The 57500-nt window shown below is 37.7% G+C and overlaps 3 protein-coding genes across 6 annotated transcripts in view; 1 reads left to right on the top strand and 2 right to left on the bottom strand.

Moving 5' to 3' along the window:
- LOC123520606 (gamma-tubulin complex component 2-like) overlaps positions 1-7057 on the bottom strand; it is a 31165-nt gene extending 24108 nt beyond the window's left edge. The window contains exons 1-7 of one of the 3 annotated variants that reach the window (XM_045283043.1): positions 6878-7057; positions 3825-3882; positions 3244-3408; positions 2575-2767; positions 2038-2227; positions 1792-1935; positions 581-735 (exon numbers count right to left, since the gene is read on the bottom strand). In XM_045283043.1, coding sequence (XP_045138978.1) covers positions 581-735; positions 1792-1935; positions 2038-2227; positions 2575-2767; positions 3244-3408; positions 3825-3877 — 900 coding nt within the window. In that variant the 5' untranslated portion in view covers positions 3878-3882; positions 6878-7057. The remainder of the gene's footprint in view (positions 1-580; positions 736-1791; positions 1936-2037; positions 2228-2574; positions 2768-3243; positions 3409-3824; positions 3883-6877) is intronic. The other 2 variants (XM_045283044.1, XM_045283045.1) reach the window with 2 other exon arrangements.
- A 3012-nt stretch (positions 7058-10069) lies between these two features.
- LOC123520605 (axoneme-associated protein mst101(2)-like) lies at positions 10070-23435 on the bottom strand. Its single transcript, XM_045283041.1, has 5 exons — positions 23317-23435; positions 15683-18370; positions 15307-15345; positions 12255-12473; positions 10070-10332 (listed from the first exon to the last, which is right to left on the bottom strand). Exons 1-5 carry the CDS (start codon positions 23404-23406, stop codon positions 10324-10326), a joined length of 3045 nt encoding a protein of 1014 aa, XP_045138976.1. The 5' UTR covers positions 23407-23435; the 3' UTR covers positions 10070-10323.
- Positions 23436-23957: 522 nt separating this feature from the next.
- Positions 23958-50811, top strand: LOC123520604. 2 transcript variants are annotated; one of them, XM_045283039.1, is made up of 6 exons: positions 23958-24000; positions 24642-24770; positions 26498-30063; positions 30245-30357; positions 48864-48971; positions 50430-50811. In XM_045283039.1, the coding sequence occupies exons 2-6, from the start codon at positions 24644-24646 to the stop codon at positions 50713-50715; spliced, it is 4200 nt and encodes a 1399-aa protein (XP_045138974.1). In that variant the 5' UTR covers positions 23958-24000; positions 24642-24643; the 3' UTR covers positions 50716-50811. The 2 variants fall into 2 exon arrangements, with proteins under 2 accessions (XP_045138974.1, XP_045138975.1); XM_045283040.1 differs by having other exon boundaries at positions 23979-24068.
- The last annotated feature ends 6689 nt before the right edge of the window (positions 50812-57500 follow it).

The following is a 57500-nucleotide window of genomic DNA, read 5'->3' as shown; positions in this document are numbered from 1 at the left end:
AAAAGCTGAGAAAGGAAGATGTCTGAGAGATATTAAAAATATAGTTTCCAGAGATGTATTGAGACGTGGAACAGTTTAGATGAAGAAGTAGTGTCTGCAACGAGTGTGCACACTTTTAAAGTAAGATTGGATAAGTGTAGATATGGAGACGGGCCACACGAGCATAAAGCCCAGGCCCTGTAAAATTACAACTAGGTAAATACAACTAGGTAAACACACACACACACACACACACACACACACACACACACACACACACACACACACACACATATATATATATATATATATATATATATATATATATATATATATATACACACACACACACACACACATATATATATATATATATATATATATATATATATATATATATATATATATATATATATATATATATATATATATATATATATATATATATATATATTTTGGTTTATTCATATATGTGTTTATGATGTGGCAGCCTATTGATAAAGAATGTGCGACTCACTTTTAAGTTCCAACTCATATTTTGAAGAACTCTACAACCCGATATGTAAAGAGCATGTCTCCAAAGACTTCAGTGCTTCCTTACCATGTAATCCTTAATGAGGGATGTGATGGCAGCTGATAAAGCATGATTAACTAGACCATGATGGTATCTGCTGCGACTCTCCACAAACCTTGTGAGCTGTGAATAATGGCCACAAAGTGGTAGAATGCGGCTCACCAAAGTCCTCAAAGAAGGCTCTGTTGAGAGATAAAAGGAAGGGAGACAAATCAAATACTAAATTCAGGAGGAATTTGAGGAAGGAATTGGTTCTCAAATAGAGTGGTATATTAATAGAACAGACTCACTAATAAAACTATTAGTGTTGAGTGATATGAAGCTTTAAAAGAAGATCAGACAGATATATTGATGGGAATAATAAATGGAAACTGGTAGGTATATTTCATACAGGGACTGCCACATGTAGGCTAGATGGCTTAGTGCAGCTTCCCTTTTTTCTAGGTTCTTAAAACCAATTGAAGAAGAAAAATTACATGATGAGAAGAGATAATAGATATGAATGGAATGACAGTGGTGAGCATATTGAAATAATATATTGAAATAATGTAGTCTTGCTGATCCCTGGCAGAGATGAGGGCACTTTGCAGGAACCATTGGTGTACGGACCCAGTTAGGCTATGGGAGAGTATGAGTAGCCTATACCTTCTGGGGTTCCAGGATTGGAATAGGTGCAAGGTAAGAGATAGTCTCATTATGATGGGGTTTGCTATTATGCCTGGCTATGGATGTATGTGACGATCTATGCTATGCCTCAGCACATGGGATGTAATACAGAGGTCCATCAGACTTCCTTTCTATCCCACACTGATCATGGTAAGAATGTGAATGAAGTGCATATAAAAGCATGGGGCCACCCTGTGTGGTAATCCTGACCTGGTATATTGATAAATACATTAATAAAAGACATGTTTTGATAACTGTTATCCTGTGTTCAAGAAGACAATGTTGTGACACTGAGTGGATAAGATAAAGTATAATCTCTGTTTTGTGGGCTCAGAGAGAGAGAGAGAGAGAGAGAGAGAGAGAGAGAGAGAGAGAGAGAGAGAGAGAGAGAGAGAGAGAGAGAGAGAGAGAGAGAGAGAGAGAGAGAGAGAGAGAGAGAGAGAGAGAGAGAGAGAGAGAGAGAGAGAGAGAGAGAGATTCCTTACACTCAATATGTATTATCAGTATATAGCTGGCAAGCCTTAATAGCTACGTACAAAAGGAGGAGGCATCCTGGAAGATCTGACACTTACCTACAGAAGTATCAACAGTAAACTGCGGTGGGTCATAATGCTTGGCAGGTAGCTGTACTGTGATGTACATTCCTTCTATACCCATCATTACATTCAAAACATCTTCAATCAGCTGGTGCTCTTGGGAAGTTGATGCAATATTGCCTGTATGTGAAGTGAAATATATTAATGAGTTTCTTCCTAAATTCGTGTTAGTCATGAGCAATATTCCAGCTAAAAATATTAACAACATTTAATCTGACTCACCTAAAACCCCACCTTCCTGACTCTGTTCCACCTTGACAAAGTCCAAGGAGAGATAGGGGCGGTTGTCCAGCCACTCTGGGGTGGTGGGCCCAAGGTGATGTGCTCTGGATTCATTCATCCTTTCTATGTTTTGAAGTGCTTCACTAGGGGCATGGCTCACTTGAGATTCCCTGAGTAGTCGCTCCCGCAGCTGCGAATACTTTTATTTAAGCATTGGTATTTCTACAAAATAGCTTGATTTCTCAATAACAATCCTAAATAGCACTTTCAATTAAGAGAGAAATGGTCATTCATAGAATTTCTTAATATATTCATACTTTTCACATAAAAATTCTGATTCTACCTGCGTGAAATACAAGTGAAGTGTGAGATATGAGGCAAACTTCTTTAACAAGAAAAAACTAAAATGAATACTAAATAAAGGAAAGTTGTAAGCTCATAGACAAGGTCTTCCATGGCCAGACCTCAATTTAGGAAAGCAAATTATGAACAATAATGATTATATTATGTACAAAAATGAAATGTTTTCTTTCTTACCTCATTTAGCTGATCTCTAGATAGAGTAGTTTGGGTGGCCTGTTCAATATCAGCAAGAACTGAAGGAATTGTTGTGAGCGACAGCCCATCCTCCTCCAGCCTCAGCCTGGATCTCCCTTCTACTGCTTGCCTTATCCCAGGGTCCTGCACCAGTCCACTCAGCACCACAACTAAACGGTCAAGGTCACGCATACTGTCACCCAAAGAGAGAGAGAGAGAGAGAGAGAGAGAGAGAGAGAGAGAGAGAGAGAGAGAGAGAGAGAGAGAGAGAGAGAGAGAGAGAGAGAGAGAGAGAGAGAGAGAGAGAGAAATATTAAATATTGCAAATCTTCTCTGCTACTTACTACAAAAAACATAAGTATAAGCTGAGCACAGTAAAAAGGTGAGGTGCAGTGTCAAGATGTAAGAGAGAGAGAGAGAGAGAGAGAGAGAGAGAGAGAGAGAGAGAGAGAGAGAGAGAGAGAGAGAGAGAGAGAGAGAGAGAGAGAGAGAGAGAGAGAGAGAGAGAGAGAAAATGCTGAAATAGAAGAATGAATATGAAAGTTGAGAAGAAATAAGCAAGAAATTAAAACAGGGGAAAGGGATAAGAGTATACTGTATAATAAATTAAATGAGAAGTAGTATAATAGTTGTGGATACTATAAAGAAGACTAACTTGACCACACTCACTTGCGACTCTTGAGATCATTGTACTTGGTGAGAAAGGCCTGTGGATCTGGAGCTGCCTCAGCCAGAATATGTACAGCACTTGCCGCAGACTCCTGCCCATTGTCCACACGTTCTGCAGAGCTGCTCAGGTGCTCAGTGTACCTCTCTGCAGCATCTGATTTGATACTAAAAAGGAGAAGAAAGAATCAATACTGCATTCTGATTTTAAGGCACGAGATATTTTGAGTTAAGAGGCTTTGCACTGAAATTATTCAGGTGTAGTTAAATATGATAATTTGCAAATGACGGTATGAAAAGATGCAGAGAGAGAGAGAGAGAGAGAGAGAGAGAGAGAGAGAGAGAGAGAGAGAGAGAGAGAGAGAGAGAGAGAGAGAGAGAGAGAGAGAGAGAGGGGGGGAAAGTAGTTGGTAACATCCAAGATTATTCTTCTAACCATAAATTCATTACCAAAATTATTACAAATTAATAAAATTATAAATTCAATAAATTTATTAAAACATAAATTCCAACAAAGGCCTTTATTTTTAATGAAGATTATTGAAAAGAAAACTTCAGACTTTGTGGAAATGACCATTACTTACCCAAGGAGTGAGAAGAGTTCACTCACTTGATGATGGATGCGGAATTCACTCATGACTGCTGTCAAGAAAAAAATAATGAACTAATAATCAGGTCACATTTATGGAAAAAGAATAAATAAAAAACCTAATAGATCTATCCCTACTGATGCTATAAGGCATTAACTTGTAGTTAAAAATAACTTCAAGTAAATATGACTAGCAAATGTATGTAATAATTGTTTCCACACCACACAGAATGTGTTTGTTATCTGTTTTATGTGTAGCAGTAATATGTTCCATGCATTGTCCTGAGCATAGGAGAGTACACCAGGGCCTGTCTGCCTGTCCTTGTCTTGCTCAGTGTGAGCTTGCGTTGTGTCCAAGTATATGTGTCTGCATTGCGTCTCACTGGCTCTGGACCAGAGAATAGACTGTGTGATGAAGACATGCTATAGCTGTGTGGATTATCTCCTCCTAGATGAACATAGTTTAGAGGAGTAATTGAAGTGTACAGAGGAAGTTATCCTGCTGATGGTGGAGATTATAAGCTGCTGGGAAATAGGAAAGATGGTGTGAGGATTGTGCAGCAAGCTCTTGTTTCCTCTATCTTGAGAAATGTGTTTAGTTAGGTTAGCTTAGTTTGGTTAGGGTAGATTAGGTTACTTTATTTACAGTGGGTTAAATGGTGGAGCATGACAGCCGGTAGTCAGGGGCAAGCAGTAACCAGACCTCTCACTGGGAATACTGCACAAGTGCTGCAGCTGTGTTATTTATTTGTGAAGACAAAATTACACATTTATTGCAAAACTTTAGTTTTTGGTGGTAAAGGGTTGGGGATGAGGAGCAAACCCCCCTCCACCCCTCCTCAAAAAAAAATAAATAAATAAATAAAAAAAAAAAAAAAAAAAAAAAAAAAAAAAAAAAATTGCAACAGGCTGAAAAATACCAGAAAATAGTTTAATTCAGAAAAGACTGGTTGGAGTAAAAAGTTGCAAATCTTACAAAGAATATAGAGATAACCTTAGCTACTTCTCTCAAGGTCAATACTTACATAGCAGATAAAACCTAATATGCAAATTATCAACTTCTGAAAATTTGCTGTAAAAAGAAAACCCACACATAAGTAAAAGGTTGGTAAATATCAAGAAGTGGCGCAACCCTGCTGTTATGTTGGTGACCATCCTTATCTAACCAAACCTAACCTAACAAGAAGCATCATATGGTATGGTATGGCTAGCTCAGAACACAAGCAGCAACATCAATATCAAGAACATGATGGCCATTAGAACAAGACAGGCAGAATATTCAGCAACCATTTTATTTACTTTATTTCTTATCTTTTCATTCTCTCTCCTGGTGGGTTTCCCAGAACCTGGTTTAATAACACAAGGTGAAGCTGCACTCAGCTGGTGAGTAAGCACCTCTAACATGGCATAATCATATAGGAAAATATGCATGAATATACATAGAGCTAGAATGATGCATTAGCAGCAGTGTCAGAGAAATTACTCTGTGGAACTCTCTTCCTGGTGATTTGGTTGCCATTCAATCTCTTCCTTCGTTTACAGCAAACCTTTATAAAACTCTAGTGACACTCAAATTCTGCTAATCTCTCCCAGCCAGCCAATCAACTTCCTGTCTTTTCTTTCCCCCCCTTGTTAATGATGCACCATCCAGCTTTTTCGTTCTCAGTAATTTACAAATTAAGCATTACCACTGATGAGCGGTGCATCAGCAGTGTGTGGCTCCAAGGGACCTCTGTTGATCTTTGACTAACATGGACCCAGGGGGCTAAGGGTATCTACTTATTACTGAATTTTACCAACAAAATCTCAACTAACTGTGCAATAAACAGTATTTTTACAATCTTTCACCATAATCAACATGGCTTTTCTTACCCTTCTCATCATGCAGAGCTTCTCATTCTGAGTAATTTGAACCCATACCTACCTGTCACAAATTATATATATATATATATATATATATATATATATATATATATATATATATATATATATATATATATATAACATTGACAACAATTTTTAAAGATTTACCACCAACATGCTGTGACACCCACATGTGTGATAGACTGACGGACACTGAGGAACGCCATTATGTGTGTTTTTTTGTGTGTATGTATTATCCTATTATTTGCACATGTGCGAAATCAATCACAATGATTGTTTTTTTGTCTAAGCTTGCAGCCTCCGACCAATAAAAATAACACATAATAAATCTAGCCAATCAGAGTAGTTAGTGGAGAGAAGTGACTGAATTTGAATTATTCTGTGGAAGATGTCTGAACAGGCTGGGTGTTGACTTGATTGTTTCCATTGTATCGCCAGATTTTACAAAGAAAAATAAGGTAACAACTTCACACTAATTTCTTAGAGTTGCGAGTCAGGTTAGGCTAGTTTGCTTTGGTTAGATCAGTTTAATTGGGTTTGATAAAGTTAATGTTATGAGGAACAATGGTATGTGTGTGTATTGCCTCAACCAAATTCTGTTAGCTACATTTGGTTAGGCTACGTTTAAGTTAGTTTGAATTAAATAGATAAGTTTCAACAGGTTGGCATAACCAGCAGTGGCAGCGAGTAATCTCCATGATAGTAAGTCAAAATTTTGGACTGTTACTTTTGTGGTATTTTGCGATAATGAAACAATTTACTTCAGGTACATTTGTCTGTTCTATATTAACTTTTTTTTTTTTCACTGCAAAACAGTACCCGAGGGGGGTAGATCGCCTTTTTTTTTTCGGGGGGAAAGGGGGACGGGGAATAATAATAATAATAAAAAAAAAGTACTCATGTTTGCGACTGAAACGAAGTGCAGACAGACTAGTTGAAAACAAGTCGAAAAAAAAAAAAAAAAAAAAAGTGAATAGCTGTTTGAATTACTTACACAACTGAATACACATGTGGGTAATGTAGATATATAAAAACACTTAAAACATTTGTCATGAAGTATCTTTTAGGACAAATTTTCGCCCAATTGGTTGTGTTATCCTGCACTGGACCAGACCTCAAACCGTCACCACAGCCTGCACTAACCCGATTGTGGATTATACTCACTGTGACACGCCTAGGGTGTAGAATTACATTAGAAAAAACTACTTCCAGGCATAAAGATCGGCTCAGATCAGCCTATGCCAGCACTCATTCTGGCGCGCAGCTCAAGGGGTTCAAGTCCACTCCCAAATGAAACTCAGCGCCTACAACAGTCAATGCCAGTGATGTTCGAGGGATAAGCTTTCATAACGGCGCTCATTGGCTAGTGTCTTCATTCTTCACTGCTAGTTTTTGTTGTTATGTGTTTATCTCGCTACTTTATCTACGTAGTGCATTGGTCTTATAATTGTTATTATTGCTGTCGTTTGCTATAGGCCTCTTCTTCAGGCCTAGGGTTTCTTGATTATATTAATGATTTTCTTACTAAAGTCTTACTCCGTCTTTCATTCCTGATTGTAATTCTTTCAGGATTTTTCTGTATTTGTCGAGGAGGTTAAGTAACCCAATCTCCTTGGTATCTGTATGTGCAATATCTTTGTCCTCTGAATCAATTGCACTGTCACTATACTTAATTCTGTTCAGGGGCAGGCTAAATGGCAGACAGACGAGACTCAGCCTGCATCCTCCACCTTTGTCGTATAATCTTCTTCAACAATAATGCATAAATCAACTAATTATTAAGACATCAGTAATGATATTTCTGTTTGTACCTAATTCCTTTTTTAATATCTACCAATACCCAGAGCTGGTCGTTGTGGAGAGTTGCGACTTTACCGCATAATGAATCTCTACGTCCAAACGTTTTGAAAAGTAGCACCGTCAATTTGTCGCGACTTTGAACAGGAACAAAGATGTTTTTCTTCTTCTTTTTAAGAAATTCCCGTGACAACGTGGCAAGAAAAGGAGGATATGGAAGGAGGATAAACTATACCTACTTAGGATAGATGGATATTAGTTTAAGCTGGAAAAAAAAATAAATAAAAAAAAAAAAAAAAAAAAAAATATATATATATATATATATATATATATATATATATATATATATATATATATATATATATATATATATATATATATATATATATATATATATATATATATATATATATATATATATATATATATATATATATATATATATATATATATATATATATATATATATATATATATATATATATATATATATATATATATATATATATATATATATATATATATATATATATATATATAGAGAGAGAGAGAGAGAGAGAGAGAGAGAGAGAGAGAGAGAGAGAGAGAGAGAGAGAGAGAGAGAGAGAGAGAGAGAGAATCTCGTTTTATAAAAGCATGTTTCTGTTATTCCCCTAAAGTCGACTTGGTTATATAGGTAATGAAGTTACATCGGGAAAAAAATAAAATAAAATAAAAGTTGCAGTTTCATTAGGAGGTAAGGCCCAATTTTCACAGTCGCAGTTCCATAGATCTCTGGCGGCAAAGTCACAACGTCAAAGCCTTACCTGAAAAAAATTGAAGTCGCACTCAGAAACTATATTTTTTGGTGGCCTCATGTCCAACCCAATGATGGATGAAATTCCTCAATTGTTTTACTTCTCTTAGCTAACCCAGTGGATCCAGAACTTACTGTACATTCATGCCATCTGGAAATACATATATACGTACAAGCAAGTGCATGAAAAAAGTGCCCTTGGAAACACTCATGATTTCAGATTAAGGAGCATGATGTACGGTTGTGCACAGAGGCCTTTCAGAGAATATTACACATTTCTGCACTTCTAAAGTGATTCAGTATTGATTATAAGCATTGTCTTGAAAAACAACAGAAAAAGTCCCATTCTCAATCACATGCAAACTGCAAAAGCCTACTGATCATTCAATGAGGTGAATAATATAAAAGTAGCCACAAATCACACCACCATAAACACTGACACCACTATTCATCACATATCCACTCACACCAGCAGCAACTTATAATGTGGGCTTAAAATATGTTTAACTTAGCTAACTCTTTTTCCATATTTTCCCACTACCTTTACCATGCTTAGAATTTTTCAGTGCAGATAAAAAAAAAAAAAAAAAAAAAAAAAAAAAAAAAACCTGACATCATGGACAGATTAATTGATAAAAAGGCCAACACCACACAGGTTAAGCTATAGGGAAAGAATGAGAAGTAACTGATGATTATTAATGGGAAAAGGAGGGAGGAAGCAGGTAACTTTACATACACTGCCAGCACTCCATTGGAGTGCCTTGTCCACCACAGCCTACAACATTTAGATATAATGATACTTTGTACAGATCTTTTTTTTTTTAAGAAAGCAAGAAATAACTGATCAGGGAAATATGTGGGAAAAAAAAGGGATAGATACTCAAGAAATACATGTGTCATGGCTTAAAATTAGATTACATATATATATATATATATATATATATATATATATATATATATATATATATATATATATATATATATATATATATATATATATATATATATATATATATATATATATATATATATATATATATATATATATATATAGAGAGAGAGAGAGAGAGAGAGAGAGAGAGAGAGAGAGAGAGAGAGAGAGAGAGAGAGAGAGAGAGAGAGAGCTTGTGCCATAGTGCTGCCATTCTCACCTCAACCTCTGAGATGACAACTAACTCTATAGCCACTGAAAAAGGGTCCAGGACCCGAAATTGCGATCTGGTGAAGATGATACCCTACAGGAAAATCAACATACTTACTGAAGAGAATAAGACACTCCTTAGAAAGAGAGAGAACTTATTAAAGAGAATAACCATTGCTGAGTTAAGTATTACTTTCAATGAAACATGTTTAAGAGAGCATCTCCTGCCCATTTATACTCTCTCTCTCTTTATATATATATATATATATATATATATATATATATATATATATATATATATATATATATATATATATATATATATATATATATATATATATATAAAAGGGACATGTACAAATGGAGAGAGAAAAAAATAACAGTATTAGTAAATCTTAACTATAGTATAGTATAGACAATTGAAGCTTCAGAAGAGAAACACTCAGTGAGCAACAAATAGATTCTTATCTTTTTTTCTTCTTATGGTGATGCAGAATCATTACTACACTATCACTCCAAAAGATTTCACAAGCCAAATAAAATTAGTCAAACTATGATGCAGAAACATTTAAAAGTGTGGTGATGGAGATGATGACAATTTCCAGGCAAGAAAACAAAGTTATGTAGACTGATAATTTATTTCTTACTGGTAAAATAAATCTGTCTTTAATGAAGATAAATATTATCTACATATATAAAACATATACAAAAATACTCTCCATAATAAAAGGAAGTACACAACAATAACCTAATTCGTATCTAATCAAATTGCCGCGTTACAAGGATAAAAAATAAAGATTGATGTAACTGCTTGTCTGTAGCACATTATATAAACAATATTTATCATAAAATATCTTCCACACACAAAGGCCTCAGTTAGATTTTCTGTGGAAGAGAAAGAAAGAAAACATTAATAAATCATTATTACAAGTTTTCCTAGACATAAGATTCAATGTACCTATACATCAAAATGAGATCTTCCTTGGAGATAACACTCCTGACATTGTCTCATTGTAGAAAAAAAAAAAAAAAAAAAAAAAAAAAAAAAAAAAAAATGATGGTAGAGTTTTGCTGGACCTCACTCACTCACTCACTCTCTCTCTCTCTCTCTCTCTCTCTGTCCCTTTTGACTGCCTCTTATAATAAGCAGCTAATAACACTGGGATTGATATAAAGTAGTATAGTTTATAATGTAAGCAAATTCTATGTGGCATGCTGATTTATTTCCCACATGATAGAAACTAGGAACACTGAAGATACTCCACTTCATCAATTGTGCATTCAAATATCAATAACACTAGTACAAATTGACACATTAATAAAAAAATCTGAAAAGCCCACTGAGTATGCATAATGACAGTGCTGACATATTGCTGTAACAAAGGATTCCAGGGCTGTGATATATAATTTTTGTTGATTAGCTCTAGCAAACAGATGGATTGGAATCATACTTTCAGACAGTCCACTAATTTTAGGTACTATGGTCAAGAGAAAACAGTAGATAATAAAGCCATTTAATTTTTATATATTAATGTGTGTAAAAACCAGCTACCTGCTAGACACATGAAGAATTTGCTTTTGATAGCAATAAGGAATAAACTAATGTTTAATACTATATAAAAGCCTCATGTTGATGTGCGCTTGTTTAATGGGTGAGGTTCCCAACACTGTAGCCCCCTGGCACCACAGCATTACATCCAAGATGCTGCTAGGAGAGGATCAAGCAGGGAGGTAACTGAGGTAAATATGTACCTTATTTTGAAGTATAAACCAAATGTCATAGTGCTGATTTCATTGCATGTGCAGTTTATAACTAGTGTAATATTGTGAAAGTATTTTATACCAGTGAATAATGCAATCTATAAACAATTGAGACTGAAAAATTTTGTTCAGTTCTTACAGTCAAGCCTAATTATCAACAAATTACTATGACAGCTATCATGAGTAAAAACAAATAATCTGTGAGTCATTAGAGACCTGCATGTGTGGCTACAATCCCTGTTCATTAGTTTGTAAAAGTTGTTTCTGAAAAAAAAAAAAAAAAAAAAAAAAAAATGTAACATGGCACTAAAATGAGAGGTGAGTGTTCTGATTCAGAAATCTGATTATTTAATTGTTCAATTTGTCGAACTCACATTTTCAAATTGGATAATCAAATCAGACTAACCCTGGCCAAACAAATTTGATAATTGCAATTTGCGATTAATCCAGGTTGACACTGTCTTTGTTTTTTCATAGTGGCAGTTTCTTAATAAATTCTTCTATATTTTCTCAAGTAAATATTTTTTCGTCAAAGCTGACCCTATCCTTTTTTTCTGAGAGAATAAATTAGTAGTACTGTGTGTATTTTGTGTAATATGTACAGTATAGTTTATTTTTTTTTTATATTTTGATTAAAATAAAATATTTATTTTTACATTAAAAGCTTGGTTTCTCTTTGTATGTTAGAAATGGCTTATTTAAAAAGAAGGACAAAAAAATAATTAATGAATGAATAAAAAAAAAATAAATAAATAAAATAAAAAATAAATAAATAAAAAAATTCCCTTTTAAAAAATTGAAAATCACTAAAAACATTGAAAATGTTCTTTAAATGTTGAATACCTTTTAAAGATTTAATCAAATTGGATAACTGCTAAACTGGCTTAGATTTTTAGAACCCAAATCATGTAACTGAATCTGACTTGATGAGCAGGTGAATTGGTAATCGTTAACTGGACTTCAATTTTTTTTAATTGCGCCCACCTCTGTCTAAAATATATAGTGGGATGTAACTCTTTGTAGCTTCACTAATTACTGTACTTCACCTTCTTTTTCTGCAGTTTCTTAACAGCTGCTATCCAACGCTCTGGTCCAAGAGTACGGTAGTCAGGCAACCCTGTTCTATTAAAAGTCACACGTGATGCCGAGGTGGTGTCACTTCTTTGCATGATGCTCTTAGATATCACTGTAGTGGTGGGGGTCCCATCATCTGCCTCATTGTCACTATTGGGCATCTCCCAAAAGCTCTGTGACGGCTTAGACACCTGGCATAATCAAAATGTAAATTATCATTCAAAAGTTAGTGATCATCTCAGTTCTAACCATAAAGAAAATATTAAATCAAAGAGAAGGAGACTGCAAAGATCTGTCAATTACTTCCTTCTATTGCATTCCCAGTTCTTTGCATGAAGATAGTATTAAAAGATAGTATAAGATATAACATTGTGGTGATGATACACACTGAAGACAGCCATTTAGAGGGAAGGAGAGAGAGAGAGAGAGAGAGAGAGAGAGAGAGAGAGAGAGAGAGAGAGAGAGAGAGAGAGAGAGAGAGAGAGAAAAAAAAAAAAACATTCCATACTCTCTAAGACAAGTATGAATGGAACTCCAATAAATATAAAGTATACTCCATTCATGGACAGATAAGGTCCTAGTACAGTTGGTGGAGACAATTCAGAACACCTAACTTCATAGAAACTATTTTTAAGAAGAGATAAAAAGTGGAAATTTCAGTTGAGATTACACGTAAAGGACAGACTAAGGATATTCAGTGTAGAAGAGGTGGTCAGTTGAGTATCATTGAAGAGTGGAAGGTAGTGTTGAGTTAATAGATCTATCTATCTAGGAATTGAGCTTTTGAGATAGTGAATAATACTAGGTAAACGAGTAATACCTTTGGGGTATCATGAGGATCTGGAGCAAAAAGACAAGATATAGATATGAGGTTGTGATAAGAGGAGCCAAAAAAAAAGAAGATAGAGTGATAACATAAGCTCTTCTATGGTTTCTATCCTTCTCTCTACAACTTTATCTCAAGTTTCCTTTCTGACTTCTACTATTGCAACCAGGGGTGTGGAGTCGGAGTCGGAGTCGAGGAGTCAGCTACTTTTGGCTGGAGTCGGAGTCAGTAAAAATATGAGTGACTCCGACTCCTTTACGTGATAAATTTTTGAGTAAAGATTCCACTTCATGGATATTTCTACAAATTGGGAGAAATTGACTTTGTGGAGGATGTGTACAATCAAGCACTACATATAAAGATAATTTTTATTAATTTATGATAATTATATAATCGTCAAGTACACTTTTATGGATTGACTTGAAAATATGTAAGTATTGATTCTCTTAACTTTCGACTTTTTTGGGTGTGGCAACTAGCGGGCTTTTTTACTTAATTTTTTCCCTTGGCCACCATCCCTGATGTAAAGAAATAGACTATATTGTTGTACTGAAAAAAAAAAAAAAAAAAAAAAAAAAAACGGAGTCGGAGTCGCAACATTCAAATTTCCTGGAGTCAGAGTCGGAGTTGGAGTCGCAACATTTAAATTTACTGGAGTCAGAGTCAGAGTTGGAGTCGGACTTTTGAAAATCTGACTCCACACCCCTGATTGCAACTGTGGTAGATGGCCACTGTTCTCCTAAATCTATTAACAGTGGTGTTTCTCAGGGTTCTGTCCTGTCACCCAATCTCTTTCTGTTATTCATTAATGATCTTAACCAAACTTCTTGCCCTATCTACTACTACACTGATGATACCATCCTACAGTTTTCCACATCTTTTCAGAGATGACCAACCTTTCATGAAGTCAACAAATCATGCAGAGACGCCACAGAACGCTTGACTTATAAGATTTCTCATTGGCACAGAGAAAACTTAGTAGTCTTCAATGCCTCAAAAACTCAATTCACCCATCCATCAACAACTATTCCCTCTTCTTCAATGACAATCAGCTGTCCTCATCTTTTTCTCTGAACATCCTTGGTCTGTTCTTTACTCATAATCTAAACTGAAAACTTCACATCTTATCTCTTGCTAAAACAGCTTCTATGAAGTTATGTGTTCTGAAGCATCTCTGCCAGTTTTTCTCGCCCCTCTAACTGCTAACTATGTACAAGAGCCTTATCTGTCCTTGTATGGTTTGCATGTTTGGGGGATTTCCACTCATACAGTTTTATTATTCTATTCTGTCCATCTCTCTAATACAAGAGTTAACCAGTACTCTCAATCATTCATACCTTTCTCTGGTAAACTCTGGAACTCCCTGCCTGCTTCTGTATTTCCTTCTTCCTATTACTTGACTTATCTTAAGAGGGAGGTTTGAAGACATTTGTATAACTCTTATATCTTTAAGGAAACTAGCAATCAAGTGGGCTTTTTTTCATATTTTGTTACCCTTGGCCAGTTTCCAATCTTGCATAAAAAAAACAAAAATAAAAAAATAAAAAATAAATAAGAAATAGAGGTTAGGAAAAGGTAAATGTTGGACATATCTCCAAGATTGCTAGGAATATTGATAATAGCAAAGATGGAGACTCTTTCACAAAAGTGGTCAGGGAAAGGAAATGAAATTCAAAGCTGGTGGTGAACATTGAAGTATTTGAGAATGGAGATCTCCGTGAAAGGCAAGAGTAATAATGTGCTCCCTTTAGGAAATTAAAAAGTCAGAGGAGTTAGATGAGAGGCACATAGCACAGATACGTTTAATCTGACAGTATTCTGTAGTCATAATCAGAAGCCAGAGGGTAGAAAATTTGGAAGGTTCAAAAGCGTGGGTACAAGAGCAAGTTAAGTTGTTGCACACATGGATGCAACAACCAGCTTTGGAAGGAAGAAAGTTATTTTAAGAGGGCAGGCTATGAATGACTCCTTGTGTGGTGAGACACAAAAGTTAGTATTAAATGAGGTCACAGCTGGATCATTGATAAATTTACAGCACCATTACAAACTGGTCCAGTGCCCTAGGCCTCACTGGGAGTGATCATTATTTTAGTAGATGTCTCCTGCCTCCTTACTTAGGACAATTGTACCTGGTTAACTACTTGAATGTACCTCACCAAAGTAATCTTACAATAGCAGCCTAACTTCTACAGGCATACCGTGGTGGGAGTGGCTTGGTGGTGGATTGATGATGGTGCCTGTGGAATGAAGTAAAGTTGTAAAATGTTTGAACTTGCCTTTCACATTACTTCTATCTTAATTTCAAGATGCATCACATAAAAATATACAAAAGGAAAAAAAAAAAAAAAAAAAAAAAAAAAAAAAAAATATATATATATATATATATATATATATATATATATATATATATATATATATATATATATATATATAGAGAGAGAGAGAGAGAGAGAGAGAGAAACAATATACAAATAAATGAAAAAAAAAAAATCATGTTAAGTGCACACAACAATTAAAAGAAAATTCAAAATATGATACAAGAACCAGTACAGCACAAATAGACAAGAGACACACCCTCAGCTGAGATCCTTGAGGAGTCATCCTGGTCCTGGAGGTGAGGTAGGAGAAACTCTGCTGAACAGGTGGGGGACAAAGGAGGCTCCAGGTATCATGGAATCTTAACTCCTCTTCTGTGCTCTGATCTGCTGTAGCTGTTACCTCCATCTTCCGCTGCAGGTACCTTGCAACCTGCCTCTTGGCAGCTCTCTCAGAAAAGGAGTTCTTTTGATGTCGTTCCAAGGTTCTCTTCGTCATCAAGTTTTTTAACGGTGATGGTTCCTTCTGTGAAGATTTACTGGTCTGAATGTGGTTTTCATTTGCAGTACTGGCAATATTTGAATTGTTTTCATTATTTGCAGGTGGAGGCCAGAACGATTTCAAGATGATGATGTCTTCATCATCGTCATCAGCTTTTTGGGAGGATTTATTGGGTCTCTTGGATGTTTTTTTGTTGAAAAGTTCAGAACCCTTCTTCTTCTTCATTTTCACATTGAGCTCTTCAAAGCTATCATTCTCATCCTCATGGCTGATGGTGCTCCAGTCACTATCCTCATCGTCTGAACCTAAGAATCTTAAATAGTCAAACTTTCTTTTCTTTGACAGACCATTTCCGGTGAGTTGGTCAGATGAATCAGCAGAGGAATGGGACGCATTTCTGGGAGAAAGTGCATCTGATATCTCCATACCTGTATTAGGAATATCACAAGACTTAGGGCTGATGGGAACTGACTCCAGTACCTTTGCAGAATCAGATCCTTTAGCCATTACTCCTATTTTCCTTTTTTTTGGTACTTTTTTATGAACTTCAGAGGCTGACTGATGTACTTTGGTTTTCTTCATGGTTCCTTGCTTTCTTACCTGTTGTTCTTGTTGTGTGTCTCTTTTTTCCTTAATACATGATACTGTACTATGAGGTTTCCTGTGTGCCACATTTTCCGATTCACTGGGGTGTGTTTTTGGGTTTTGGTTATCCTTAGTTTTGCCTATGTGGTAAATGTCTTGTGGTAGGACAGTTTGTTGCTTTTTTTTCTCCTTTATTTTGTTGTTTGATGTTCTTGAAGATTGTTGTGCTGTGTCTGATTTTTCTTGCAAATTGTTGTGTATTCCATTAGTTTGTTCATCTTGTATTGCTTTTGTTTTACTGATTTGTTTCACAGGTACTGTAATTTTTTTAATTTTAACAATTTGCTGTGCTGCTGCTGTTATTGATGTTACTGTTGGTATGCCTGTTGTCTCTGTAACTGTGTGCTTTTTAGATTCTTGTGGTTCTACTGGTGGTTCATATTTGTTGACAGGCAATCTTGTCTTTTGTTTTTCCTGTGCTGTAACTGTCTTTTGTTTGAGTGTGTGTTTGTTTGCAATTTGCAGTTCTGATTCGCTAATTTTCTCTTTAGCAGGATGGCTTCTTACAACCTGTTCTGATTTTGCCTTTATTCTCTTTTTATTGGCACACTCTATTACACTTTGCTGTCCTGATGCTGTTGTGCCTATCTCTCTTCTTACAGTTTGTTCTTTTTCTATCTCTTTTCTATTTTCATTAGTAGGCATTCTTCCATTTTGGTGTTCTGATGATGTGCTTGTTCTGCTAGTACCTGCATTATTTCTTACAGTTTGAGATGCCTCTTCATTTTCTTGAGATATGTTCAAATGGAGAATGTCAAGGTTATCAAACAGACAGAAAATATGGTTCTGTTCCTGCACCATATCCACAATTTGGGCACCATTGCTTAATTCAACAAATGCTGCTTTCTTCATAGCATCCAACAGCTTGGAACATCTCTCCTCTTTTAGTGGCTTCCCTTTATCAGCCAACTTTAAGTCACATGCCATAGCTGCATTGCCTTCTTTTTCTGTGTTTCCAGCTGTGGCTTTCCCTATCGACTTTGTCTTAATTGATTGATTCTTCCTTTCCCTTTCATCAGATGACTTTTTGCCTCTTGTATTTTTCCTGGGTGTCTTGGTCTTATCACCAGATATCTGTTTGGCATCAATATTCAAGTATTTTCTTCTCTCCTTGGCTCTCTGGTTTGGTGATTTGCTTTTAATGACCTCCAGTTTCTTACTTGAATCTTCACTCGTCTTTGTAACTTTTTTCATTTTCAACTCAGGTGAACCCAATATGACATCAGTGTCCAACTCATTCACTTCCTCTGTCTTCTGCTTCAGTGTTTTGGTTTGGCTTTGTGATACTAGTTTCTGGCTGTGTGTTGCATCCTCTAACATCTTTCCATCACTTTTTTTGAGATATCTACTGGATTCCTTATTTCTCTTGGGTGGTGTTGGTGAATTGTGAGTGGTATTTTTCCTGGCAGAGTGATGACCATAGCATTTAGGATTATATTTCATCACTTCCTTACAAACATAATCAGCAGGTAATCCCAGCTCTTCCTTTCTTTTCAAAAGGGATTCCTCCACCTCCTGAACAATCTCCTCTTCAATGGACAATGATGGGGTGTGGGGAACATTATTAAGTGACTGTCTTAATGGCTGTGCCACTGCCTTGCTTTTCTTTGTTGTCTTCCCTGTAGATGTACGTTGCTTCTCCAAAGGAGTTGTTGGTGGACGATCTCTCTGGAGCTGGGAAGAAATGTTTGGTGAAGGGGGAAGTCCATGTGCCAAAGCAATGTATTTCTCTATGACAGCATTAAATCTGAACTTCTCTCTCTTCAGGGATGCTTCTGGAGTGTCCGGTACAAACACACTCTGAAATAATGATTGTGATTTTAATGAAATGTTTGTTAAAGAAAGTCAAGTAAAGATACTCATGGTAAAAGAGAAGGGTTGGCAACTTTAGTAAGTTTCATGATGAGAGAGAGAGAGAGAGAGAGAGAGAGAGAGAGAGAGAGAGAGAGAGAGAGAGAGAGAGAGAGAGAGAGAGAGAGAGAGAGAGAGAGAGAGAGAGAGAGAGAGAGAGAGAGAGAGAGAGAGAGAGAGAGAGAGAGAGAGGGGTTGCCACGTTTGTGGATCTTGATGTTACCATACGTGTAGTCAAGCTTGTGGTCGCCTTCGCCTTCGCCTTCCCCTCATCATGGCTATGCATATGGTAACGTCAAGATCCACAAACGCGGCAACCCGCTGCGACCAATCATCAGCCAAATGCCAGCCGTCACGTACAAACTTGCCAAACGGCTTAACGAACTTCTCACACCCTTCGTACCAGCCTCATTCAGCCTCAAGTCAACTGTTGAGTTTCTTGACATCTTAAAGACGGCGCACCCCTCCAGCATCATGGCATCAATGGACGTTGAATCACTTTTCACCAATGTTCCAGTAGACGATACCATAGAAATCATCTGCAAGCAAGTTTACCACACAGACGGCAAGAAACTTCTCATCCCTGAAGAAACTCTATGTATCTTACTATGTACCTGCACCAAGGAAGCGGCCTTCTACGGACCGGATGGAAAAGTGTACGTACAGTGTGACGGCGTCGCCATGGGATCTCCTCTTGGTGTCCTTTCTGCCAATTTTTACATGGCAGCAGTTGAAGAAAAGGTCTTTGCGGAAAACCCGGACAAAAAACCTGCAGTCTACGCAAGATACATCGATGACATCTTCATCAACGCCAACACAGAAGAGGAAGTCCTACACCTGATCAATAATTTCAAGAAAAACTCCTGCCTCAACTATACACATGAATTGAAAGAAGAAAGCAAACTCCCCTTCCTTGATGTCATGGTTCACCGTTCAAGCTCCTCCTTCTCCACGTCTGTTTATGTAAAGTCTACAAATCTCGGCTTCTGCCTAAACGGAAAAGGTAACTGCCCAGAAAAATATAGACACAGCATCATCAATGCCTTCGTCAAGAGGGCCCTCACACACTCATCCTCATGGAATGCAGCCCATGCTGAATTGAAGAGGATCTCCCAGCTCCTCAGCAACAATGGTTATCCGCAGCAAGATATAGATGAAGTTATACGTCGCCGTATGGACAACTACATCCATGAGAATCCCCCCGAACAACAAACATCATACATCACTCTCTACTACAAGAACACGATGTCCTCAGCATACAAAGAAGACGAGAAAGCTGTAAAGAAGATCATCCACAACGTCGTCTCGTCTGTCTACACAGACACTAAATCCTAAGTCATCATTTACTACAAGACCAGAAAAACCTCAAGCCTCATCATGAAGATTAACTGTCTTCCCCCGACACACTCCCTACAAGAAGTGAACGTTGTGTACCAACACTCATGTACTGTTGGTGACTGAAGTCTCCTAAACTCCAGGCACATTGGCTTCACATCTACAACCCTATGAAAGAGAATCACAGCACGCCTACAGGACGGCGCCATACGACGACACTACATGAATGAGCACGGACTCATCCTGAAGCGACATCACATGGAAAGCAGCACCACCACCCTAACTAAAGAAAATGACCTTAGAAGACTCAAGATGACTGAGGCGGTACACATCCCCTCAGAAAAACCGACCATCAACATACAACAGCAGCATGAATCATCTTTACCTTCTCAGCAACAACCAAACGGAGCTGCAACTGGCCGCTCATTAGCTGCGCCAAACACCACTTGATCTGCGCTCTGATTGGCTCCCCGACACGGCTACCTGCTTCCACCGCCTATATAATCCCCTATCCTCACCAGTTCCACTCACTTCTCTCCTGAAGATGGTCTGATCAAGACTGAAAGACGTCTCGAGGAAATGGACTTCGGTTCATTACTCTACCAGCTAAAACCAGACGAATGCACCCTTGTGCGGAAAATACAAAATAAACTTTATAAAAAGAATAATGCACGCTTCGCTGTCGACTTTAATAGTACATGCATTCAGAATGGTCTACTCCCAATATATATATATATATATACAACTTTTTATTTGGTAGTCCATTCATCTGCTATGCCACTGGGAAGGAGTTAATATTTACTAAGCCTTTATCTTGTTTTCTATTGCTTCAATAAGAGTCTGGATGTTTGTTTATAAATATTACAAAACATGATACTCTACAACCTTAATTCTAATTGACATGTAAACATTAACCTGGGGAGAAGAGATTAAGGTTATCTCCATATTATCCACCTTTGCTTCAACAAATTTCCCTAAGTTAGTAAATATTAAGACTGGTCCTGCATTTCTATTTCCTATTGTTTTTTGCTCCTATCCCTCACAATCTTGACAACCTGGAGGGGAAGCAGTGTTTGCAGGTAGGAAAAGCTAAAATATGGCTAAATTCTATATCTTACCATCAAAATAAGTAGGGAGCTATTGCTGCTCTCATGATTGGCATTATCTTTGATGTTACAGAAAAATCTCCAGAAATCAGTAAATCTATACAATTACACCAGCAGCTCATTTCTGGATGAAACTTTTCTTGGTGCATTTTGATCTGTTATGAATGCATCTGCACTTCATTCCCGTCATAAATCAGTATTTTTTTTATTACCCTCCCTCCTGATTCCCTTACAACTTGCAGCCACCGCTGTCTACACCGCCATATTTTAACTTATCTATTTAACTAAAACTAACCTAACCTAACATTGCTAACATAATCTAGTCAAGGCGACATGCCCCACCGATATGTCTTAAAAAAAAAAAAAAAAAAAAAAAAAAAAAATTAAACTGATCTAACCAAAGTAAACTAGCCTAACTTGACTAGCAACACCAAGAAAATTAATATAAAGTCATTAACTTATTTCTCTATGTAAAATCTGGCAATAGAATAGATATAATTGGTGACATCCTGCCTGGGCAGACATCTTCCATAGAATAATTCAAATTGAGTTGCTACTTGCTTCTCTCCACAAATCAGTCTGACTGGCTTGATTTATTAAGCATTATTTCTATTTGTCAGTGGCTCCATGCACAAACAAAAGAACCAATCACCATCATTCATTTCAGGCCTGTGCAAATAATGTGACAATACACACACACAAACACACCTAACAGTGTTCCTCAGTGCCCATCAGACCATTACACAGGTGGGTGTCACTTGTTTTCCACAATAAAGGGGTATATTTAAATTTTTTTTTTTATCAATATTATGGACAATTTATGACAGGTATGGGTTCAAATTACTCAGAATAAAAACCTCTATAAGATGAGAAGGGTAACAAAAGCCATGTTGCTGTTGGTGTAAGACTAAAATAATACCCAGAAATCTATGATTGAAATCTTCACAAATCTGTAGTCTATACTCACTTACATCAATCTAACCTAACCTGGCATAACCTAAGCTACCCTAACCTACCATTACCTAGCCTAACCTACTGCTGCAGCATTGCTAAAGTACCTCTGTTTAGGTTAAGTTAGTTAATGTTACGTTAGATTAGCATCTCTAAGTAGGTATTGACAAAAGATTTCTGGATATTAATTTTTTTTCTGCAGTACTACAGATGGCACCTATAATAACAGCAGCAGTAGCTCCATATTTATTTTTTATGTTTAGAGCTGAAATTTGGCACAATTTTAGCTTTCCTCAATGGCAAAATCAGCTTTTCCACTAGATCCCCAAGATTGCTAACAGTAAGAGCAGAGAACAATAGGAAATAGAGATGTGAGGCCAGTCTTAATGCTTACCCACCCAAAAGCTGCATGCTATTCTATAATCTGATAGGTAACTATTAATTAACCCCTGAAGAAAGGGTTTAGGTTATCTCCTTGTCATTTAAGTTGGTATTATTTTACTTTAGCATGAACAGCAAGTTGGCTTTCGTGACCCTTCTCATCTTAAAGACCTTGTTCTTCTGATCAATTTGAACCCATACATACCTGTTGCAAATTGTTATTTACTCACTTTTTTCAAGGTTAAACTCACTGCTGTCAATGGCGGGAGGCGACACACTACCACGTGCGATGGACAGACAAGCACTGAGAAACGGCGTTTTGATGTATGCGCATGTTGCATTATCTGCGTAAGCGTGATATATTATGACGGTGATTGGTATTTTTGTTTCAACATGAAACCAGTAGCCAATAAAAAAAAAAAAAAAAAAAAAAATAAATCAGCCAATCATAGTGTATTTCAACGTGTGGTAAGAGAAGCGGTTCAATCTCAAATAATTGAATCATTCTTAGGAAGATGTCACCGTGCATTGGGTGTAGCGTGCATTATTTCCTTGCTATTCACCGGTGAGCTGTTCATGTTATTGTAAAAATTTATCCAGCCACCTTCTCTCAGTGATGTCTCCAGCGACAAGGAAGGATTTGATCACCAATAAGGTAGTAATGACTTCCTATGCATATCTTACCCATTGCAGTTAGGTTGGGTTAGTTTAAGCTACGTTAGGTAAGGTTAGGTTGGGTTAGTTTAGTTCAGTTAGGTTAGGTTAGGTAAGGTAAGGTTAGGTTAGATTAAGGTAAGTTTAGGTTAGGTTAGGTTAACGTATATTAATTTAAAATCGGTAAAAATATACTACAAGGTACGTGTTCTCCATTAACTACTCATCATTTTGTGTTATTATTGCATGGATTAGAGAGGAGGTCCTATTCTAAAGATTTACGTTCACTGCCAATTCCTTCATTGTGGACACATATACACATGTGACCCAAAATAAACAGCGTATGAGAATCAGTTATAGTTACTTCGATAAACTTCAATCCGTGTTCCTTTACCCACCAATTCCCACACACCCCTCAGCCGAACGGCTTCCTGAGACCTTCAGCTATCTATACCAGGTCTCACTTACTTGTTTAGACGGAGACATTATGTAGGTGAAGGAATACTGCGCTGGGAACACTGAAAACACTACGAAACCGTCTCCCGCCAGATTCAACATAACAAACCGAGGCAGGGCGGGTAAAAGTATAAACAATAGAGTTGCCACATCCGCAGTTAGGAGCACCAATAATTATTACTTTTAAGAATTTTATGTGATTTACTCTTATGAGTGAATAAGTATTTGTTTTGATATCAATACTACCTAAGTTTGATTTTCAGGGTCATGATGTTTAATGTTAATTTATTGTTTATCATGCAAGTTGACACTTAATTCATTATTTGAAGATATTTTCATTAATTCTGTGCCCCTGGACATATATAATTATTATTGTTGTTGTTGTTATGTTAGGGGCAGAACATATATGAAAAATAGGACCGCTCTGACATTACCCTGAAACCTTTCTATCTTCGGAACACCACAGGCTACCTACTACCTACATTTTGTAAATGTATGCTTATTAGCAGAAGTAAACTGCGGGTAATTAATAGTAATTTGGAGAAAAGTATTATTGAGATATGTCTTGAAACATGAATTACATAAAGAAGAAAAATATAAATAAATAAATAAAAAGTCGTGGAAAAAAATCATAAAAACATTGACCCTGCGACCATTATTTCATTTAAACTCCCTGACCGCGTCACAAGGTTTCAGGTGGGTGTTTGTTATGGAACTATTTGGTGAAATAGACCAGTAAATTGGTCAGTAGCTAGTTAGTAATGGTGAGTATACAGTCAACAAGGGAATATTGGTCGTTCTGCACATAAAAGTAGATGGTAGAGGTAACTTTGCAAGTTGAATGGTGCAACTCCTCGCCTCCTTGCGTACTTTGTTATTTCCCCGTTGTTTCCACTCAACAGAAGAAATTATTGCATCAGCAAACTATGCATACTGCATCTAGTCTGATAGAATGTGTATAGATGTTATTACATAAAAGAATGGTTGCACATTTTAAAATGTGAAATGTATCTTATACTACTAGTCCAAGAACTTTGTGAAGAGAGACATCCCAGACAAGTTGTTAAAGCCATAAAAAAAGATAAATAATTAACCTCTGCCTTTTCTTCTGAGGTTATTTGTTTACTTATTTTATTCATTATGTACGAGGGGAACCGGCCAAGGACAACACAAGCGATCAAAAGGAAAATATCACTAGATGCGATATTATTTAGCCAAGGTTACCTCCACATCACATTCCCCTGAGCAATAACTTCCATAGTCATATCATGAGGTTGTGGCTCCTTCTATTACCTTCCTGCTGTGCTGATGATACCACCTTAATGTGTCTCTTCCAGTCATGGTATCGAGGGAGTCAAGTGGAAACTCAACCCGCCTCTCAATGGATGTGGCAAACCTCCCTCTCACCCCTTTTGGCATGAAGCACAACGGATCACCACGGAAACTCACCTCTCCTGCTACTAACCGTGAGTATCGTAGAATATAGTATTGTGAGGGTCTTGATCCCTCATCAGTCTCTTCTGCATCTTCCAACCAAAACTACTAGTGTACTGCTGGAGGACTGCAGGACGGTTGGCTAGTTTTAGTTGCAGAACATAACACGCATAAGGACTTCGCTAACAATACTTATAAAAACTATGACCCAGGAATTGTTCAAGCAAATGTTTGAAGGATTGGAGAGATTGAGCTGACACAACTATTTCAGGTAGAGAATTCCAGTTGTTGATGATTGAATATCCTTAGTCTGTCCTTTACTCATAATCTTAACTGGAACCTTCACATCTCATCTCTTGCTAAAACAGCTTCTGTGAAGTTAGACGTTCTGTGGCATCTCTGCCAGTTTTCTCACCCCTCCAACTGTTAACTCTGTACAAGGGTCTTATCTGTCCTTGTATGGAGTATTTTTCGTACATTTGGGGGTGTTCCACTCCTACAGCTTTATTAGATAGGGTGGAATCAAAAGTTTTTCGTCTCATCAACTCCTTTTCTCTGACTGACTGTATTCAGCCTCTCACTGCCAAAATGTTGCATCTCTTTCTATCTTTTATCACTATTTTCATGCTAACTGCTCTACTGATCTTGCTATTTGCATGCCTCCCCTCCTCCTGCAGCCCTGTTGCACAAGGCTTTCTTCTTCCTTTCATCACTATTCTGTCCAACTCTCTAATACAAGAGTTAACTGTATTCTCAATCACTGATACCTTTTACCAGTAAACTCTGTTTACCGGTAAAACCTGTTTACCTGCTTCTATATTTCTATCTTCCTATGACTTGACTTATTTTAAGAGGGAGGTTTCAAAACATTTGTCCCTATCTTTTGGCTAATTCCTTTTAGGACTTTTAGGGAACCTGCAGTTCTAGTGGGCTTTTTTTTTTTTTTTTTTTTTTCTTTTCTTTTTCTAATACTATTTTATTGCCCACAGCAGGTCTTCCTCTTGAAAAAAAAAAATTCTTGTTTCTATTTGCATGATTTTATATCTATTGACTATTAGTCTCATATGCTTAGGTTTTGGTGGTATGTATGTCACAGTAACTTTTCTGTCTTCATTTCCTTTTATCTTAATTACAACATTTTAGTTCACTTCCTCAGCAACAATATCCTTTTTATCAGTATCATTACTTCTTCTTTTCCCTTTCCTTTTCTGTCTCTTCTTGTGCTATATCCTTCCTTTGCAAATGTCAATTTCATTTCCTCTTTTAGTTTGTTTTTTGTTAAACATACCACATCTGGTTTATTATTCGTTAGGTAGTTTTTACATTCTAAAGTTCCCATGCAGTATTTATTAAGGGAACAACTTGTTTTTGCAGTAGTTTTACTGGATCCCTCTGGAGATCTCCGGGTGTGTATTGTTAATGACTTGGGACTCCCATCTGACTTTGTATAGCAATAAAGCAGTCATTGCAATAATAAGTATGTTTTATTGTTTTAATTTCTGACGGTCTTCTGATATGTTTGCAGATCTTAAATTTATATCCAGGGCATAATATCAGAAAGACATTAAGGAGTCATGAAAATACTGTATGTACATATATTTTATCTCAAAGTTATTAGAATGTAAAACAAAGATGATACTGTCTAATGTAAGAAAGGTGTTTTCCATTTAAGGACACTGAATTATTAGAATTTTACATAACATAGTTGAAATTCTGCATTGATCTTTATTTCTTTTCTAATAATATTATCCTATTGCAGGCTTCAACAAGCTTTCTCGCAGAAAAGGCAGAGACTTTCAGTATAGAGATAAAGAAAACATTGGTGGGTTCAACAGTCAACTCAGAAAGCAGTTGCCTGTGGGTGATGCTCATCTTGTGGGTCTCCACATTGTACCAGAGGAAAAAAATAGTCCGGAATCAAGTTGCACATCAGAAAAGAAAGGATCAGTGCCTTGCCATTTTAAGGATTCTCAAATAGTTGCAAACCTCAGGCCTACGATTGATTCATCAGTTGCAGGCAAGACACAAAGTACAAGAGACACATGCAGTGAGTCCACTGGTCGAAGAGACAGTGTTTATACTGATATTGATGATGGTAGCTTTATAGAGTTTTGTCATGGCAAAGAAAAGGGACACTATGTACCTTCCTCAACTGATGATCCAAGTAGAAAGATTACTCTTTATTATACATGTGAGACTAACAATGACACCCAATACTCAACCTCAACTAAGATGAACAATGCCCGAGTAGGTTTCCGTAAGTATTTGGACAAACTCAGAATGCAGAGAAATCTGCGGAATGTGAGCAAGGACAATGAAACTGAGGAGGTGAAACCACAAGATAACATAAATATGAATAACCTACTTGATGAGACAGTCATTACCTGTAGTGCTGACATGCGTAAATTCCAGTATAAAGGACTCCCTCCACCTGCTGTTAACAGCACTGTGATGGATAACTTGCCCCATGATGAAAAGGTTCCTTTACCACATGTGTTTTCTGAAATATCAACACTTACCATTCAGTCTGAGATGGCAATAGGTCAGGAGCCCCATCATCAGTCAAATAATTCACAAGGACAATCTGACAAGCACCAAATTGTTGTACTTTCTGATTCCTCTGATGAGGAGTCACAGGTGGCTGTTGGTGGTAGTGATTATGGCTTAACAGACTTGAATAGCAAGACAAGGGGTGTTCCCAGAATTGATGGTGTAAGGGTTCCTCCACTAAACAGAAATGATGGTGATGCTTTTAGCATGCCTGTGTGTAGCAGTATTGTAGGTAAAGTTAAAGTATTTCGTTCTCCACCGTCTCCTGAATTGGTTCCTTCAGTGATTGGGAAACATCCATCAGTAATAAGTGAAGACATCAGTGTTATTAGCAGCACTCAAGAATTGCAGAAAGAAAGTAGACAAGTTATTCCTAAGAGTACAGATGTAGATGTCTTATCTAAAAAAGAGACCAAAGTCCCAATGATGAATAAAAACCAGAAAAATTTTCAGGATCATAATATTAATGTTGGCCATGTCACCCCGGGGAGACATTTGGTATCTGTAAAATCTAATGCAGATAAACGAACTCCAGAAAAAGCAATAAATCCTGTACATAAATGGGTTATGTCGAGTCCCTTTAAAGAGAGCTCTTTTGATAGTTCTTTCTTGCAGAAAAATGAAGACTCCTTCATCAGTGAGTCACCTAGTCAGCCTAAACTGGATCCTAAGAATGAGTCACTTGAATCTCATGCAAGAGAATTAAACTGTATACATTTATCAAATCCTGATAACTCCAAAGTAGGAATAAATTCACAATCCTTTGGTAAGAGTCATGACCCCTCAATTGTTGAGAAAAGTATAGATTCAGATGATAATGTCTCTGACTGTGATTTTGCAATAAGGCGAACTGCAGTGACACAAAGGGTGATTGTATCTACTACAGAGGAGTCTGAGGATGACAGAAAAAATGGGAGATATGTTACACACAGAAGAAAGAAGAAACACACAAAAATGATAACAGAATCTTTTGAAAAAGATTGGATTGGAGGATCAGACAGTGAAAATGAAGAATCTCTTTGTCTTAGACTGTCGAAGAGTAAAAATGAAACCAATTGGAACTTAGAGAAGACTACGCAAACAATTGGGAAAGCTGCCGTTTCCCCTGAAACTAAGGTAAAGAATGTCAACAAAACTGATAAGGAAGCACCTCAGTGGTTAAAAAAATCAAACCGATCATGTCATGAAGATATGGAAGACTTGCAAAATGAAGCTCTATGTTCTGAGATATTGTCACCAAGTACTAAACTGCCTACTGGTGCCGCCAAAGAACCCTTTACTACACACTCTCGCAAGACAGGGAATTCAAAGTATACTGGTGACAGTGATGGGCCCTTAGATTTAAGTTTGATAAGGAAAGAGCTAGATAACCTTTACACTGCTGAGTGGAGAAAAAATGAAGATGCCATCTTCAAGACAGTTCCAAAAGAAAGACAGCAGGATAGCAGAGTTATCAGCTATAAATCGTTTACATCAAACAAAAGAAGAAGCAAGTCATGCCCTAGATTCAATATGGAATCTGAAGAGGAAAGTAGTTTCTTGTACAAGGTGAGTGAAACATCTGGTGATGGAGATACAGATGTAAACAGCAGTGAAGAAGAAAGACATGACTGTAGTGAGAACAACAAATCAAATTCATTAAACAATGAAGATGAAAAAGCCACAAAGATGATGAGGACTCCTGATAGTCCAGAAGAGGACAGCTTTGAGGAGTACCTTAAAAAAGCCAAGGCTTTGACACAAAAGAAGAAGCAACAGGAACCACGGTACTACTATGAGAGTGAAGACCGTTATGAGTCAAGCTTCATCAATGATGAGAGCAGTGATGATTTGAGTTACAGTCTTCCATCACTGACCCAGAAGCCTACAAACAGCCGTTCAGTAAACCATAGAACTCGTAAACACAAAAGTAGTGTCTCTAAAACTAAGTTAAGAGGCAGGAAAGAAGAAAGGCATGAAAGTAGTAGTGATGAAGTAAATCCCTCAGACAGAAAAGATCGGAAGATTTCAAAGACAACGCCTGAATTTGAAGAGGACAGTTTTGAAGAGTACTTGAAAAAGGCCAAAGCACTGACACAAAAGAAGGAGCACAAGAAAGTTTTGCATTCTGATGACAGTGAAGATCACCATGACTCAAACCTTATCAGTGATGACAGCAGTGATGATAGCTACAGGCTTCCCCCACCAATCCAGAAGTCTTCCAAGATTCCCTCAGAAAACTCAGGTTTTCCTAAACATAAGAAACGGGGTATAGGCAATACAGGAAAAGACACCGGACCAAAGACTGCTACCACCTGGCGTGACTCTCCTACAATTATCCTTACATCAGATTCTGATTCTGATGAATTATACTCCTTTACTGAAACCAATAAAAAGGTGGTTCAACCTCGCCCATCTTTTGTCACACCTCGTACAAAGCCAAGAGGCAAGGTTTTGCCAAAGACTGAAGGTCATCACCGACAGTTTGTCAAGAAGTATGAAACGGGACACCTTTCTCCTAGATTACCTTTCTTAGCATCACTTTCTTCCAATGTCAACATAATACAGTGCCATCCAGAGGCATTGCCATATATCAAAGATTTTAAAAAGAAGAAAGAAGAGCTAGCTGAAAAATTGTACAAATATTATAATACTCATGTTTTTGATGATAAGCTACCATCATCCATGGATATAAAGTGGAATGCGAGGCTAAGAAAGACAGCTGGATATTGTTACTATCAAATCAATAAATCTACCGAATGTCGGAGGGGAAGCAGAATAGAACTTTCTACCAAGGCAAGTCAATTTTTCCTTGTGTAGAAAGATTTGTGCTTGAAACAAAAATAATATAACTAAAGAGTCACACTTAAGCCATAGAGCATTATTATTTCAGGACTTCAAGGATATAAGTAAAATGTGTTCAGGAACCCTAATAATGCTACATCATGAGCCAATCCTAGCCTTTCCTTATTTACAGGTAATTGACTGTGCTGAGAGGGTAAGAGACACGCTTATTCATGAAATGTGTCATGCTGCTGCCTGGATTATTTCTGGATACAAGGATGGCCATGGACCACTATGGAAGGCATGGTAAGTTCTTTGGCATTTCTGCTGATATATTGTAGCTTCTTATTTGTACACAGAGCTAAATTTAAAAAGTGAGGTTGAGAGAATAAGAAAAAAATGTGCAGAAATATCAAAATGCTTCTGGTATGTTTTTTGCTTTTTTCTTCCTCAGCATTGTAGCTAAATACACTCATAAGTATTTTACTATGCTACATATGCTTCCTACACATTACACTGAATGATCTAAGTACAAAATAATTTTCAGAGATAAAATAACAAATGCATTTTTTCTGATTTGTTAAATAATAGCCTAGCATACAGAATTCATAAAAATACAACTTCATCATTTTGAATTTTGTACAGTTGTTCATATAGACTGGTATTGTACTAGATCACAGTGATAGCTTTTTATATATCTGGCTGACAAGACAACTACATTCAAATTTACATTGCCACATGAGCATAAAGCCTAGGCCCTGTAAAACTACAACTAGGTAAACACACACACACACACACACACACACACACACACACACACACACACACACACACACACACACACACACACACCGCATAGTGTAGTGGTTAGCACACTCGACTCACAATCGAGAGGGTCCGGGTTTGAGTCCTGGGAAGCAGTGAGGCAAATGGGCAAGCCTCTTAATGTGTAGTCCCTGTTCACCTAACAGTAAATAGGTACGGGGATGTGGAGTGTGTGTTGTGGTCTCAGTCCTACCTGAAGATCGTTCAATGAGCTCTGAGCTCACTCCTTAATGGGGAAGACTGGCTGGGTGACCAGCAGACAACCATAGTGAATTACACACACACACACACCGCGTAGTGTAGTGGTTAGCATGCTCGAATCACACTCGAGAGGGTCCGGGTTCGAATCCCAGAGGCTGCGAGGCAAATGGGCAAGCCTCTTAATGTGTAGCCCCTGTTCGCCTAGCAGTAAATAGGTATGGGATGTAACTCTAGGGGTTGTGGCCTCGCTTTCCCGGTGTGTGGAGTGTGTTGTGGTCTCAGTCTTACCTGAAGATCGGTCTATGAGCTCTGAGCTCGCTCCGTAATGGGGAAGACTGGCTGGGTGACTAGCAGGCAACTGTGGTGAATTACACACACACACAATGAGTTGAGGAGGTATTTTGATAGTGTGGACTGGTCTGCAATGTACCAAGAAGTAAGCATTCAATTAAGATACGACAAATTCATGGAAATATACAATAAGGCCGTGGAGAACTTTGTGCCAAAGTATAACAGGAAGACTCTAAGGAGAAACCAGTGGTTCAATAAAAATTGCGAGAAGGCAAAAAGTGAGAAAGAAAAAGCATGGAGAAAGTACAAGAGGATTAATGAGGAAGTGGAGAGAGAAGCATATAGAACTGCAAGAAATAGATATGTTGACGTGAGGCGAAAAGCACAAAAAGATATGAGCAAAAAGTAGTGGAAAATTGTGAAAGGGATCCAAAAAATGTTTTACAAATTTATCAACAGTAAACTCCAGAAGAATGAAATAGCTGAAAAAGTGAAAGTTGGGGATGACATATATGATATTGTTGCAAAGCTGAATGATTGTTTCTGTAAAGTATTCACAAACAAAACAGAATTCAGTGGGAGCATACTACTAGAAGAGAAACAAATACAGGATATGATAGTCTTAAAGAGTGACATTGAGAAAGTTATAAATAGCATGGACGTCAAGAAGTCAATGGGTCCAGATGGAGTGTCTGGTAGAATGTTAAAAGAATGTCAAGAGCAGTTGCTGGAACCAATCTTGGATATCGTGAAAACATCAATTACAATGGGACAGGTGCCAGTGGAGTGGAAGAGGGCAGAGGTAGTACCAAAATACAAGAGTGGATGTCGAATGGAACCATTGAATTATAGACCTGTTTCACTGACTAGTATTATATGTAAGATATGTGAAGAAGTGATTAAAGACAAGTAGTGTGAATTTCTAGAAAGTGAAGGAATCTTAAGGGAGAACCAGTTTGGCTTCAGAAAAGGAAAATCATGTGTATCAAGTTTATTATGTTTTTGCTCAAGATTGGTTGATATTTTACAGGAGCGAGACGGTTGGGTCAACTGTGTGTACCTGGACTTGAAAAAACTTTTTGATAAGGATCCACACAACAGACTAATGTGGAAGATGAGAAGTATTGGGGAGATAAGGGGAACCCAGGCAGACTGGATGGGAAACTACCTGACAGGCAGGGAAATGAGAACAGTGGTGAAGGGAATGGAGAAGAGTGACCAGTGGAGTCCCTGAAGGTTCTGTACTTGGTCCCCATCATGTTTCAGATCTGTATAAATGATATGTCAGTGGGTGTGAAAAGTTACATGAGTATGTCTGCAGATGATGCAAAGATTATGAGAATAAGAAACGTGCAAGATTGTAACATGTTGCAGTAGGATCTGAACAGAATATATAATTGGAGTGTAAAATGGCATTAACTAAAGTCATGTAATGAGAATGGGCAAAAGCAAATATAGACCATATAAGGAGTACCAGCTGGGGAGAGAGATAATAACTGAAGTCAGTGAAGAGTAGGACTTAGGAGAGATTATACAGAACAACTATCACCAGAAAAGCACGTTAACAGAATACAGGCAACCCCCGCTTAACCCAAAAAGTCCGACAGGCCTTAAATACGGCTGCATAGCACACTTCCGACAGTCCTTAAATGGGGCAGCTACTTTGAGCGCTAATAAAAACCGCGCTAGCATTGGTAGCGCTGCTATATTTGGTCATGACGTAGGCCTATGGTAGTACTGTCGGCTCCCAGGAAGCACACCGCTCTAGCCAGCTAGTCTCCCGCAATTTTCTGTGAGGTGCGTGAGCGTCGTGTCGCGGTGATAATTATTTACGTTTACGTATTTACTTATTTAAGGAACTATTATTTACAACTATGGCTACTGGTGCTAAGAGGAAGCTAAAGTTTAGTGATAAAAGTGATAGACAAGGCAGGACAAGACGCAAAGTGCACAGGTTGGAGGTAGATCCCGACCCCGCTATTGTGACAACATCGTCACCCACGCCTGATAAAAACATACGTAACTATAATCAGCCAATATGAGTGAAAACACGAAAAACATGTGAAAACACATAAAAACATGAGCAGTGCCTTACATTATGTAAGAATACACATATAAGCACCTCCCCCGAGTTGCCGCTACCACAATCTTCTCCAATTATCGGTTATTATTCTGAGACAACCATAGTGAGTAGAGCAATAAAAACTTGTAGAATGATGCATTGTCATGTCATTTTTTTATGATAATTGCGGTAATGGGAGGGTGCGAATTTTGCGGCCATCGGTCTTAGCGGGTTAACGAAGGTTCACACAACGAAATTTCGCTACAACGAAGGTTTCATTTTACTACCATCTGCTCAATTAACGAACACCAAACTCGCTTTAGCGAAGTTTTATCCAGGTAATTTTTTCCAAGTTTAAAAGCACCGCCGTATCACGCAAGCCGACAGGCTTTTGAATACACCAGCGCCTCTCGTGGACAACACGCGTACCACTCACTCCCCTGTTCAAAACAATACCAGCGTCAGCACCAGCTCATCTTCCCTCACTCAACTTACCATCAAAACGCCCTGCAATGTCGCCTAGCGTTGCTAAGAAGACCAGGAAGTCTCTTACTCTCGAAGTGAAGCTGGATATTATTCACAGACACGAGAGAGGCGAGAAAACTAATAGCATCACTCACCACCAACTTTACTCCATCTACTGTCTCTACTATTTTCAAGTCAGCAGACTCTATTAAGAAGGCTGGTGAGACCGTATCTTCCTTGCAAGCTAAAAGAACCACCTGAACTCGTAACTCTACAATGGATAAAATGGAAAGCCTTGTGGAAATGTGGTAAATAAGTTTTGTATGTGATGCAATGATGCGTCGTTTGTTTACATTCCACAGGTTGCCGGTTAGTGTCTTTCCGTCCAAGATAACAATGGCATTCACTCTCCCTCCATGATAAAGATGCCCTTCCAGTTTCCAAGATAATAATGCGAGTTTCCACGATCAAGATGCAATTCCAGTTTCCACGGGAACGATGCGGGTTTCCACGATGTCGATGCGGTTCCAGTCCTCACGATGCGATTTCAAGACACAATATTGAAGTCCACTTGCCTACACAGGTACTGGGACGAACCCTTTCACCCCGTAAGGATCCACCCAACACCCTTGAGTGCGAGTAAAGTGACGCTGCCACCTTCCTGCGCTGCAATTGAAGTCCACTTGCCTACACAGGTACTGGGATGAACCCTTTCACCCCGTAAGGTCCACCCACACCCTTAGGTGCGAGGAGAGTGGCGCTTTAGGTTATAACTATGCATTGTGTTTTTATATACCATCTTGCTCTATTCCTGGGACAAAGATTACTTCTTCCTCAATTGATAGCTCGAAGTTAGTATGATATTTTCTTTCCTTCTAGGTTAGTAAGTAGACTACAAGACACCATGAACCTATGAAGCCCCGTAAATGAGATTATTTTCATAACTTAGAAATCAAAGTCTGATAATGAGATTGTCTATTGCCAACCAAACCGTTCTGCATAGACGTCTTCAGCGTCATAGAGACCTAATGATGTTAGCTCTTGGACAGTGGCCATCCTGACAGCGCGAAACCACAGGGGGTTCATAAGAAGATTTCCAGGGGTACTTAGATGGCTGATCTAATAAAATCCTTTGCAGTGCCATTGCATATTGAGTTCCATGTTCCATGTGACAATACTGGGGTACTAAGATGGTCTTATAACTCAGGGGGTTCTTAACGATAAAAAGGTTGAGAACCCCTGTTATAAAGTGTGCATTAGTGTACATTATAATGACTTAGATTAAACTGCCTAAATGTTTAACTTCATAATTTTTACTTCATCAAATCTTTCACTGTACTATGATGCACTCTTGCTTTGTTTACTCTCAATGGAAGTTCAAGTCAGGGGTTAAACTTGTTATAATTGGTTCGCTTAACGAAGGTTTTTTTTAGGAACGTAACCCCTTCGTTAAGCGGGGTTTGCCTGTACATGTATATGGAAAAACTTACAACACACTCCAAAATCTTGGATTCTCATTCAACTGCTTGGATGAGAATATGATAAAGAAAATATTAACCATCTTAATTAGACCTCAGTTGGAATATGCAAGGGTGATATGGTCACCACATATGAAGAAACATGTGAAGAAACTAGAAAGAGTGGAGCGGTTGGGAACGAGGATGATACCAGGTTTTAAGGTGCTGTACGAAGAGAGATTAAGAAGACTGGATTTACCCACATTAGAGGAAAGAAGAGAGAGGGGAGATATGATAACAATATATAAAATAGTAAATGGAATAGATATCCTAGATAGAGAAGACTTGATAAGGATGTCTTCCAAAAATCAATTGAGAGGACACCCAAAGAAAATACAAAAGGACAGTTGTATGAGAGATGTCAAGAATTATAGCTTCCCATATTGTGGCATTGACAAATGGAACAAATTGAGTAGAGAGGTGGTGTGTGCAGTGAGTGTCAGTCAAATGAAGGACAAACTTGATAAATGTGGACAAATAGACAGGACATAAAGAGCCAAGCTTGGGCCCTGTAAATCACAAATAAGTAAATACACACACACACACACACATCACCGTACCGACAAGATGTGCAAAAACAGCTTCCAGGGGAAACACTTCAGCAGGTGTTGGAGCCTGACCTAGACATATGCACAGGAGGGGTATGGGGCCTTAGGGTTCTCCTGTCTCTAAAATAAATAAGATTTGGATACCGTATAGAACGGAAAAAGGGAAAGAGGTGGAGCTAGATGACGGAGCCAAATGTATGGAACCAAAACAAACGCCATGTTTTAAAAACAAGATGTTTATCGAAACACCTATTAGGTTGAAGAGACTGTGTAATGATAAGACAGGTTTTTCTGGATTTAGAGAGGAAAGAGGTAATATGGGGAGGCTGATAAACGTGAAAAGGGAAATAAGATACATGAAGGAGGTGATGTCAAGTATGATGAAAAAACAAAACAAATTGATAAAAGAAAATAACTGAACTAAAGTGAGATTAGAGGAATGTGAGAAAGTAAAAGAAATAATTCAAGAGCTGAAGGAGGAGATGCAGGAGATAAAGAAACAAATAATGTACTAAAGGCTATGTGTTGCGACTACGAAGACTCCTTAAGGAACCTTCAGAAAAAAATACAGGATGGGGAGGATAAAGTTGAGAATGGAATGGGTGAAAGCAAATTGGAGGAATTACGAAATGCACGGAAACAGGAACAGGAAAAGTAAAATTTTCAGAGATAGTAAGGATGCAAATTCAGGAAAAAACAAATGACACTTATACAAGTAATTAAGGAGAAAGAAGATCTAGTAAGGGATACTGTGGATAAGAGGAAATGTTTCTTAATTTTTGGGATGAAGGAAAAAATTCCAAACAAGTTTGTGAGAGTGCGAGAAGAAAGAGAGAATTGGCAAAAACTATTATCAAACAGGTCCAGGACAGCACACAGGAATTGAATCAGGAAGTAGAGGAAGTGATTAGGTTGGGAAGATTTAGTGAAGGGGATAAGAGACTAATGAAAGTGAAAATGAGATTGCAGGTGGCGATGGAGGAAATTATGATAAGAAAAAGGAAAGCTGGCTGATGATACTGAATCTAAGGACATGGATATAAAGAGATATGAACTTGGAAGAGAGGGAGAAGAAAGTGCTAAGAAATTAACCTTAGGAAAAAACAAGAAAAGGACAGAGATTGAGAAAAAGAATTTCTACTGGAGGGCTATAGATATGAGACTAAAAAAGTGGTATCTATAGAAGAAGGAGGAAGAGATCATGGAAGAGGCAAGAAATTAAGAGTGACTTATACTAATATAGCTGGATTGTAATTGAGCGTATTGGAGGTTAGAGATTATATGAAAAAAAAAAAAGACTCAATGTAATGTGCATACTAGAAACAAAACTAAAAGAGGAGATCCATGTTAATTTTAAGGAAAAAGGGATATAATAGCTAGAGAAGAGACAGGAAGAGAAAAGGGTTAGGAGGAGTGCTAATAATGGTTCATGATAATATATGCGTAGAGGATGTGCAATATGGTGATGGCATGGTGGAAGTATTGGGAGTTGCAATCAAAACAGAGGAATTGAAAAAAAAGGAAAATCATAGTTACGTATGTGCCCTAAGACAAATACATGGGGAACTGAGGAATATAAGGAAATGTAAAGAGAGGTGATTAAGTGCTTAGATAATATGATAAGAAGAGAATACTATTAGTAGGAGACTTTAACTGTAAAAGAGTAAACTGGAGAGAGATGGAAGTAATGGGTAATGCTGGACAATGGAGTGAGGTGTTACAGTTGACTATGCTAAATACAATGGATCGATTGGTGGGTAAAAGAGTCAACATGATACAGGGGGAAAGAAGAACAATCATTGCTTGACCTAGTATTTACAAAGAAGCCAAAGCCGCATCCCAGCATACAATACCTTAGTCCAATGGGAGGAAGTGGTTATGTAACATTAGAATTGGAAATGCAGGAAGAGGATGGGATAAGATACAGAGAAGACTAGAAAAAAAAAAAGATTAAATTATACAAGAGCAGAGTTTGAAAAATTAAGAAAAAATTTTGCTGATATTGAATGGAGGAACATTATGAATGGAAGGAGAATTCAGGAGAAATATGAAATACTCCTACAAAAATATAACGAAGGAGTGAAGAAATATGTACCTATCTTCAGTATAGAGTAAAGAAAAGTATACACGCTTGGTACAATGCCAGATGTATAGAAGCTAAAAAGGCATAAGATAAAGCTTGGAAGAAACTCAAAAAGCAGAAAAATGAAAATAATAGACAGCAATACAGGGGATCCTCGCAATTTGACGGGGGTTAGTGCAGTCTTCCATCTGTTGAATCAGTGTTAATTTGAATCATGAAGCAATTTTTCCCATAGGATACTTAAGAATTAGGGGAGATAGGGACCAACCTCCAGCCTAGACCCCCTAAAACATCACTATAACCTTTAAAAAACACTAACCTAAATTAAATCAGTACTTTATTTATATCTGACTTTTTTTTTATTAAACACATTAGGGTGCTGTACAGTACATTTTTGGAAATAAAAACACTTGCATGATGCAACGGTCTCGTGGTACTTGTCCCAGTTAATTAATACCCAATACCCAATCCTCAAGGTTCGACCAACTGACTCGCCAATTTGACATTCATATCTTGCGCCACCCACCTGGTCAAATCCGCTGCCACCACAAATTTTTCCCCAGCCTGCCAGGCGGAAGTGTAAACCGACGCTACCCTGTGCTGCTTAGATTGGGTGAAAAGTAGCGGATTGGGCTACTTTTGAAGGGTATGCGCTACTTAGATTCATAATCTGCTACCTGCGATTTTTTGGGCTACTTAATTCATGATATGTTTGAGCTGCTTGATACTGTTAATCTAGGGACACCCATTTGCAGTGCAATGACACTGAACTATACCTGCCTCACTTTCTTATAAGCTCAAGCTTATCTTTGAAAGGCAGGAAGTTATGCTTCTTAGGATTGGGGAACACTGGCTGGGGTGAGAGTGACGCAGATTAAGCGACGCACAGGCCACAAGGCTGCCACTCTAAATTTTAATTTCTCCCTACCACTGCGCACTTCCTCTTACTTTCACCTACCACTTGTGCACATTTTCCTCTATTTTCATCTACACCAATCCCAAAATTCCTTTTTGTACATGCATATATTATTGTGTGAAAATAAACGTATTTATATTTTTTGCAGTTTTATTCTTTTACTACAAAAGAAATAAAAAAAACTTTCTGGTATCGAAAAATTAACTTTTCTTCGGTATATTATCATGTCAGACTGGACGATGTATGCAGGAATAAGTGATCGACTCTCGTCCTAATGGAGCGCCTCACCACATTGCACCATACTCCCACATGTTGCGTCAGATATATATATATATATATATATATATATATATATATATATATATATATATATATATATATATATATATATATATATATATAATCCATATTTCATAAACTGTAATGGGTTTCCAGACAAATATTTTGTGAAAAAAAACTCCCTACATATTGTCAATAAACTAGCTTCCCTTGCAAATTGCTATTTTCCCCGTAGGCATCCCCTACCCCCTACATTAGGCTGAAATCACCTACTGTAGAGGATTTCCCCTATGAGTGGCAGCCTTGGCACAGGGTTGCGTCGGTTTACACTTCCACCTGGCGGGTTGGTGTCGGATTTGACCCAGGCGGGTGGCGCGCGAGATATGAATGTCGAATTGACGAGTCAGTTGGTCGAACCTTGAGGATTGGGTATTAATTAACTGAGTTTGAATTGGCGACAATTCGAACTACGAACGGTCGAATGACGAGGATCCCCTGTATAAGGATGCGAGAAATGAATGTACAGTGGCCCCTCTACATACAAGATTAATTCATTCCTGGATCGAGCTTGTATCTAGAATTTCTCTTATCTTGAACGAATTTTCCCCATAAGAAATACAGGGGATCCTCATGATTCGACCATTCGCAGATTAAATTATCGCCAATTCGAACTCAGTTAATTAATACCCAATCCTCAAGGTTCGACCAACTGACTCGCCAATTTGACATTCATATCTCGCGCACCATCCACCTGGTCAAATCCGCCGCCACCACAAATTCGTCCCCACCCTGCCTGGCGGAAGTGTAAACCGACGCTACCCTGTGCCGCATAGAATGGGCGAAAAGTAGCGGATTGGGCTACTTTTGAAGGGTATGCGCTACTTAAATTCATAATCTACTACCTGCAATATTTTTGGGCTACTTAATTCATGATATGTTTGAGCTGCTTGATGACATTATTGGGTCTACATTTGCAATTTTTCTAAATGTTAACAATAATAATGATGATATTAACAACATTAAGAAAAGCAAGTATAATAATAATAATAGTAATAATATTAACTGTGACATTGAGAACGGTGTAGTTATGGTGCTTTTTCTTTTTTTGTGGTGAGCAGGCAACTGATGACATCACACTTCTCTCGCCTCACTGTACGTCAAGAAAATGACTTACTAGATAATGCAAATCTTTAAAAAAAAAGTGATGCAGAGGAAGTGAAAGGAAAAATCTTTAAAGCAATAAGAATAGTTAAGTTTTGTTAAAAAGAAGAAAAATATTTTGGTTGAATTAGGTAAGAATGGAAATGATTTATAAAAAAAAAATGCCAGAGAAAACTTATGGAGAAAATGGTACATCGTGAAAGAGGATTCCACTCTCCTCCCCGTAACCCCATAGGAAAAAATGTGAGTGGATAGTGGTAAGTACAAAATGTGTATAGTAGTTAAAGTGACATGTAGTAGTTTTTTGTATTAGGCTACATCGTGGTGAAATCTACTTTTCAAGCGTGCTTCTGCTACTTTTCATGAGGAAAATCTGGCAACACTGCCTGTGTATTGCTTCCTCTGCTCTCCCTTGCCCCAGGCGTTGTCCATGCAGGCCATGCTCCGCCGTTCCACGCCGCTTAGACCATTCTGCGCAAAGCCACCTCCAGCCCCAGCTCTAAGAAACACAACTTCCTGCCTTTCAAAGATAAGTTTGAGCTTATAAGAAAGTGTGAGGCAAGTATAGCTCACAGTGTAGTTGCAGCACAAATGGGTGTCCCTAGATCAACAGTATCATCAATTTGGAAGAACAGGGACAAGTACCACAAGACCGCTGCAAGTATTTTTATTTCCAAAAATGTACTGTACAGCACCCTAATGTGTTTAATAAAAAAAAGTTAGATATAAATGAAGCCTTTAATAGTGCTGATTTAGTCTAAGTTAGTGTTTTTTAGAGGTTATAGTGATGTTTTTTGGTGGGTCTAGGTTGGAGGTTGGTCCCTATCTCCCCTAATTCTTAAGTATCTTATGGGAAAAATTGCTTCACGATTCGAATAAACGCTGATTTGACCGATGAAAATCAGCCCTCTCCCCATCAAATTGTGAGGATCCCCTGTAACTGAAAACCAATTAATCCGTTCCCGGCCTCCCAAGATCATCTAAGTTAATCGTAAATAACTATAAAACGCATCTTCCGATTACTAAAACACATTCAAATAGTAATTGAACATAAAAATACAGTAATAAGATAAATAAGATGATATTAACAAAATAAAATGCAAGTTTATTATGAGCACTTACCATGGAGGAAGTCAGCGGCGTCTAACTGAGGGGTATGCTTGGTGGTGGAGGAGTGAGGGAGCGCGAGAGACTGTTGACGAGACGTTATCACTTACACTTAAAAATTTAAAGTTAACTTTAAATGAACGATGATGACTGATTTTACTGCTTTACGAGATCACGCATATGAACACCAGACTCATGTTTGTCTATTATCTCCTGCTTCATTTCGATTGACATTCTCTCTCTCTCTCTCTCTCTCTCTCTCTCTCTCTCTCTCTCTCTCTCTCTCTCTCTCTCTCTCTCTCTCTCTCTCTCTCTCTCTCTCTCTCTCTCTCTCTCTCTCTCTCTCTCTCTCTCTCTCTCTCTCTCTCTCTCTCTCTCTCTCTCTCTCTCTCTCTCTCTCTCTCTCTCTCTCTCTCTCTCTCTCTCTCTCTCTCTCTCTCTCTCTCTCTCTCTCTCTCTCTCTCTCTCTCTCTCTCTCTCTCTCTCTCTCTCTCTCTCTCTCTCTCTCTCTCTCTCTCTCTCTCTCTCTCTCTCTCTCTCTCTCTCTCTCTCTCTCTCTCTCTCTCTCTCTCTCTCTCTCTCTCTCTCTCTCTCTCTCTCTCTCTCTCTCTCTCTCTCTCTCTCTCTCTCTCTCTCTCTCTCTCTCTCTCTCTCTCTCTCTCTCTCTCTCTCTCTCTCTCTCTCTCTCTCTCTCTCTCTCTCTCTCTCTCTCTCTCTCTCTCTCTCTCTCTCTCTCTCTCTCTCTCTCTCTCTCTCTCTCTCTCTCTCTCTCTCTCTCTCTTTTTTTTTTTTTTTTTTTTATTTAAACAAAACTTAATACAAAGGAACATGTACCCAAAGGCGCACTGTCGTGTGCTACCTATTCTAAGGGTACTACAATCTATTTCTCTACAATATTTACAAGACTTAAAAATAGATAATATACAAGATGGTCAGCATGTAAATGGAGCACTATTCGTTTCACTTCACTAGCACTATTCACGCACTGCACTACACTGAGTGTCACGTCACAAAGAGTGTCAGAGGAGTTGGCAGTGTCTGTCTCCACTTATGTGCCATCAGTTTGACACTGTGTGTGTTCATCTCCTGGACGTGAGGCACCGCGGCCGTGAACAAGTTCCACATCCTGGAGACGCGTCCTGCGAAGGTGCGTTGATGCTGACACCCGTGGGATCGCGGCACCTCTACGGCGTCACCACCATTGAGCACCGTTCTCGTGCTCCGTGCGGTGACTCTTAGAGGATGACGCAGCCCTGCCAGATGTGGCACTCTTTGCACCTGTGCCTTATGGAACACTACGATCGCCGCCACGTCTCTGCGGTGTTCCAGTGAATCAAGGGGACGCTCAGGCTCTGGGTGAGGTGGTAGTGCAGCATCTACTAGCCGTATGGCGCGGCGTTGGATGCTGTCCAGTCTCCTTCTGTGTGTGGCGGCACAGGACATCCAGGAGAGAGCTGCGTATTCAAGGTGGGGCCGCACCTGTGCCTTGTACAGCAGCAGTCTCCCCTTCCTGTCGAGGAAACTGGCGATCCTTCTGAGAGCGGAGATCCTGTGAGAGGCTTTCTTGGCAATGGTTTTGACATGCCTGTCAAACCTCAGCCCTCGATCCACCTCCACTCCAAGTATCTTGACGTCATCTTGGAGTGGGAGCAGCAGCGCCAAAGACAACTTTCCTGCCATTGCTGCCATGGCGGCTGGGGACCGAGAGACAACCATTGCTTGTGTCTTCTCCGGCGCGAATGTCACTTGCCAGCGAGCACCCCACTCCTTTATCACTCGTAGCTGCTGATTGATGGCCTCAGCAGCCCGCCCACTGTCCTGGCGTGGATAGGTATAGGAGAGGGTGCAGTCATCAGCATAGGCCATGACTCCTGGCAGTAGCTGGAGAAGATCATCCACGTAGATATTCCACAGGAGTGGGCCAAGAATTGAACCCTGTGGCACTGATGCCTCCACAGGCAGGGACTCAGATGTTTGCCCGTTGACAACCACCTTGAGGCTTCTGTCCTGCAGGTAATTTCCCAAGAGTCGTAGCAAGCCACCCTGGATGCCTTTAGCACGAAGCTTTTCTAGTAATCCGTTGTGCCATACTTTATCAAAAGCTCCTGCTATGTCCAAAGCAACCACTATAGTGTCCTTGCCGTCGTCGAGGGCGTCCTGCCAATGCCTGGTGAGAAGCATCATTAGGTCGGAGGTTGACCTTCCAGGTCTGAACCCAAACTGTTGGTCTGAGAGGAGGGCATTGTCCTTGAGATGGCTACACACCACCTCTGCCACGACCCTCTCAAACACTTTACCCACCACTGACAACAGGGATATGGGTCTGTAGTTTTTTGGGTCCGTCCTGGAGCTTTTTTTGTGTACGGGAACTACTCGAGCCTCCTTCCACACTGAAGGCCAGACGTTTTCCCGTACACAAGTTGTGAAGACTTGGGTGAGAGGGGCAGCCAGTTCCTGGGAGCATCGCTTCAGCAGGTGCTCTCTCTCTCTCTCTCTCTCTCTCTCTCTCTCTCTCTCTCTCTCTCTCTCTCTCTCTCTCTCTCTCTCTCTCTCTCTCTCTCTCTCTCTCTCTCTCTCTCTCTCTCTCTCTCTCTCTCTCTCTCTCTCTCTCTCTCTCTCTCTCTCTCTCTCTCTCTCTCTCTCTCTCTCTCTCTCTCTCTCTCTCTCTCTCTCTCTCTCTCTCTCTCTCTCTCTCTCTCTCTCTCTCTCTCTCTCTCTCTCTCTCTCTCTCTCTCTCTCTCTCTCTCTCTCTCTCTCTCTCTCTCTCTCTCTCTCTCTCTCTCTCTCTCTCTCTCTCTCTCTTCTCTCTCTCTCTCTCTCTCTCTCTCTCTCTCTCTCTCTCTCTCTCTCTCTCTCTCTCTCTCTCTCTCTCTCTCTCTCTCTCTCTCTCTCTCTCTCTCTCTCTCTCTCTCTCTCTCAGGACACCTTTCCATTTCCTTTTTTAGAACTCAGGGTTAGGGTTACAAAAAAAAAGCCACAAAAAGGAGATAAATGTGATAAAAACAACATAACACAAGAGCGCTGGATCAGGTCTGTATGGTGGGAAACACACATGCTGGCTGATGCTGGGTGGTCTCAACCTCTCAGCTACCTAGTGGGAGCATCTGGAAATTCTCTTAACTTGGATTTTCTCTCACATGTCGGTCAAGATTTTTGCTCGAAATTTTGTCTCGAATTTCTCGTAAATAGAGTAGTTTGTATGTAGAAGGGCCACTGTATTAGAGTAAGGAGAGAGGAAGAAAAAAAAATTTGATAAAGATGTGGTGCGAAAAAGAGAAGATGAACCCAAGCTTTTCTACAAATTTATAAATGGTAAGATGAAGAATAAGAAAACAGAAAAAAATAATTAAAGGAGGGAAGACATACTAATCAGCAAAGGAAATGAGTGAAATAATGAATGAGAGTTTCAAAACTATGTTCACTGAAGAGGAATTTGCAGATCCAAAGAGGACAAAGTGTTGCTGAGGATTGCAGAAAATCATAGTGCACAAAGAAAATATTGGGAGATTACTAGATAATTTGGATTTCAGAAAAGCAGTGGTGCCGGATGGTGTATCAGGCTGGGCGCAAAAAAAAATGTAAAGAGCAGCTGTTAGATCCAGTTTGGGAAATTATTACAAGTTCATTAAATGAAGGGAGAGTACCACTAGAATGGAAGAGAGCCAACATAATTCCAATATTCAAAGAAGGAAAGTTAACCGAATCATTAAATTACAGACTGGTGTCACTTACAAGTGTGGTGGGTAAGTTATGTGAAGTAGTTATCAAAGAAAAATGGGTTAAATATCTGGAAGAACAAGATGTATCCAACAGAAAATTTTGTTTCAGGACAGGAAGGTCATGTGTGTCGAACTTGTTGATTTTCTACTCAAGAGTAACAAAGGGACTGGAAAGCAGAGATGGATGGGTGGACACAGTATACCTGGACATAAAAAAGGCTTTTGATAAAGTCCCTTACGACAGACTACTTTGGAAGTTAGGAACTTTGTTAGATTGGATATGGGATTATTTGAATGACAGAGAGATGAGAACTGTGATCAGAGATACATACTCATCTTGGGGTAAAGTAACAGCAAGTGGAGTGCCATAAGGGTCAGTGTTAGGCCCCATTATGTTCCAGGTATATGTAAACGACACTCAAAATGGAGTAACCAGTTATATTAATTTGTTTGCTGATGATGCAAAATTGCTAAGAGTAATGAAAACCCGAGAGGACTTTTTGCTGCTGCAGGAAGATATAAACAATATATGAGTGGAGTAAGAAGTGGAAATTAGAGTTCAATGCCAAGAAATGTCACGTAATGGAACTAGGAAAGAGTAAGAGAAGATCAGTATGGAACTATCTGATGGGAAAGGAGCAAATAATGAAGACTAAAGAGGAAAAAGATGATTATACAGGAAAATCTGAACTCCGAAAAACACATAAGTAAGATATTTGGATTAGCATATAAAATGTTGACTAATATTAATGGCATTTCAATTCATGGATAAAGATATGATAAAAAAAATTATCACTAGCATGATATGTCCTAAGTTGGAATATGCAGCAGTGGTGTGGTCACTGAGCTCTAAAAAAGATATAAGAAGATTAGAATGGATCCAGAAGATAGCTACAAAGATGGTGCCAGAACTAAAGAACCTAACATATGAAGAAATGCTGAAGGAAATGGGACTGCCAACCTTACAAGATAGAAGAGAATGAGGAGACCTAATAACAATGTATAAAATAGTAAATGCCATTGAAAAATTAGACAAGGAAGACCTGGTGCTGGTGACAGAAGAAGCTAGAAGGACAAGAGGACATGTAAAGAAGATTAGAATGAGGCAGTTTGTGAAGGATATTAGAAAATATAGTTTTCCACATAGAACAGTGGAAAAGTGCAAGGCATTGAGTGATGAAGTTATTACAGCACATAATGTGCATAACTTTAAAGAAAAATTGGTAAATGGAGACATGGAGGCAGGACACTATGAGCCTCACTCAAATCCTGTACAATACAACTAGGTAAATATACACACACAGAGTTGCAGGGTAAACCACAAAATCCTTCCTATCTATCTAAATTTTGCAGGAAAACTGCAGTTTGATTGTTGGTGTTTGTATACATTTTGTTATATATTTATTTTTTTATTTATTTATTTGTTTTACTTTGAGTGATGTATTCTGTTAATACAAAGGGAATATTGATGAAATTCACTGCAAAATTATTGCACATTAATTATGAAATTTTGGTACTCAATGACTTACTTAATTTTGCTATAAAGTGGGAAAAAATATTTAGTCTGGCATAAAGCATTTGGAGCTTGCAGAAGAGTGAAGTGTTGTGATAGCAAGAAATTTATATAAAATTAGGTGAGCTTATAATTTTTGAACAACATACAACAAAAAGCTGCAATCTACCATTTTGTACTGATTTTGTCTGTCATTTTGCTAATGTGTGAACTATTTAACCTTAAGGCCGTGTCCCACACAGTACGATGTGGGACGACTGTGCCACAAATCAGCATGACTTACAGAAAAAAATATCATGTAACATTGTATAAAAAATTTTGGAATCATGAAACATCAAATGACAGTCTAGGGCATACTGTGTTAGTTGTGCTTTTTTCCTGATTCATCCTGAAAAAATAGTGCACCCCTTATTTTTTGTGATTTGTCAAAACGAAAAAAGAAGAAAAAAAAAAAACGTTACAAACCTTTTGTATCACTATCGGTGTATGTTCCTGTGATTGTCGTATGGCATTCATTGTATTTGTTGCATGTTCGTCATATTCTTCGTCTCCCAAAAACTACGACAATCTAGATGATAGCATGATAACTGACCGAAAGCTGGACGATGATGGACTGATAACATGATGAACCTATCACAACAATGACACAATATACTGTGGTCAATCACACTTGCAAATCGAGTCTTGGTAATAACACGATAATAAGTCGATAAAGGTATAGCAGCACTACAACAAGTGACTGGTTTATCGTTTAATGTCATCATGATTCTGATGATAATAGGTAGAGAGTGACAAGAATACCACGAGTAGACCACATGGTTCTTCTATGATTTATCACCTTTATCACTCATCACAACAATCATGAATGGAAAATGATAATGCTAGGAATCACACAAAATAAGAGACTAACCATTGCTTGACAACTATGAGTGTGGCACAATAACCTCAACCAGTCCCCTGTGGCCATGAAGTGTAGTGTAATGACCAAGCATAGTCCTGGTTGTAATACCTTCCTCCAGTTTGTGCCCTGTCTATTTATTCAAGATGTAATTTGCTGCAATATTTCAATGAACATAGCATGGTCGACCAGCAGGTAATATCAGGGTCATGTTCTTGGAAATGTGGTTGAAGTTGGTAGTTGTGTTCCCTCTGCGCAATCCACAGCCTAACAAACCACTTCCAGACCTTCCTCCCCCTCTTCTTTTGTTGTTGATCAATGTCAAATAAGGTTGAATCTTGAGGTTGTCGATCAGCAGATTACTCATTTCAATTTCATATTATGTAGTACTCATCGGTGTCCTGCTGGGAAAGCATGGGAAGGGCCGTGTTGCATGGAATGCAATGCTGTGATGTCGTTGGATGCTGTTGTAGAACTGTGAGTCTGTGACAGCCAGGTGTGGACCCACAACTTGTATACAGACATGAATTCCAGAAGAAAATGATTATATTATGCTCATGTTTGTCAGGCAGCATTCATGTAATTCAATCAGTTGTCATCCTATGGTTAAAAAATAAGAAAAAAAGAAATTATATCTCAGTGACTGGTATGTAGGCTACTAGCAAATATTAAGTTTTTAAAATGCAAAATATTGGGATCTAATAACAATTTAAATGCCTGTGAGTGTCTTCAAATGTCCGTTGAAATCCTTCACTTCATATTCAAACCTAAAATCTGCTCATTTATCTTTTATCTTATATTTTTTATTTATTTATTTTTAATTATTATTATTATTTTTTTTTTATTTATTATTTTTTATTTATTTATTTATTTTTTTTTCCCAATGTCTGCCAAAACTGGGTGCGTCTTATGAGCCCATGTGTCTTATGAGCCATCAAATATGGTATATTGTTAGATGGTCATCCTATGCTCATTGTAATCTAAATAATATTGTGTGTCCATCTCACAGCAGTTGTGTGACTGTCTGGTGGCTGTTGTGAACTGTGGGATTTGTTGGTTATCGTGCAAAAAATTGGAAGTCATGCTCAGTTGTGAAGCATTTGCCTCTCATTGTGCTGTGTGGGATGTGTGCTTTACAGGGTGGCTTTTTTAGCTGGATGCTTTGTTGAGAAAGTATCAGGTGACTATAATAAATCATGTACACTACTGGCATTTCTTATCTCTTAGGGCTGGGAAGGCAAGGGCTGCTTTCCCTGAGTTACCAGCTATCAACAGATGCCACAACTACCAGATCCAGTGTAAATACACATACAGGTGTACCCGCTGCCAATACAGGTGATTTACTTAAAGAAGAACCCTTATTTACAGTTATAAAGTGTTTTAGAGTTCTTAGGAATGCAGTATAGATAATAAAGGTTTAAATAAATAAAATGGATTCTTAAAAAAAAATTTTCAACTGATGCATAATTTTTATATCAATATTCTTCTTCTCCAAATACTCATTCATTTGTTTGTGTACTTAGGACATTTTTTTTATTTAAAAAATTGAAAAAAAAATTGCACTAAAAATTTGAGGAAAAATTCTTCATTTCAAATATCTTTTGCTGATTATTAGGATATGTTTTTTTTTACTTAAAACAGAACTCATATAATGTGTTTTAGAGATCTTAGGAAAGCAACATAGATAATAAGTTTTTCACTTTAAAACACTCAGTTTTTCAACTGATACATATTTAATTTATCAGTATTTGTTTTTTTCTCAAAATACTTATTCAATTGTCCATAAACATAGAGGAAAATCTTTTATTACGAAGTTAAAAAATTTTTGTACAGATCTGGACCTGCTTTAAAAGATTAGAATGAAAAAAATTTCATTTCAACTATTATCTGATTATTAGAAAATGTTCTTTACTTAAAGAAAAATTCCTATAAACAGTTATAAAGTGTTTTACAGATATTAGGAATGCATCATAGGTATTGAAAGTTTTTCACTTTTAAATAAAATTAAGATACTTTAAAAACTAACCAACTGAAATTTAATTTTTATATCAATAATCTTCTCAAAGTACTCATTGAATTGTTTGTAAACTTAGAGGAAAATCATTTATTGCAAAATTTAAAACTTTTTTACAATAGAAATATTTGTTCTGATCATTAAAATGTATTCTTTATTTAAAGAAAAACGTCTATTTAGTTACAATTCTTAGTAATGCAGTATATATAATAAAAGTTTTTCACTTTAAAATGGAATGAAGATATTTTTAAAAAAGCTCTTTTCAACTGAAACATGACTTTTATATCAATAGTTATGGAATTTTTTTATAGAGAAAAAGTTTTTATCACAAAAAAAGTTTCAATATTTTGTACAGTACATAATTTTGTAACACTGACTAGGTATTCCAGAGTAAAGTTTCTCATGGGTCCCTTTTTTAAAAGCCTAGATTTTTAATGTTTATTATATGAATAGCTGGCTGGGACAAGGGGCCAAGTGCCCAGCCCTGTAAAATGGAATTAAAAATGCTTTCTAGTCTATAATTTTTCCTACATAAAAGTAAAATTTATGTGATTGTATCTCTTTTGTGCATGCAGCTAAAGTTCATTTATTATAGCAGTGTATATAATGTTATTTCTACAATGTTGGGGAGATTATAGAATAGAATTTATTTTTAACTCCATTTCATAGTGGTTGGCACTTCGTCCCTTGTCACGGCCAGATACTCATTTGAAGTATGCAATGTATGTTTATACCAGATACACTTTTAATATCAATAATACTGTCCTTTTTTCCTCCAGCATTGGACGTCATTCAAAAAGCCTTGATACAAACAAAAAAGTTTGTGGATACTGTTTAGGAAAATTTGAACTTTTAGTGAACTCCAAGACACAGAAAGACCAGAGTAAAGCCACTCCTGGGACACCAGCCTGCAATCCTAGAACACCTAAAACACCTGGGCCATTTGCCTTGTTTGTTAAGGAGAATTATGGATCTATCAAGAAGTCAACTCCTAATGTCAAGCATGGAGATGTCATGAAAATTCTTAGTGCAAAGTTTGAGAAGATGAAAACTGGTGGTAGTTAAGTGCTTTCATCATATGACTTAGACTTGTTTGTACTTTAAGCTGGTATTGTGTACAAATTTTTCTTACTTTATGGGATAAAATATTCAATAAAAGAACCCCATTTATTTATTCTTACCTGATTTGAGAATCCCTGGTCTGTGATCTGGTAGTATTATGTTACCATATAACTTGTTTTGAAAATATGGATGATTTTATTAGGAGTGACAATCCAGTTGATGAAGCTCAGCAATGCTATGTAGCTCATAATGTAAACCCAACTGTGGTTTATAGTGGACAGAAAATATTTTCAGCATAAATGGACAAATAGAAATATGTTATTTATTTATTTATATATATATATATATATATATATATATATATATATATATATATATATATATATATATATATATATATATTTTTTTTTTTTTTTTATGCAAGAGGTAGACCTGCTAAGGAAAAAAAAAAAAAAAAAAAAGAAACTCCAGGTTCCATAAAAGATTTAAAAGGAAATAGCCAAAAGATAGGGACAAATGTCTTGAAACCTCCTTAAAAGAAGTCAAGATTGAAATACAGAAGCAGGCAGAGAGTTCTAGAGTTTACCACTGAAAGGTATGAATGATTGAGAATACTGGTTAACTCTTGTATTAGAGGGTTAGACAGAATAGGGATGAGAAGAAGAAAGCCTTGTGCAGCAAGGCTGCATGGGGAGGGGAGGCATGCAGTTAGTAAGATCAGTAAAGCAGTTAGCATAAAAACAGCGATAAAAGATAGCAAAAGATATAACATTGAGTGAGAAAGAGGCTGAAGACAGTCAGCCAGAGGAGGGGAGTTGAGACAAAAAGCTTTTGATTCCACCCTATCTAATAAAACTGAATGGAACCCCCCCCAAACATGCAAAGAGTATTCCATACAAAGACGGATAAGGCCCTTGTACAGAATTAGCAGTTGGAAGGGCAAGAAAAACCAGCAGAGATGCTGCAGAATGCCTATGCCTAACTTCATAGAAGCTGTTTTAGGAAGAGATGAGATGTGAAGTTTCCAGTTAAGATTATGAATGAAGGACAGACCGAGGATATTCCGTGTGGAAGAAGGAGACAGTTGAGTGTCATTGAAGAAAAGGGATAGTTGTCTGGAAGGCTGTGTTGAGTTGATAGATGGAGGAACTGAGTTTTTGAGGCATTGAACATTACCAAGTTTTCTCTGCCCCAATCGGAAATCTTAGAAAGATCAGAAGTCGGCATTCTGTAGTGTCCCTGCGTGATCTAATGACTTCCTGAAAGGACTTGTCTGAAAGGACGTGGAAAGATGTAAGGTGGTATCATCAGCATAGGAGTGGATAGGGCAAGAAGTTTGGTTAAGAAGGTCATTAATGAATAATAGAAAGAGTGGGTGACAGGACAGAACCCTGAGGACACACTACTATTGATATAGGAGAATAGTGGCCGTCTACCATGGCTGCAATAGAATGGTCAAAAGGAAACTTGAGATAAAGTTCCAGAGAGAAGGATAGAAAGCGTAGGACAGCAGTTTGTAAATGAAAGCTTTGTGCCAGACTCTATTAAAGGCTTTTGATATGTCTAACACGACAGCAAAAGTTTCACCAAAATCTCTAAAAGAGGATAACCAAGACTCAGTAAGGAAAGCCAGAAGATCACCAGTAGAGCGACCTTGATGGAAGCCATACTGGTGATTAGATAATAGAATGTGAAGTGACAGATATTCAAGAATTTATCTATTGAGGATAGATTAAAAAAACTTTAGACAAGCAAGAGATAAAGCTATAGGTTGGTAGTTTGAAGGATTATAACAATCACCCTTTTTAGGAAAAGGCTGAATGTAGGCAAACTTCCAGCAGGAAGAAAAGGTATAAGTTGATAGACATAGTTGAAAGAGTTTGGCCAGGCAAGGTGCAAGCACAGATGCACAGTTTTTAACCCCTTCACGCCAGATGTTAAAAAAGCCTGCCTGTATGATATACGGGTGGTAGTGACGCGCGCCCGAGCGCTGGAAACTTGTGCAAGCTTGTCATACTTGTCGTCTTTGTGTATTATGCTGCTATTTTTTAGTCACTATGTCGCCTTCCAAGAGGAAAGTGGACGCTTCTCTCTTCGGAGAAAGAGAGAGAGAGAGAGAGAGAGGTGACGTTTGCTAATATTTTAGACACAAGCGGGACGCATTTAGCTTATCTTTTGAGAGGAAGATGGGGAGGGAGAGAGAGAGAGAGAGAGAGAGAGAGATGGGAACAGTCTATGCCATTGGGTAATTTTAGACACAAGGCATGTAGCATGTAGCTTATCTTTGTGATGATTGGTGGAGACAAGGATGGTGGGAGGAGCACTAGAATTTCAAGGACAGCATACAGCGTGTGTAGTTGGTTTCCAACACACTATACGGGACAACTGAACTGAAGAAAGCTCAGAAAAGAAATATGACGTCTACGTAGGCGTCACCGTATTTGCTACTGGGGCTTCATAACGCCCACATAGGCGTCACCATAGTGAAAGGGTTAAGAACAATAGGAGGGACACCATCAGGTCCATAAGCCTTCTGAGGGTTTAGGCCAGAGAGGGCATGGAAAACATCATGACGATGAATTTTGATTGAAGGCATGAAATAGTCAGAGGGAGGGACAAGCCCAGAATCATCCAAGGTGGAGATTTTACCAATGGTTTGAGAGAAGCGTTCAGTTTTAGAGAGATGAGATGGCAGTGGTGCCATCAGGATGAAATAAAGGAGGGAAAGATGAAGAAGGGAAGTTATTGGAGATGTTTTTGGCCAGATGCCAAAAGTCACAAGGGGAGTTAGTTTTTTTTTAATATTGTATTGCCCTTGGCTGGCCTCTCCTCCATAAATAAGAGAAAAAAAATAAAAATACAAAGCAGATTTGGCTTGATTTCGGTCAGAAGTATAAAGTGCATGAGATTCGGGAGATGGAGGGCTAAAGTACCTTTTGTGGGCAACCCATCATGTATGGCAAGAAAACAGGCTGTGTTAAACCAAGGTTTAGAAGATTTAGGTTGAGGAAAAGAATGAGGAATGTACATCTCCATGCCAGACATAGAGAGGCAGTGGCATAGTGGATAAGGTGGTGAGCATGGGATTGGGCAGACGTCTATGTGTAGGTTCAAATCCCACGGTGTATCACCTTGATACTTTGCCATTTGTCGAGAGGTTTAAAGTTACCTACATGTCACCATGATACCCAGGCTCTAGGTGGTTACACCAAAGATGCACTTGGGTGTAACCCTAATATGGGTACCACTATAAATAAAATTGCCTGTGCCATTAATAGGTGGAAGCTGAACAGCACTTCCAATACTCTTTAAGTTATCTACAGCTGCTATAGACCAAGACAAAAAAAAAAAATAAATAAATAAAAAAAAAAAAAAAAAAAACCACTATCACCTTCATTATGCATTCACCACACAGAGATGGGTCTTTGAAATGGAAACACTAATCATTCTAGGGAAAATCAGCATAATACCTCCTCAGATGCCCCCATCTAGCAGAGGCGAAACGCCAGAGGCATCTCCGCTTTGGGGGATCCTGAGGAGGGATTGGAGAAATAGGACAAGATACAGAAACGAGATTGTGATCAGAGGAGCCCAACAGAGAAAATAAGCTAACAGCATAAGCTGAAGGATTAGAGGTAAGGAAAAGATCAAGAATGTTGGTACTATCTCCAAGACAGTCAGGAATACAAGTAGGGTGTTGCACCAGTTGCTCAAGGTCATGGAAGATAGCAAAGTTGAAGGCTAGTTGACCAGGATGGTCAGTGAAATGAGAGGAAAACCAAAGGTGGTGGTGAACATTGAAATCTCCAAGGATGGAGATCTCCATAAAAGGGCAGAGTGATAGAATGTGCTCCACTTTGAAAGTTAAATAGCCAAAGAATTTACTATAGTCAGATTAGTTAAGGGAGAGATAGACTGCACAGATAAATTTAGTTAGAGAATGACTATTGAGTCTAAGACAGATGGTGGAAAACTTGGAAGATTCAAGAGCGTGGGCATGAGAGCAAGTTAAATCGTCACGTACATAGACGCAACATTCAGCTTTAGAATGAAAATGAGGATAGAGAAAGTAGGAGGGAACAGAGAAGGGGTTACTGTCAGTTGCCTCAGAGAGCTATGGTGAACTAACCAGTAGCCACTATTCTTCAGTGCAAGATGGAACTTGTGAATGTCTCCAAAAACCACATAGATGAAATTTAATGTAGCATTTTTTGATCCCCCTATTGTTCTTTAGTTACTGTTACATCTTTAATAGTTTTATATCCCTAATAACTGTATGTATCACAACAATTTCATTACCTACATGAACTCTATTTCCTAAATTAAGACTTCAAATATTGCAGGTGGACATGTGCATGAGTTGAGGCTGGAGATGCCCTATCATTACATTGCTCCAAAAGTCTCTGGCCTAAGAAACCATCCTAAAAGATCCTTTTTACAAAAGCTTATTAGCATTGCAAATTTTGTATGTAATGTTTCATCAGTAAAGATCTAAATTAAATTGAACTAGTAAACACTAATTATCTACCAGTAACTAATGTCTATCTAAGAAGGGATGTCAATAATATTTTACAGAGCAACAGCCAACTTTAAAAGACAATGATGTCTGTAGTTACAGCAAGACAAATTATAATGATAAGCATTAAAATTAAACCACTGTTGTTAATTAGCTTTTTTCAAAAATGATTACATTTTCCTGTCCATTTCCTGAAAATCAAGCTTGTATCTTTTATTTTATTTTTTTTTCATATATGAAAGGTGTTTTCAAAATGTTTCAAATAATGATGATGATGATGAGGGTTGTGGTGTTGAATGTTAGTACACACATTGTAGATAATTTAATATTTCTCTTTAATTTGTATCTAAAGTCAATATACAGAAAGCTTAATTCAGCAAGTATCTGTCACCTGCTGGAGCCCTAACAGGTGATCCTTTACAAAAGGGATATTTACATAGTTATACAATGAGGAGGCAAAATAAATATATTACATGTAATGGCAAAAACAAGCTGGTCTGTGAGATATATGTTGTATGTATCACTTTACTCTATCACACACATTATGAGCAACAGTTAATATTAAAACAAGACTGGCAGTGATAATTTGTCCCAAACTACATAGTCTCAGAGCGTATCACTACTGAACACCTGTTCCCTGACAATGCTGAGACTACCCTTTTTTAGTGAGTCACAACCTACTCCCCTCACATTCCTGTTTTCATGTTGCCCACCTTACCAACAATCTCAGCATCTTTGCCAGGAGATTCCATCCCAGGTCACAGATCTTACAGAATAAAGGTAAAAGGAAGCTCATGAGTCAATACAACATAATGTAACAAGCCTTCATTATCCCCATTAAAATCTTTTCATGATTTTTTTTCTTTTTGTCTAAAGGAAAAACATAATCATATCTTCCAGAAGCAATTTCTGACATACTAGTGGATCACTGAATATTATGTCTTAGATTAAGCAACAAAAGTAAAATTAATGAGGGATAATTATGATATCTAGTATTTTTCAAGAGTAAATTCTCATTACACTAGACCCTTAACCATAACCCTTGATTTACTATGTAACATCATGCAGTGCCTGTGAAACATTTATATAGAATACAAGTAGCAGTGTGGCACCAATTTTCAAGACATTAGATCTGTTATACTTAAAAATGGTTACAGAATTTTTAAGTTATGTAAATTCTTAATTATCTATTGTTTTTTAGAATATCTCCATGAAAGATCTAAATATATTAATATGCATAAAGAAATAATAAAATTAAATATATAATGCCACTATTCATCTTAAAAATCACTGCACAGTTTGAGCTCAAAGTATGAGATGCACTTCAGATAAGTTCTTACCCAAGACAAATAAAATGGAGAGAGAGAGAGAGAGAGAGAGAGAGAGAGAGAGAGAGAGAGAGAGAGAGAGAGAGAGAGAGAGAGAGAGAGAGAGAGAGAGAGAGAGAGAGAGAGAGAGAGAGAGAGAGAGAGAGAGAAAGGAATGTTATCAGTATATATCATGACCATCAAAATGTAATGGATTGTTTAATCAGAGGTGATGTATTAAACAAAGCCACTTTTCAACAAACTTATTATGCATGTTATTTATACAATCACTGCCAATCTAACAATATGTGCATCTTCTGAAGGCATCCTGATTTTAAAAAATCCCAAGGCACCCTTTCTTTTCCAGTTACACTTTGCAGAAAATAAACAGTAAGATATTTGTTGAACAACTTCTAGTAATGATGAATATACAAGTAGATGGTAAGTGCAGCTGTGTTCTGATGGAAATGTCCAACCAACTACAATGGTGACAAACTCATATATTACCAAATGTTGCTTTCTTTTATTCATAACTGCCTTTGATAAAGCAGCACTATTTTATTTAAACATCTATATTTATAGTTTTCTATTCAAAATTGAAAAAATTTCTTGTAAAGTTCCAGTGATTAGAAGAAATTTTTGAAAAAACAACAAAAGTGAGACATATAGATGAAAAATTGGTACTTTTGAAGAATGAAATCCCTGAGTTACTTTTGAATTTAAAATGTTTTTTTTTACTGTACATTAAAAAGTTCAAATAAAAAGAAAACAGTTATGAGTACTTAAGATATTTGAGAACCAGTCTTGGTTTGGTGAACAACAGTAACAGTAGCACAGAAAGTGCTACATTAGGAAAACTTTCTTTTAATTGAATAGTTTCTGCAAAATACAACTTAAAAGTAAGGATCCATCAATAATAATGCCTTTATCTTATATTCCAAGAAAATGTTTAAATAAACTGTGTG

This window comes from Portunus trituberculatus, chromosome 47 (assembly GCF_017591435.1).
Source record: "Portunus trituberculatus isolate SZX2019 chromosome 47, ASM1759143v1, whole genome shotgun sequence".
NCBI lineage: Eukaryota > Metazoa > Arthropoda > Malacostraca > Decapoda > Portunidae > Portunus > Portunus trituberculatus.
This window is presented reverse-complemented; position numbering and strand designations above follow the sequence as displayed.

Coding starts and splice junctions, on each gene's coding strand:
- LOC123520605 (XM_045283041.1), bottom strand. CDS start 23,406: ATGTTGAATCTGGCGGGAGACGGTTTCGTAGTGTTTTCAGTGTTCCCA. Junction 18,371..23,316: donor TAATGTCTCCGTCTAAACAA/GTAAGTGAGACC, acceptor TCATTATTTCAG/AGTGTGTTTGTACCGGACAC. Junction 12,474..15,306: donor ACCAAGCCACTCCCACCACG/GTATGCCTGTAG, acceptor TGATTATGCCAG/GTGTCTAAGCCGTCACAGAG.
- LOC123520604 (XM_045283039.1), top strand. CDS start 24,644: ATGGTATCGAGGGAGTCAAGTGGAAACTCAACCCGCCTCTCAATGGAT. Junction 30,358..48,863: donor GGACCACTATGGAAGGCATG/GTAAGTTCTTTG, acceptor CTTATCTCTTAG/GGCTGGGAAGGCAAGGGCTG. Junction 48,972..50,429: donor TGTACCCGCTGCCAATACAG/GTGATTTACTTA, acceptor TTTTTCCTCCAG/CATTGGACGTCATTCAAAAA.